At 46.6% G+C, this 71,689-nt stretch overlaps 1 protein-coding gene across 3 annotated transcripts; it reads left to right on the plus strand.

The window, feature by feature from the left end:
• The first annotated feature begins 3,345 nt into the window (after nt 1-3,345).
• TMEM114 (transmembrane protein 114) lies at nt 3,346-55,181 on the plus strand. Of its 3 annotated transcripts, XM_055241625.1 has the most exons (4): nt 3,346-4,226; nt 4,552-4,632; nt 22,483-22,620; nt 24,722-25,226. In XM_055241625.1, exons 1-4 carry the CDS (start codon nt 4,007-4,009, stop codon nt 24,952-24,954), a joined length of 672 nt encoding a protein of 223 aa, XP_055097600.1. In that variant the 5' UTR covers nt 3,346-4,006; the 3' UTR covers nt 24,955-25,226. The 3 variants fall into 3 exon arrangements, with proteins under 3 accessions (XP_055097600.1, XP_055097601.1, XP_055097602.1); XM_055241626.1 differs by lacking the exon at nt 22,483-22,620; XM_055241627.1 differs by lacking the exons at nt 22,483-22,620; nt 24,722-25,226 and adding an exon at nt 54,924-55,181 and having other exon boundaries at nt 4,007-4,226.
• The last annotated feature ends 16,508 nt before the right edge of the window (nt 55,182-71,689 follow it).

Consider the following 71,689-nt stretch of genomic DNA (forward strand, 5'->3'; position numbering starts at 1 on the left):
AAATTATTCACCATTTATTTAAAATTAAAATTTAACTGGATTTCCTGTATTTTTATTTGCCACATTTAGCAATCATAACACCTTTCAGCTCAAATGGCTTAAAATAGACTTTTATTTTAAATTCAAGGGTACATGTGCAGATTTGTTATATAGGTAAACTCACGTTACAGGGGTTTGTTACACAGAGTATTTCATCACCCAGTATTAAGCCTAGTATCTTTTAGTTATTCTTTTTCTGATTCTCTCCTTCCTCCCACTCTCCACCCTCAGGTAGGCCCCAGTGTCTGTTTTTCCCCTCTATGTGTCCTTGTGTTCTTATCATTTAGCTCCCACTTGTAAGTGAAAACATGCAATATTTAGTTTTCCGTTCCTGTGTTAATTTGCTAAGGATAATGGCCTTCAGCTCCATCCATGTTCCTGCAAAGGACATAATCTCGTTCTTTTTTATGGCAGCATAGTATTCCATGGTGTAGTGTCCGCATTTTCTTTATCCAGTCTACCATTGATTGGCATTTAGGTTGGTTCTATATCTTTGCTATCATAGTTGAACTCAAATATTTAGGGTGAGTCTGACTTCTCTCACTCTGGCTCCAGGAGTAGACAGGTGACCGAGGCTTGGCCAATTAGCACATCTGGTCCCTTTGAATGACAGAGATTGATTCAGAGATGGGCACATGACCAAAAACAGACCAATGAGATTTAATTCTGGGGATTTGGCACTATTGAGAGAGAGATTATTTCTTTTTCTTGGAGTTGCTAAGGTGTGAAACTGGCTCCTATGATTGAACAAATGAAAGGCTGCTTGAAAAATGAAGTCAAGCAAGAGGAAAACAACTGAGAGGTGGCAAGAAGAAGAGAAAGAGGGAAGAGACTGAACCTCAAAGACATTGTAAGGGCTCCTGGGATCAGCCTCAACTGAATTTTACCTGCATCTCTCAAGTTGATGGTGAGGACTATTTTGATGATGGTGGAAGTAAAGATAATAGTAGTAGTGTGATGGAGGTGACAGCAAAATTATCAGTGATGATGGTTTTGGAAAAGATCGATGTTCATCAAGATAGTGGTGGAGGGGTGATGAAACAGAATGGTCTGCAGAAGCAAGGGAGGGTATATTCTTGCTGGTGATAGCTCTACCAGGGTGCTGATACCCTTGATAATGAAGATGAGGATGACAGTGATGTAGATTAAGGTGGTAATGGCAAGGAATAATAAAGTAACAAGGAAAGGGATAATTCTTAACCCCAGCCTATCACCAAGCCCTATCAATTCTACTCCCTCAACTTTTAAAAAACTCTATGCACTTTACTCTCTGCTCACTGCTGCCCCCACCCTAGCCCAAGACAGCAGGATCTTGCTTCTTCTTCTACGATGTCCTCCTAACTGGCCTTCTTGTTCTCTTTCTTGTCTCTCTATATTCTATATTCCACACTACAGCAAGCATAGTGAGATTTTTTAATACGTTAAGTTAGAACATTTTACTTTCGTGCTGAAAACGGTTCAGTGATTTGTACTAAAATTGAAACTCTTTATCATGGATCTCAAGCTCTGCATGACCTGACCAATTATTATACCCTCAATCTCATTTCCCTCTGGTTGCTCTTCCCTTACTACATTCTAGCCTGATGGCCCTTCTTTTGATTTCTCTAGAATGGACCAAACCCCTCATATAAGCCATTCTCTAGACATGGATACTTTTATAACCTTCATGTCTCAGCGTCAATGTCACTTCCTCAGAGAAGCCCAGTGAGATCTCCCCTCTGGTACTTTCTCTCGTAGCACCCTGTCATAAGCACACTTTGATGATTCTCTTCCAACCTGACCAGCACTTACCAACTTTTGGACCTTGATACAATGGTCCCTTAAGAGTGGATCACAGGAGTGCCAAGATTTTGATTCCTCAGCCACAAGGTCAGCCTTGAGGGCCTTTAGTAGCTGTAACTCCTGAGGATTGGTCATCCCCAGTTATCTGGAAGCCTCTTCTATTAATAAGCCATGCAAATATAGGTATTTTCTCTATGTCCCCTGCTTTGTAAAAGGCTGGGAAGCCTGAATCCTATATTTCTTAAGGGTAGGACTTGTTTTTGGATTGTTCATGCCTGTAGACTATAGTATCAGACACATAGAAGGTACCGGAAGTATTTCGTGAAGGAATAAAAGGTTTTATGGTGGTGAAGAAGATGGTGGAATTGATAAGAGTGATGGTGATGATAAAGAGGAGATTGGTGCTGGTGCTGGTGGTGGTAGTGATGATGGTGATGGTGATGCTGGTGGTGATGCTAATGACGGTGGTGGTGATAGTGGTAATGGTGGTGATGATGGTGGTGATGATGATGGTGATGGTAATGATGATGGTGGTGGTAATGGTTGGTGGTGATGGTGGTGATGATGGTGGTGATGATGATGGTGATGGTAGTGATGATGGTGATGTTGGTGGTGATGATGGTGATGGTGATGGTGGTGGTGTTGGTGATGCTGCTGCTGCTGATGATGGTGGTGATGATGATGGTGATGGTGGTGGTGATGGTGTTGTTGGTGATGATGGTGATGGTGGTGGTGATGGTGTTGTTCGTGGTGATGGTGGTGGTGGTGATGATGATGGTGATGGTAGTGATGATGGTGTTGTTGGTGATGATGGTGATGGTGGTGATGATGGTGGTGGTGATGATGGTGATGGTGGTGATGGTGTTGTTGTTGGTGATGATGGTGATGGTGGTGGTGATGATGATGGTGATGGTAGTGATGATGGTGTTGTTGTTGGTGATGATGGTGATGGTGGTGGTGATGGTGTTGTTCATGGTGATGGTGGTGGTGATGATGGTGATGGTGGTGGTGATGGTGTTGTTGTTGGTGATGATGGTGATGGTGGTGGTGATGGTGTTGTTCATGGTGATGGTGGTGGTGATGATGATGGTGATGGTGGTGGTGATGGTGTTGTTGTTGGTGATGATGGTGATGGTGGTGGTGATGGTGTTGTTCATGGTGATGGTGGTGGTGGTGATGATGGTGGCAGTGGTGGTGGCTATGATAATCAAGAAAGATTTTGGGGGTAGAAATGATAGATTCTGAGGACCTGGACTACCTCAGTGCTTTAGAGAACTTTTATGAGAAATTAATGTGCCTTTTCACATTCTAGTCAGCCCAGACTATACTTGAAGGTGGATTTTGGAGGAAGGGTACTTGGAGCTGGAGGGGGTCTTGGAGATGATTTGCAAATCCTGGCGGGACTGTGAGGCCCGCCACACCCCTCCTTACTGCCCCAGGTGTTCCCAAGGCCGCCTGCCCTTCCACACCAGCAGCCTCCAGCGCTCCAGGGCTGGGGACCGCCCCTGTCCATGCTACGTGCGCACTCCGAGCTTTTCCTCGGCGAGGAGGAGGGTGCAGAGTGTCAGCTGAGCCCCGGCCAGAGCAGGAGCTGCGGGAAGACCCTGGAGAGCAGGGCTGGGAGTGGGGAGCTGGCAGTGTGGGGCCAAGAAAAAGGGCTGAGGAGGAAAGCCAGAGACAGAGGCAGAGGGGAGCATCTGGGATGGTGGGGAGGGTTCGTGGAGAGTGAGGCAGGGGAATGGAGGGAGTAGGAGTCTGGGGAAAGTGAGGATTTTGAAGTGAGAGAGTCCGCTTGGGCTGGGCGTGGAGGGCCGAGGGTGGAGTGGGGCTGAGGGACGAGGTGGGTTAAGGTGCTGGTGGGGAAGGACTAGGGCTTCCAGGAGCGTCTGAAGGCGGAGGTGGAGGTCCGACGGCACAAGTGAGGGGTCTGCAGGTAGAGCTGGCATTGGAGGGCTGGGAACGTGGACGGTGGCTGAGCGGGGCGCGCGTGCAGGTCGCAGCCTGCAGGTGAGGAGCCAGGGTCTGAGCTAGGGACCGGGGTCCAAAGGAAAGGCTTTCAGATCTGAGCTCGGCGGCTCCGGCGGTGGAGCTGGGAGCCCGCGGTGGCCGGCTGGGGAAGGGGGCAGGCGCAGAGGGGTCGCGCCTCGGCCGCTGGAACCCGCGGCTGCTGGTCCTGGGCTCGGCGATGCGGGTGCACCTGGGCGGGCTGGCCGGCGCGGCTGCGCTGACCGGGGCGCTCAGTTTTGTGCTCCTGGCGGCCGCCATCGGCACGGACTTCTGGTACATCATTGACACCGAGCGGCTGGAGAGGAGCGGCCCGGGGGCGCAGGACCTGCTGGGGTCCATCAATCGCAGCCAGCCCGAGCCTCTGAGCTCCCACTCCGGCCTCTGGCGGACCTGCCGGGGTAAGGGTGCACCCGGTGGCTGGGAGCTGTGGCTGCGAACGCCCCCTGCGCGGTGCCCTGCTCGCTTGGGACCTGTTGCTTGGCGCGCACTCCTCCCCCAAGTCCCTAAAATACAATGTCTAGGGACTCGGGGGGAAGGTGAGCAGAAGGCCGGGGCTGCGAAAACCCTTCCGAGAGGCACCCGGCTGCGATCCCAACTGCTCTAGCTCTCCCCGCGCCCTCCCCGGGTGGGGCACTTAGGGTGAGCATGGGGGCAAAGCCGCAGATGGGGGTTCTGCACAGAACTCCGGGGTCCTGCGCCCATGGATTCCTCCGTCCTATCCAGTGCAGAGCCCGTGCACACCGCTGATGAACCCCTTCAGGCTGGAGAACGTGACAGTCAGCGAATCGAGCCGGCAACTTCTCAGTGAGTCCGGGGAGGGTGAGGATGGAGGGAGCGCCCCGGTCCTAGCCGTGGGTTCTGGAGCCTTTCCCAAACAGCCGGGCTTCGGGGCCTGCGGAGAGGGCGGCTGGGGTGGCCTCTGACAGCCCGGCCTGAGAATGGAGTGGGCTTAAGACCGGGGGGCGGGGTCTCTCCTGATCCACCTGTAACGTTTTGTGGTTTAGGCTTCATTCAGCTCACGTTGACTAATGGCTTTCTGTGCACCGTTTTGATTGATGGTTAAGACACAGGCCATCCCCTCAAGGAGCTCACAGTGGTGCTGGGACAAATGCGGAGACGCGCAGTTAGAGTTCAGCAGCCTGAGGAAGGGAAGGTGGGAAGCCCCTGCAGGGACCTAAATTAGCCTGGGGAGGTGAATGGTGCAAGAGAGGTCGCATTCCACAGATTCCATGCCAGCGGTGTTTGTATTCACATTGCCTAGAACAAGGGCTTTGCAGTAGTGGGGTGCGATAAAAATTTGCATATAAATATATGATTGGAGCCAGGCAATTAGGAGGTGGGAACAGCCCCTCCTCTCAGGTCCATTGTGTCCCTCTTATTCGTGGTTGGTTCTTAGTACCCAACTCAGTGCCTGGAACTCAGTAAAAGTTGTGAGGACTGAAAGCAAGAAAGGAAATGGGATGAATGAGCATTTGTGGAGGGACAGAAATAAACGTAACAGTTCAATTCATTGAGGCTTGCGATAAGCCAGACATGGAGCGAACTGCTTTTCATCTATGTCTTCATTTGATTCCTACAGCCACACCCTATGAGGTTATTAGTATCTTCATTTCTGCCTTCATTTTTCCAATGAGGAGGCCCAGAGAGGTTCTGTAGGAGGATCTGATGAGGAAATGAAGACTGAGTTTCGCAAACGTTGAAAACATGGGCAGGTTTTTTTTGAGACAGGGTCTTGCTCTGTTGCCCAGGCTGGAGTACAGTGGCACAGTCTTGGCTCACTGCAACCTCCTCCTCACAGGTTCAAGCGATTCTCCTGTCTCAGCCTCCCGAGTAGCTGAAACTACAGGTGCCTGCCACCATGCTGGGCTAATTTTTTGTGTTTCCAGTACCAATGGGGTTTCACCATGTTGGCCAGGCTAGTCTCGAACTCCTGACCTCAAGTGATCTGCCCATCTCAGCCTTCCAAAGTGCTGGGATTACAGGTGTGAGCCACTGCATTGGTATCAGTTTTTTTTTTAATTAAAAAAGATTTTTTTTTCATAGTGATAGGAAACATAGTTACTATGTTCCCCAGGCTGGTCTTGAACTCCTGTTCTCAAGTGATGTTCCTGCCTTGGCCTCCCAAAGTGTTGGGATTTCAGGTGTGAGCTACTGTGCCTGGCCTTCTCCCTCCACTCAACCCTACCCAGAGACAGGGTCTTGTTCTGTTGCCCAGGCTGGAATGCAGTGGCACGATCATAGCTCACTGCAGCCTCAAACTCCTAAGCTCAAGCAATTTCCTGCCTCAGTCTCTCAAAGTGCTGAGATTATACGCATGAGCAGTTTTTGATAGACTTACTGAGGCTGGGGATAAAAAAATAAAGACAAGTGCCTAGCATGGCCCACAAGGCCTCGTAGGGTCCCTCTCCAGCCCCATTCTCCCCTTTACTCCTTTCTCTCCAGCTGTGCTGCCCTTGGCCAGTTCTTGGAACATGCCAAGTTTCCTCCTGCCACAAAAATTTTGCACATGCTGTTCCCTCTACTTGGAATCTCCCTGCTTTTATCCCACCAACTTGACTTGGCTAACTCCCACTCATAGTGCAGGTTGTATGACTTTTTTTGTGGGGGTTTAAATCTGACTCCCTCATTAGACTGAAAGCTCCATGGGGACAAGCACCATGTCTATCTTGCCACTGCTGAATTCCCAACATTTAGCATAGAACCTGGCACATAGTAGCCCATGAGTCAAAGTTTGCTGAACAAACATGTTAGTGAATGCAAATTATATTATATTGTAGGTGGAGCTCAATATATGTATTTATTGTATGAATGTATGGGTTTATGGTGAACCAGAACTGTTTCTCTAGAGCCCAGAGGCATGCTGGGAAATATTGAACAACTAGATCTCTGCAAAATTAAAAGAAAAAAAAAAGCCCTGGTTTGTAGCATTTGCCAGTTTCTGTGGTGCAAATTCTTCCACCATGGCCAATTTCGAGTTACCAACATGATGTTACCTGGCTCACAAAATTCTCAAACTCTTAATTGGCTCTTGTGAGTTGACATGAGTCAGCTCCAGCACACCACTGTGTAAAGTTCCACCAAAGGAGACATACCCTAGACACCTGGGATGTGTGGGAGTTGAGGAAAGGTGGAGGTACCGTGTGCTCTGTCCTGAGCCCCAAACTGCACAAGCAGAAACTTTGAGTGTCTTTGAAGCACTGTTTCAAGAATTACAAGAATTCTGCCAGGCGTGGTGGCTCATGTCTGTAATCCCAGCACTTTGGGAGGACGAGGCAGGCAGATCACCTGAGGTCAGGAGTTCGAGACCAGCCTGGCCAACATAGTGAAACCCCATCTCTACTAAAAATACAAAAATTAGCCTAGTGTGGTGCCGTATGCCTGTAGTCCCAGCTACTCAGCAGTCTCAGTCATGAGAATCGCTTGAACCTGGGAGGCAGAGGTTGCAGCAAGCTGAGATTGCACCACTGCACTCCAGCCTGGGCAACGGAGTGAGACTCTGTCTCAAAAAAAAAAAAAAAAGAATGATAAGAATTCTGGTCATGGAAGTGAGGGAGATGGGGGTCATGTACCAGCTAAAACCCTTACAAAACAGAGGCCTTCTGTGATCCTGGGATAGGTGTCTTAACCTCTCTGAGCCTGAATGTTCACATCCGTCAAAATGAGATGTGGACACCATCAAGGGATATGGTTAGAATACCATGAGAGGGAATAAAAATGGGTGAACAAAATGGACCTTGCCTAGGACCAGTCATAAGGAATGACCAGACTTGTCAGAAAGGAATGACTTGACATCAAGTTTCCAGACATACGGTAAGTGCTCAGTAAGCATGAGCTCTCCCTTTGCCCTTCCTTCCAGCCTCCTTCTAGAGGTAGTAACATCTACGGAGTGCTGATCCTTTGCCAAGCTGGGTGTGCACATTCAGCCGACTTATCACATCCATGGGTCAATTGGACGGCTAACCACAGTAGGCACTGGGCTGGCTTCCTCTTCGATCTTGGCAATAAAACAACCCTGCTTGTTTCAGGATTTTGAGAAAGACCAGAACTCACATCCACAGTCTATTCACTCGTTCACCCTCAGTCCCAGGGCTAACCCGCAGTTTCACCACCAAGGAGGCACGTGGCCATAGGCCTTTCCTTATTTCCTTATACCTCTCTGAGCCTCAGTTCCCTCCTGTGCAAAATGAGGATAATTGTCATCTCTTTTTCTAAGGTTATTGTGAGGCTAATACGGGAGAGTGTATTTAAAGAGCCTAATGTGGTGTCTGGCCTCCGTAAGCATGCTATAAGTGGTAGCTGCTATTATTCTCATTATATAATCCAGGAAAAAGGACAAGCTGCCCTTTCATACCATGTACTCCTTGCAAATCACCCCCAGAAAGAGCTTTTTTTTTTCTCCGCATAATCTCTTTTTCTTCCAAAATGAATTTTGAGTTTGGTCCAAGCTCTTCTATTATATGAAGACATTTCATTCCTTTAAAGACCTGCTGCAGAGGCCATAGAGGAGAAGCTAGCTGACAAGCAGCATGTTTGACAAGCAGCATGTTCTCTTAAGTTCAGCCTCCTAGATAAATCCTGGTGGGGGTGTATGGGAAGAAACCTTGATTTTTCCTCTAAGAAAACCCTCACAGAGAGACTACTTCAGTGCCAAGTAATTTGCTGTAATCACCTGGCAGATGGAGGACTGTTAGGGAAGTCCCATGATCTAACTTGCCTCCTGATATGATTTGGCTGTGCCCCCACCCAAATATCATCTTGAATTATAGCTCCCTTAATTCCCATGTGTTGTGGGAGGGATCTGGTGGGAGGTAATTGAATCATGGGGCGGGTCTTTCCCATGCTGTTCTCATGATAGTGAATAAGTCTCACGAGATCTGATGGTTTTATAAAGGGGGTTCCCCTGCACAAACCTTCCTGCTTGCTACCATGTAAGACGTGACTGTGCTCCTCATTCACCTTCAGCCAGGATTGTGAGGCCTCCCCAGCCATGTGGAACTGTGAGTCCATTAAACCTCTTTCCTTTTTTCCTAAATTATCCAGTCTCAGGTATGTCTTTCTCTTTTTCTTTTCTTTCTTTTTTTTTTTTTTTTTGAGATGGCGTTTCGCTCTTGTTGCCCAGGCTGGAGTGCAATGGCGCGATCTCGGCTCACTGCAACCTCCGCCTCCCAGGTTTAAGCAATTCTTCTTCCTCAGTCTCCCGATTAGCTGGGATTACAGGTACCCACCACCACACCTGGCTAATTTTTTTTTTTTTTTTTTTGAGACGGAGTCTCACTCTGTCACCCAGGCTGGAGTGCAGTGGCGCAATCTCGGCTCACTGCAAGCTCAGCCTCCCGGGTTCACGACATTCTCCTGCCTCAGCCCCTCCGAGTAGCTGGGACTACAGGCACCCACCACCACGCCCGCCTAATTTTTTGTATTTTTTAGTAGAGACGGTGTTTCACCGTGGTCTCGATCTCCTGACCTCGTGATCCGCCCACCTCAGCCTCCCAAAGTGCTGGGATTACAAGCGTGAGCCACCGCGCCCGGCCCTAATTTTTGTATTTTTAGTAAACACAGGGTTTCACCACGTTGGCCAGGCTGATCTCGAACTCCTGACCTCAGGTGATCTGCCTGCCTCGGCCTCCCGAAGTGTTGGGATTACAGGGTGGGCCATTATGCTCAGCCAGATATGTCTTTATTAGCAGCATGAAAACAGACTAACACACCTCCTTAATTCTGCTTAGCCACCTTGGGAGAGTGGAGTTGAGCAGAAATATCAAGTCCATAAACAGGTACATCCCAATAATCTCCACTCTTTCACCCACAGAGAGAAGTTTTCAATGAAACAGGTTCCTTGACAGCAACATCCACTTTGCTGAAGTGTTTTGCCTTCCAGATTAGCTCTGGGGAAGTCATGGGTTTGTTTCTTGGGCTAGGGACTGGAATTATCTTTGGTGGAAAGGAGGTCTTCAAATTCAGCACAGTGTAGATTAAAGAACTATGGTCTAGAATGAACCAGGCTAGCTGTATCAGCCAGGAACTTTTTGGTGGCAAGTGACAGAAACTCAAATCTTACTGGCTTCAATAAAAAAAGAAATTACTGGTTCATGTAACTGAAAAGCTCACATCTGCTGGAATCCACTGTTAAACTCAATTTCTTTCCTCTTCTTTTTCGGCTTTGCTTTCTTCTGTTTGGGTTCTGCTTTCAGCTAAATCCTCTCCCACCTTAGCAACCCTAATAAGGGAGACGTTCTGTTTCTCAAGAATTCCACCAAATTTTCAGCTAGGTTTTCCACTGGGCCACATTGGGTCACATGCTCAGTCCTTAGCCAATCCCTTGAGCCAAGGGGATGGAATATGCTGATTGGCCAGGCTGAGTCATGTGCCCACTTGTAACCCGAGTGGGTTGGGATCAACTCCATGGATAAGGGTGGGAAGGTTGGGAGGAGTGGTCACATGATCACAGGCAGATCAAGGTGCTGTCCTCAGGTGTAGGGGCAGGCAAAACCCACACGTGCCTACATCACTGGGGTTCAAATCCTGGCCCCACTTCTTGCTAGCTGTGTCACTTCTTTTTTTTTTTGAGACATGATCTTGCTCTGTTGCCCAGGCTGGAGTGTAGTAGCACGATCATAGCTCACTGCAGCCTCGATCTCCCAGGCTCAAGCAATTCTCCTGCCTCAGCCTCCCAAGTAGCTGGGACCACAGATGTGCACCATTACACCCGACTAATTTTGTATTTATTTTTGTGGAGATGAGGGTCTTACTACGCTGCCCAGGCTGGTCTGGAACTCCTGGGCTCAAGCGACCCTCCTGCCTTGGCCTCCCAAAGTGCTGGGATAACAGGCCTGAACCACTGTGCTCGGCCAGCTGTGTGACTTCTGATGAGTCACCTGCATCCACAAATGGGCTGTTCTAAGATGAAATGAGATCACATAAACAAAGCAGCCAGCCCTGGCCTCTGCGCACAGTAGGAGCTCAGTTAATGCCTCCTCTTCGTGCTCTAATTCACATTGCCTTCCTGAGCCTCCAGCTTTTCATCTATGAAATAGACCTAATCATTGCAGACCCACCAGATGCACTTATTTGCTCGGTACGTAATGATTTCACCCCCAGTACTGGGCCAACTGCCTGGTATAGAACATGATGAGACAGTTGCTGTGTGCTGGACACCATTCCGAGCTCTTGGCTTGTATCTACTCATTTAATCTTCACAACAGCCCAAGAGGCACTATTATTCTCATCCTCACTTTGCAGATGAGGCAATGGAGACATACAGAAGTTAGGTATAATATCTAAGTTTGCACAGTAACTGGAACTTCTAGGATTTGAACCCTAGCCCTTTCCTTTCCTTTCCTTTCCTTTCCTTTCCTTTCCTTTCCTTTCCTTTCCTTTCCTTTCCTTTCGTTTCCTTCCCTTCCCTTTCCTTTCCTTTCCCTTCCCTCCCCTCCGCTCCCCTCCGCTCCCCTCCCCTCCCCTCCCCTTCCCTTCTCTTTTCTTGTCTCTTTTCTTGTCTTTCTCTTTTCTTGTCTCACTCTGTTGCCCAGGCTGGAGTACAGTGCTGAGATCTCGGCTCACTGCAGCTTAAACCTCCTGGGTTCAAGCAATTCTCCTGAGCCTTCTGCCTCAGCCTTCTGAGTAGCTGGGACTACAGATGTGCACTACCATGCCCGGATCATTTTTGTATTTTTAGTAGAGATGGGGTTTCACCATGTTGGCCAGGCTGGTCTCGAACTCTTGACCTCAAGTGATCCGCCCGCCTCGGCCTCCCAAAGTGCTGGCATTACAGCCATGAACCACTGTACCCAGCCTACTCAGCAGTTTGTTTCTACTCCACTGAAGCAGTGCAACTCTGAGTATAGTTTTAGTGTAATGTGTGTATATTAAGATTAGAGGTCATGGTAGCCCAGAGGAGCTCCTAGCCTGTTTCTGGGGTTCAGAGTCCTGCTATCCAATATTGCCTCTTTCAGACAGGAAACCAGAGACCTGCATTACGAGAAGGAACAGCAGGTTCAGAGCCATGAGGCAGGACTGAGCTTAGTATGTTCCAGAAATAGCAGGAAGGCTGGTGTTTCTGAAGGGTGGTGTGGAAAGTGCTTCTTCAGGGCACTTCCTGCTTTTTTTTTCTATGTCTTACCTCATCTGCGTCTTCTAAGAGCCCATGAGAGAGGCTAGGCTGGCCAGATGACGACACCAGACCCAGAGAGGTCAAATGCCTTGTCAAACACAGCATGCCAGCAGTGGAAGCTGAACTGAGAGGAAGTGGTCTGGTCTGGCTGTCCTCTGAGGAGGCGAGGTTGGAAAAATCACAAGATTGGATTTCCAGTTTTTCTGGATGCTGGGCTGTTGCAGTGACATGGAAAATTAAAACCAGCCCACCCATGATGCCTGGTGCAAATTGCAAGAGTGGAGGAGGTGAGGGACAGAGCAAGGAATGGGGACATAAATGCGTGAAGAGGCTGCTTGAACCCAGGAGGGAGGAACTGTCAGTGTGATTTATGCATAGCTGTGCTGCAGGCAGTCAGGGATGGAGCAGGTGCCTGTGGATCTTCGCTTCTCTGGGCACAAGGGCCTGGGCTCAGGCTGCCTTTCTGAGGTGCCCATTAGAAAACAAAGGCCACATTTTAAACTAACTAAAGTTCATATTTAAACTAAGTCCACTTCTGGCTGGGTGCGGTGGCTCACACCTGTAATGCCAGCGCTTTGGGAGGCCAAGGTGGGCAGATCACTTGAGGCCAGGAGTTTGACAGCAGCCTGGCCAACATGGCAAAATCCTGTTTCTACTAAAAATAAGAAAATTAGCCAGGCGTGGTGGCGTGCGCCTGTAGTCCCAGCTACCTGGGAGGCTGAGGCACAAGAATTGCTTGAGCCCAAGAGGCAGAGGTTTCAGTGGGCCGAGATCACACCATTGCACTCCAGCCTGGGCAACAGAGTGGGACCCTGTCTCTCACACACACACAAGTCCACTTCTTAGTATCGGCCATGTGAGTCTTCTAAGAAGTTCACCATACCAGTTTGAAACAGTGAAAAACAAGATATGCACAGCCTCACTGCCCACAGATGGAGAGATGGCTAGATATTTATAGGTGTATATTCATGTTGTGGAATATTATGTAGCCTGTAAAAAGAATATACTAATGCATATTAGTATTAATATTACATGGCCTATAAAAAGAATATATTAAGATGTATTGTGGAATGAAAAAAGCAAGTTACAGAGTGTTATGTGCAGCAGGATGTCATTAACCCCCCTCAAAGAAACTCCCTAATATTATACCTTTCCTGTGGGTATATAACAAAATTTTAAGATGCACATTTACCTTATGTGCCATTAAGATAGACAAATATACTGCCAATTATGATTGTGAGGTGCTGTGGACGGTCAAACATACTCTATTTTCAGATCTGTTAAAGTATGATAAAGGCTGGGCATGGTGGCTCACACCTGTAATCCCAGCACTTTGAGAGGCCGAGGCAGGTGGATCACTTGAGCTCAGGAGTTCTAGACCGGTCTGGGCAACATGGTGAAACCCTGTCTCTACCAAGAATGCAAAAAATTAGCCGGATGTGGTGGCATGCGCCTGTGGTCCCAGCTACTTGGGAGGCTGAAGTCGGAGGTTGCTTGAGCCTGGGAGATGGAGGTTGCAGTGAGCCGAGATAAGGCCCATGGCACTTCAGCCTGGGTGTCGGAGTGAGACCCTATCTCAGAAACAAACAGCAAAAAAAGTATAATCAAGTGTGCATTGTAGAATTTGAGGAATATGTGAATATATAGAAAAATTATAAATGTATGGACAAAAACTGGGAAGATGCACACTGAGTCATTTACAGCGGGTCTCTCTGGAAAGGAGAGGAACACACAGGGCTTGGGATAGCCAAGAGGGTCTTGTTTTCTTTTTTTCTTTTTTTACTTCTTTTGAGATGGAGTCTCACTCTGTCGCCCAGGCTGGAGTGCAGTGGTGTGATCTCGCCTCACTGCAGCCTCCACCTCCCAGGTTCAAGTGATTCTCCTGCCTCAGCCTCCCGAGTAGCTGAGATTACAGGTGCACATCACCACATCTGGCTAATTTTTGTATTTTTAGCAGAGATGGGTTTTTGCCATGTTGGCCATGCTGATCTCAAACTCCTGGCCTCAAGTCATCTGCCTGTCTTGGCCTCCCAAAGTGCTGGGATTACAGGCGTGCATCGTGCCGGGCCTTGTTTTAATTTTTTCTAAGAAGAATGTTATCAGGTGTTGATGTAAAGCAAGCTCCAAGAGGGCTGCCTCTGTGGTTGGATTTCTCATTAGTGTGGCTTGTAGGGCTATTTGTGACCCCGGCTCACCTCTCCAGCTGCAAGAGCTGAGATATTGCTACTTTGGATGTCTCCTACTTCCGGATGTTGGCATTTTCTGTCCCCACTTTTGGGAATCCCTCTCCTACTTCTCAGCCCAGTTAACACCTCACCATGTTGCCTCCAGTTCTCAGCTGAGACCTCTCCCCACTCAGGAAGCCTTTAACTTCTCAAGCTGGAGTGCGTGTCCATGTCTGCAGTCCCACGACCCCTTTGTCCACTTCTTTTGTAATCTCATTCCAGCTCTGACACTTCATGGCCATTGGATCTTGGAATAGTTGATGTAAGTTCCTTGAACCTCAATTTTCCCACCTGTGAAATGGGAATTAAAAACTCCTACGTGGTAGAGTCTAAGTTGACGATGAGAAAGATACAGTGATTGTCATATTCAGTGCCCATGGCTCTGCAAGGTCAGAGTCCAATTGACAGGTGAGGAAAACGAGGCTTTTGAACGATGATGTGGTTTGCTTGGGTAAGAGGCGGAGTCAGGATTTGAACCCACGTCTTTGCTCGGAGACTCCTGCTCTTTCCATATCCTAACAATACCTCTTGGAGACCATGAAGAGGCAGTCCCCATCCTCCAGGACAGACTCAATGACACACACATGTACATATATATATTAAATTTTAAAAGCCACTTCGTTACCAGGCATAACAGGACTACATAGCTCTGAGCTCTTCCTGAAGTCTCAAAGTCACACTGACAAGGTTAGAAAATAAAGGCGGTGATATTTCTTCCTTGTAGTAAGTGGATCCTGAGAACTACTTCTTTTGCCAGAGCTTTTGACCTTCCTGGGGTAAGAGACATCCCCCGTTCTGCGTAAGAGCACTGACCGTCCCGGGGCTTCCTGACCTCACAAACATCATGGAACACTGCTTTCCCCATTGAGCAGCTCTTCGAATAGCATGATAATGGAGCACTCACAAACACTTTTTTTGTTTGTTTTTGGTGTGAACGTCTTTGCTTCTTTCTGGGGTTGCTTTTCCCTTGACTTGTAGCAAAGTATTTTTGCGTCTAAAATATCTCTGCACTTGGGCACACACGTATACCATCGATGAAACAATGGCCTGCCAGTATTTTATTATTTTATTTTTTTGAGATGGAGTCTCACTCTGTCACCCAGGCTAGAGTGCAGTGGCACAATCTCCACTTACTGTGATCTCCGCCTCCCAGGTTCAAGCGATTCTCCTGCCTCAGCCTCCCAAGTAGCAGGGATTACAGGCCTGTGCCACCAAGCCCAGCTAATTTTTGTGTTTTTAGTAGAGATGGGGTTTCACCACGTTGCCCAGGCTGGTCTTGAACTTCTAACCTCAGGTGATCCGCCTGTCTCAACCTCTCAAAGTGCTGGGATTACAGGTGTGGGCCACCACGCCCAGCCAACATTTTAATATTACTAGTAATTCCATGTAATAATCATAGCTATCATCTGTTGAATTCCTACTGTATGCCATCCAAGACGTGGTACTGTGTGGATGGTGTCACTCCTAAAAAGATATGCTCGTGTACCAAGCCCCAGTACCTGCGAATGTGACTTATTCAGAAAGGGCATCTTTGCAGGTGTAATTCAGACTCTCGAGATGAGATCATCTTGGACTAACTTGGTAGGCCCTAAATCCTATGACAAGTGTCCTTATAAGAAGAGGAGAAGGTGGACACGTGTGGATGGAGGCAGGGATTGGAGTGATGTAGCCACAAGCCAGGGAGCATCACAGATTGCCAACGGCTCCCAGGACATAAGAGAGGCGAGGAAGGATTCTCCCCTAGAACCATAAAGGGAACACAGTCCTGTTGATATCTTGATTTTGTACTTCTGGCCTCCAGAACTGTAAGAGACTAAATTCCTGTTGCTTGGAAGCCACCCAGTTTGCCTTCATGTATTACAGTGGTCACAGGAAACACATACCACCACCTGATCTAAGAACAAGGCCCCCCCACCACCACTGCCTACCTATTTTTCTGCATCATCACACTTATTTCCTTTGTAACACATCACAGCCTGCAATGATCTTTGTTTCCTTGCTCCCCGGCTACTCTGTCTCCTGTGCCCATCTGTGAACTCCATGAGGGCAGTGGCCTTGTTCAATGAGGTGTCCCCAGGCCCTGGGACAGGGCTTGGCCCTCATTGGGGACCCCAAGACATTTGTTTCTGAATGAATGCATGCGCTCAGGGTTGAGTTCAGTGCTTTTGAAAACACCGCCGGTGGCTTACGCTTGTAATCTCAGCACTTTGGGAGGCCAGGGCGGGTGGATCACTTGAGGTCAGGAGTTCGAGAGCAGCCTGACCAATATGGTGAAATGCTGTCTCTACTAACAAAAATACAAAAATTAGCCAGGAGTGTTGGCGGACGCCTGTAGTCCCAGCTCTTCAGGAGGCTGAGACAGGAGAATTGCTTGAACCCAGGAAGTGGAGGTTGCAGTGATCTGAGATGGCACCACTGCATTCCAGCCTGGGTGACAGAGCGAGACTCCATTTCAAAAAAACAAACAAACAAAAAACAAAAAAGAAAAAAGAAAACATTGCCAATCAGGAAAACAACCCTGCAGGGAGGTCTTAGGTCTTAAATATTTTTTACAAATGAGGAAATGAGGGCTCACAGAGCTGAAGGGACTTACCTAAGGTCACATGGTGAGTAAGAGTATCTGGCTGGTCTCAGACCCAAGATCCTTCTCTCCCAAGACCATTAACAGGGAATGACAGAACTGAGGTGGAAATCCAAGGTTCAGGAAGTTTCCTTTTGCGTCCAACGCAGTAGCTGCCCCCACATCATCCCTCTCTAGCTGTTAAAGGCAGACATCTTTAACAGCTTCAGAGGCTGTGGGAGAAGGAAAGGGTCAATTAGATCTGCAGAATAGAGGGAAGGGAAGTGGCTTTCGTCGAGGGCTTGAGCCCAAGTCATCTGCTATGGTCCTCATGTCAAGATGAATATAGTCCATTTCCGTTTTTCAAATGAGAAAACTGAAGCTCAATGAGGCAGCTCCTCTGAAGTCACATGGCTTGTAAGAACCACACTCAGGTCTGACTCTAAATACTCCACGCTTTCCTCTAAAATTCACTGCCACAAATGGAGGGTCTATGATCATGTGGACTTAGCCTGGCATCTCTGAATTGACACATGGCTATCTGAGTCTCTTTTTTTTTTTTTTTTTTTTTTTGAGACGGAGTCTTGCTCTTTTGCCCAGGCTGGAGTGCAGTGGCGCAATCTCGGCTCACTGCAAGCTCCGCGTCCCGGGTTCACGCCATTCTCCTGCCTCAGCCTCTCCGAGTAGCTGGGACTACAGGTGCCCGCCACCACGCCTGGCTAATTTTTTGTATTTTTTACTAGAGACGCGGTTTCACCATGGTCTCGATCTCCTGACCTTGTGATCCGCCCGCCTCGGCCTCCCAAAGTGCTCGGATTACAAGCGTGAGCCACCGCGCCCGGCCCTGAGTCTCTTAAGGCACCACTTTCACCTGACATTACAGCAATTTATGTCTACATCTGAACTGCCTTTCTGGATTATAAGTTCCAAGGAGGTGGGATTTATGTCTGATTCAACTTTGTACCTCTACGATACCCATCCCAAAATAATGCACCTATTAGATGCTCAGTAAATGCTCAATTTCCTTCCTTCCTTCCTTCCTTCCTTCCTTCCTTCCTTCCTTCCTTCCTTCCTTCATTCCCTCCCACTCTCATTCATTAACTCAGCCATCCAGTACACAGGGAGCATGTACTACATTCTAGGTTCTGTGTTGCAAGTTATTGGGCGTTCAGAGATGTGCAAGAATATATCACAAGAAATAAATTTTCCAGGTCCTGCTGGCTTTGATTCCTGCCGGCATTTGATTCCTGCCACCTCTGTCCTGCTCCATCATAGCCTCCCCACTCGCCACAGCCTGGGAGAACCCCTGGCCCCTCTCAATTCCCTCCAGCCAGAGACCACTGGGGACACTCTTGCAGTTCAAGTTGGGGTTCGTTACTTATTGCAGCAAAGGAGAACACACACCATGGGGAGCTGTGGGGTGTCTCAGCAAGAGGTTGCTAGGAAGGACTTACGGGATTCGGGCTTTGATGGGGTGTCTTTGGAGGGTCTAAGGAGGTGGAGGTTTGCTCTGGACTGGGTAATATCAGGAAGTGGAGACAATACTGTGACCGAATATCTCAATCTTATCTATAGGGAGGCAGACTGGCTGTGTTTGAGAAAGTAGGGACAGTCACATTAGCTGGGAGAAGGAGGTGTTTGATATTTTGTGGGTGGCGCAGAGACCTTGTTTACACCTCTGCTTAGCCTGTGAAGTGCCCTTGCTGGGTCTCAGTGTATTGTGGTCTCAGATGACCTCGTCTGATGCTGGAGTTCCAGGAGATAATATCCAGCAGAACACCGCGGTCTAGCTGTGCGCACCACACCAGTTCCCAGAAGCTGGAAACTCTTTCTTTCTTTCTCTCCATCACAGGGGTTCATTAGAGGCTTGTTGATGAATGGGAATCAGGTCTCATGGCCTTAGATCTGTGTTTGGTTGTAACAGGCTTTCCGTATTACTAAGAGGTTTGCAAGATTTCATGCACATTATTTCATTTAGATAGCCCAATACCGAGCTGAGAAACAATAACAATTAACACTTTTATGAAGTTTATGATGTGACAAGCACCATTCTAAGAAGTTTGTCCATTTTACCTCATCCTCAGTACACAATCCTGTGAAGTGCATACTCTAGTATTCCCATTTCACTGAGAAAACTGAGGCTTGAAAGTTATAAAATAACTTGCCTACAGCCCTGCAACTGGAAGTGATAGGGCTGACATTGGAACCCTGGTGAGCATAGGTGGCAGGTGTTGCATCAGTGTTTACTGAAACAATAAAAGGAGAACTGGGGCGACCAGTTGTCTAGGTTTTTCCTGCCTGGTCCCTGTAGACACCTATGGTCATGGTAGATAATTTAATACAGTTGATGATTGTTTGATTCTCAAAAGTGTGATTTGGATGGTCAGTCACACAGGTACTCTGTCAACATGCCTGCAAGAGAGGAACTGTCTGTGACTTATTTATTTTTGTCTTCATACCAGTGCTCAGCGTGGAGCTAGACTCACAGCAGACACTCTTAATACGTTTGCTGAATTTAATAAGTCTAGGAGATCAGTGGGCAGGTGTTTTCACTCTTATTTTGCCGACGAGGCTCAGAGTGCTCCAGTCATTTGTCCAAAGTCACACAGCTTGTATGTCACAGACTCTTTTTCAGTGGTCTTTCGACTGTAACCCCTCACTCTGTAACTACATATCCACCACGTCCCAAATAACCCAGCCCCCACAAAATTGGTGATGATGATTATTTTTATCATATCCACATTCCAAAGGGGAGTATCTTCCCCAAGTGCATTCAGAGATGTGGCTATAGCAATGGGGACATTTCCAAGTAGAACAGAACTTGGAATCAATATTCATGTTCCAAAACCACAATCCTGGGAAAAAAATGTAGCAAAGAATATGGCACGCACACAGAGAAAGCTAAACCAAATTTCAGCAGGAGACTTTACAGCTCTCTCCTGGGTGGCTTGTTCTTACCCAGACATTTAATCGAATGTGGACATCAAGGCAGCTTGCAGCACGATTGGGGAACTCGCATGGGGCCGCCACGGCTGCATCAACTCTGGGAAACCTTATTCCAATTTCTGAACGAGAAATGATTTCCTTTCTCGGTCACAGTCTGAGACGATGTTGTGCGGGGGATGGATTTTAAAGGACTAGGTTTTTGCATGAGCTGTGGTACTTCCCTGCCCAAGAGTTTTCCCTGAAAAAGAAAGAAAGAAAGAAAGAAAGAAAGAAAGAAAGAAGGAAGGAAGAAAGAAGAAAGAAAGAAGAAAGAAAGAAAGAAAGAAAGAAAGAAAGAAAGAAAGAAAAAAGAAAGAAAGAGAAAGAAAGAAAGAAAGAAATTAAGAAAGAAAGAAAGAAAGAAAGAAAGAAAGAAAGAAAGAAAGAAAGAAAAGAAAAGAAAAGAAAAGAAAAGAAAAGAAAAGAAAAGAAAAGAAAAGACCGGCCACAGGTCTCATCCCCTGTAATCACATTTTATCCCAGGATAGCCTTGGGAGGAAGTTCAGTCTTGTTTTCTTGACTCACCAAAGTTAGTGCCACTTCAGGGACTGAAGACAAAATGATGTGATCGGAGTGGAGGACACGGACCAAGTTATTACTGTCACCATCATCTTTATTATTGATAGAGTTATGATTTATTTAGTGCCTGTTCTATGGGACGCAACACTGCACATCTTACTACTTTGCCCCATGTTGCCCTATGATCTTTATAAGTCTTATTCTCATGATAATTCTGTGAGCCGTATACTTTTACCTCTATTTCATAAGAAGTGGAAATGTAGGTTCTGAGTAATTAAATGACATGCCCAGGACCCCACAGTCAGCCTGAATTAGAGTGCAAATAATCTGGCTCTGAAGTCTATATTTTTTATCGCCATGAGGTCGCCTCTTAGGCTCCCTCAGTTTTTTCTTATTTCCTAGAAACTGACATATTTTCCTGCCTAGAGCCACACTGTCTAGCTCAAAATTCACTCATTCACTCACTCATTCATTCAATACATTGTCAACACATATCTCTTCAGCACTTACCATGTCCCAGAACAGAACCTCTGCTAGAAACTCAGGGATACAATTGTGCACAAGGAAGTAATATCATCCCTGCCAAAGAACTCATGTCCTGTCAGGTGAGACATAAAAGTGACTCAGATGCCCTCAACACTAGGTAATAAAGGCCCGTCACTATGGGGTGCTGAGGGGGCACAGAGGAAGGGCACTTAACTGGGTGGACAGTGGTGAATGCAGTGTAAGGAAAGACTTCCTGGAACAAATGATGCTTAGCCTGTACTGAAGGATAAGAAAGTATTTATTTTCATACCTATCCTATTGCCAAAAGGATTTAAAGATGCTTGGCGCCCAGGTCACAGTAAACAACCGATACACATTTGGTAAATGAAGAATGGATAAAAAAATAACTTTGCACTTTTTCCCTTTTTTCTTTGGCTGCTGGGAAGCTCAGAGCCAAAGTAGTGGCAGAGGTATAGACCCTGAAACCTTAGACTTCCTCCTCCTCCATTCACCCCCCACCATAGGTCTTGACTTTCTTGTCATTCATCTTTTCCACTGGCTGATTTTATAGGTTGTATTATTATTTATCTTTGACTGTTTGGGCTTGGGAGTTCTCTAGAAATCGCCCCAGTTCCTGCTAGAGAGGAGGCAAGAGAAATACATTCAATGCAGGACTGTTCTCCAGGTGGATCCGTTTGGCTCTGCAACCAGGGGGCAGCATCTCCCCCTTCACTTTGTTTATCCCACACATCACGTGGTCTTCAAGCCCTGAGAATAACAGTGTCCCCTTTAGTTCTCTCAATGCCCAAAGCCCTTCATCCAGAGTCCCTGCTCCCCCCAGAAGCTTTTTCCCATCCAAAAAGCTTGCATGATGCAATCAAGGTGCTGGCAAAAACTTTAAACAAAACCAAACCCAAAAAGCTTGCATGAGGCTCCTCCTTGTGGCGACAAATGTGTTCTGGTAGAGAACGGGGCCGGCACTCCAGTCAGTGAAGCCAGCCTTGGGAGAAGGATAACTTCCAAATGATCAGCAAGTGCTGTCGCCAAAATGTCATGCTAAAGACCACAGTGGTTTTTAGATCTCTTAAGGTCCCACGGCTGTGGAGGCAGAGCCGAGGCACAAACCACTGCCAGCCATCCCCCAATCCCAATTCTTCCTAACACCCCGGCTCTTGTAATGAATAATTAATGATGTGTGTGATCATCTGCATTGTAGCTTCCCTCTTGCTAGAAACCAGCTCTGGCCAGGCACAGTGGCTCACACCTATAATGCCAGCACTTTGGGAGGCCAAGGCAGGAGGATTGCTTGAGCCCAGGAGTTTGAGACCAGTCTGGGCAACATATCAAGACTTCATCTTTACCAAAAATAAAAAAATTAGCCAGGTGTGGTGGTGCACACCTGCAGTCCGAGCTACTCGGGCAGCTTAGGTGAAAGGTTTCCTTAAGCCCAGGAAGTTGAGGCTGCAGTGAGCCATGGTCGTGCCATTATACTTCAGCCTGGGTGACAGAGCAAGACCCTGTCTCAAAAAGAAAACAACAACAACAACAACAAAACAACAACAACAAAGCACACAGGCTTGCACACGATGAGCCGCAGCCACTGTTGTCATGGTCATCATCATCAGCAGAAACAGTAGAAGTAATAGTCATAGGGGTAGTGACAGTGTGGATTTTCCCCAGCTCTAGTAGGTGCTTGGGAAGTGTTTGTTGATTGAGTGAAGGATGTTAGTAACTCTCCTCTGCCTGGTATCCTCTCTGTCTCTTCTAAGCCATGCATGGGACGTTTGTGATTCTGCTGCCGCTCAGCCTGATCCTGATGGTTTTTGGGGGGATGACGGGGTTTCTGAGCTTCCTCCTCCGAGCCTACCTCCTCCTGCTGCTCACTGGAACTCTCTTCCTCTTTGGAGGTAGGTGTCCACCGTGCCTGGGGCTCTGGCTTGTGGTCTGGGGGTTGGGCAATGGGTACTGTGTATGAACCCTCAGCAAAGGAGGGGGATCCCAGGGCCTCGTGGGGTTCAGTTTCCCCTTCTGGGATATCAGTTGGAAGAGATGAGTGGTTTCCAGTCCAGAATCACTTAGTCTCTGATTCCAAGACAGGAGCAATGCAGAGGGAGCAGATTCCAAGAATCCTTTTCATTATGTCACCAAAGAAGCCATATATATTACCTTTCCCGAACTCATGATAGCTTCAAGCTTTAGGGCTGTGAGCTGGCAAGAGACCCTCACTCCAGCCACCCTCACTCGCTCCTGCTGATCAGCCGTTCTGATAGATACTGCTTTGATCGACTAAAAAATGGGCATGACCAGGCACAGAAGGACAAACACCTCATGATCTCCTTTCTATGTAGAATCTAGAACAGTCAAATTCTCAGAAAGAGAGAATGGAACAGGCTGGGGGTGGGGGCAGGGGAGGATGGGGAGATGTTGGTCAAAGAGCATACAATTTCACTTCAAAAGAAGGAAGTTCAGCGATCTATTGGGCATCATGGTGGCAGCAGTTAACAACACCCTATTGTGTTCTTGAAAATCGCTGAGAGTAGACTTTAGTTCCCACCATACACAAAAGAAATGCTAAGTATGTGAGGCCGTGCCTCTGTTGAATAGTTTGACTGAGCCATTCCACAGCGTACAACACATATCAAACCCTCATGCCGTGCACCATAAATACGTGCAATTTTTACTTGTCAATTAAACAGCAGCACACACAAAAACAAGATGAAACAAAACAACAGGTGGATGGACAACGGCTAGGTTAACACCATTGGTTGGTTCAGTGGACCAGAGGTTTTGAGAAATGGGACCTGGCACGTGGCTGGCTGCCTTACCACTCTCTGTATCCCTGTGTATTTGAAATCTTCCTTTTTTTTTTTTTTTAAACACAGCAGTGATTGACATGCATCCTTGGAATCCACAGAGGGAAAAAAACAAAAGGGATGTCTGGAGGTGAAAATATTGCAAAGCTCTGATCTCCTCTAACCACTCACAATTATTATTAATACTAGCATTAATAGTTCACCCAATGACAAATTCTCGAAACCTGCCTGGTACTTCTACTGCCTGGTAGAAGTTTCTGCGATGGTGGAGAATTTCCCTAATCTGGGCCGAGCATCGGGAGGTGCAAACCAGGCCAGGGCAGCAAGTGCTGATGGGGGACTGAGCTGTTAACTTTATTTAAATTAATTAACTTAAATTTAAATAGCCATGTGTAACTGGTCAGTGGTTATCGTACTGGACCATGTGGCTCAAATCTAATATCTGTGGAGAACCACCGCGGGCCAGGCACCATTCTAGGTGCTGGGGAATTGAAAATGGGCAAAACCAACAGAAGCATGTCTGCCCTCTGGAAACTCACAGCCACGGGGGGAGACAGATGTTAGTTAAATAATTACACAAACATGCCTGCAATCCCAGCACTTTAGGAGGCAGGGACAGGCGGATCACTTGAGGTCAGGAGTTTGAGACCAGCCTGGCCAATATGGTGAAACCCTGTCTCTACTAAATATACAAAAATTAGCCGGGCGTGGTGGTGGGCGTCTGTAGTCCCAGCTACTCAGGAGGCTAAGGCAGGAGAATAGCTTGAACCCGGGAGGCGGAGGTTGCAGCAAGCTGAGATCGCAGCAAGCTGAGATCGTACCACCGCACTCCAGTCTGGGCGACAGAGCGAGACTCTGTCTAAAAAAAAAAAAAAATTGCACAAAAGAATGCAAAGTTGCAATTGTGACCTGGGCAGTGATGGGCAGCTGTATGGTGCTGTGGAATCACTGCTCAGGCAAGTCCAGGAATCGAAGCGCGAGCTGCGGTGTGTGGGGAGGGTAGGAGTTGCCGATGACAGGCAGAGAAGTAGGAGTGAATGCACCCAGCGGGGAGACCAGCACGTGCAAAGGTCCCGCGGCAGGAAGGAACGAGGACGCTGGACGTCGGGCAGTGTGGCTGGGCAGGGCGAGGAGGAGGAGGGGAGTGCTGGGGCGGGGTGGGGGTTGATCTGCTCTCCCTTTTCCCTCCCTGCAGCCATGGTGACCCTCGCTGGGATCAGCGTCTACATAGCATATTCAGCCGTGGCCTTCCGGGAGGCGCTGTGTCTCCTGGAGGAGAAGGCCCTCCTGGACCAGGTGGACATCCGCTTCGGCTGGTCCCTGGCCCTGGGCTGGATTAGCTTCATCGCCGAACTGCTCACCGGGGCAGCCTTCCTGGCAGCAGCCCGCGAGCTCAGCCTGAGACGAAGGCAGGACCAGGCCATATGAGCCTGGGCTCTGGGTCGTGGAGGGGAGGGAGGGGCTTGGCCCCGGAGCTTCATGGACCCATCTCCATGGGCTGCGGCCTCCTCTTCCTCAAAGGCCACTCGGGGAGGCCAGGCACCCCCCACTTCCCCCACAAATCCCCGCGGACTAAGCTCGGGGCCTGGCTGTTATCCTAGTGCCTGTGTGCTCATGACCGTGTGTGTCCGTGTGGCCTGGAGGAGCCTGAGGGAGTGCCAAACCGCTTTGCGAAAAATAAAAACGATCCTTTAATCACACACAGAGCTTTACAGATTGCAAAGTCCTCACGCCCCCTCCGACTTCATTTCCTCCTCACCCGTGTCCCTTGGATCAGCTCCCTGGTGGGTCTGGGAAAGCGGGAGGGTGCCCTACCTCCTGGGCCCTGTAGTGCGTTGAGCTCTCTGGGGAGCTTTGTTCCTTTTGCTCTAAAATAACTCTGGCATGACGCTGGCTTTCTACAGAGTCGGGTTAGGTCTACAATATGAAGCTGCAAGACTCCCAAGAGGATGGCCAATTGACAGAGCACTCTTCAAGACTAATCATACCTTTTCCGTCCTCCCCCAGCAAAATCCATCCCTCCTTTCATCCTGGTGTTCTGCCCCTGGGAATGGGCTCCACATCCGGGTCCCCTGGGGCAACGCTGTTCACATTTAGCGTGCCCAAGACTCTATGGGCTTGTTGATACTCATGGGCTGATGCCACCCCCAGGGTGTCTGAGCCAGGAAGCCTGGGTGAAGCCCAAGAACTCACATTTCTAACTGGCTTCTAGGCGATGCCAAGGCTTCTGGCCCAGAGCCACTGTTTGCATAAATGCCGAGGTGGGGGGGCGTTTGTTAAGTGACAGAGAAGGGTTGTCACCTTGCTGCTCTTAGAATCACCTGGGTATCTTCCAAAAATCCTGCTGCTCTGGCTACATCCTTGATATGATATTCTCTAGGGCCGGTGTCCAGGCAGCAGTGTTTTTTAAGAGCTCTCCAGGCTATTCTAACCCAAAACCATGGCTGAGATTCTGTTCCTGTGAGATTCCAAGTCATGAGATGTAGGGGAGGGCCCGAGGAGCCTTTGGCTTAGGAAACTCTGGGAGGTGCTGATGGTTTGCGGAATACTGGTGTGGATTAAAAGATGACAACACCATTATCAACAATATGGCATCATCATCTTCATCATGACATCATCATCACCATGACATCAGCATTGTCATCATCATAGCTGACACCCACTGAGTACTTTCTACGCACCTGTGCTATTCTCCATGCCAGCCGGTCAGTCAGTCATTCAACAAACATCATGACATCATCACCACCATGACATGAAATCACCACCACAATGACATGACACCACGATGACATCAGCATTGTCATGATCATAGCTGACACCCACATCTATGCACCTGTGCTATTCTCCATGCCAGTCGGTCAGTCAGTCATTCAACAAATACCGAAAGGAAGGCCAGTACACACCAGCAACTAGGGGGGCAATGACTCCTCCAGACCCAGCCCTTGCTCTGTGGGGTGCCACATGATTGAGGAGAGAGCGGCATATGAAATATGTAGCCCATGATGAGGACAAGGAGATAAGCAGAGCAGGGCACAGATGAGGAAACTGAGGCACCAGCAGGTTAACACAACTGGACTAAGGGCATAAGGAGAGAAAGGGATGCAACTGGGAGCAAACTTCAGAACTGCCTGATCCCAAGATGGTCCTCCTCCTACTTCCATCAACGCCTGCACTTCTTTACTGGCTGTCAGCTCCTGGGTTCAGGAAGTTGCTGCGACGTCCGTGTCTAATCCGGAAAGGCGCACATGGAGTGGATTACTCACACGGCCCCATGGGGCTAAATGAGCGCTATTGGAAAATCAGCTGCTATGCTGGGGAAAAGAAAGTTTTTGCAAAGTGAGGGCAACCATGCTACCGAAAAGGCGGTCTCTGCTTCCACCTGCTGGTGTTATTGTGGAACTGCTCCAGAGGCAGGATTTAATTCCCAAATTCGTCAAAAGACACGTTTTCAGCCCTCCTAGGGCCCAAGTGCTGGATTAAATACTGCAGGGCCAGAGTCCTCAGATGGGGCGATTCTCTCCCCCACCTGACATTTGGCAAGGTTTGGAGACAGATTTGGTTGTTCTTAGTGCGTGTGGGGAGTGGTATTACTGGCATCTCCGTGGAAAGAGGCCAGGGATGCTCGACATCCTACGATGCTCAGGACATCTGGTCCCACACGTCCACCTTGGGACACGCTGAGACACTCTGCTAAGCGAGCAATAATGGACAATAACAAACCAAAACATGTGTGCACCCCAGGAACTGACAACATAGAAGAATCTCATTCATTCGCCCATCCATTCATGCATTTGATAAATGCTTGCCAGATACCTACTAAGTGTCAGAGACTGTTCCAGCGCCTGGGGACACATGAATGCGGGTGGCCAAGAAAATCTCCACCGTTCCTAGCTCACATGGGAACAGACGATAAACGCATGAACCAATAATCTATCTGAGAGATTCAGACAGTGATTGGTGTTAAGAGGAAAACAAAACAGGGTGATGAGGCCGGGAGCTATGGCTCATGCCTGCAATCCCAGCACTTTGGGAGGCCAAGGCGGGCAGGTCACCTGAGGTCAGGAGTTCGAAACTAGCCTGGCCAACACGGTGAAACCCCGTCTCTACTAAAAACACACACACAAAAAAAAGAAGAAAAAATTACCCTGGTGTGGTAGCACACGCCTGTAGTCCCAGCTACTCGAGAGGCTAAGGCAGGAGAATCACTTGAACCCAGGAGGCGGAGGTTACAGTGAGCCGAGATCGCACCACTGCACTCCAGCCTGGGCGACAGAGTGAGACTCCGTCTCAAAAAAATAAAAATAAAAATAAAAATAAACAGGGTGATGGGATGAAAGGTGTCTGGGAGAGATGTGACTCCAGGGAGGACAATCAGAAAGGGCCTCTTGGAGGAGGTGGCATTGGGCTGAGACCCTCATGAAGAACCTGTAGGTAGGGAAACTGCAGACCAGGAAGGTGACAGCACAAGCAAAGGCCCTGAGGTGGGAGGAAGCTTCTGTGTTTGAGGGAAACGAAGAGGGAGGGTTGATGGAGAGAAACAGGAGGTGAAGGCAGAGGCGGGGAGGGAGAAGGCAGTGGGAGGTGCCCATGGCATATGGTAAGGAGGTGCTGATGATTAAGTGGGGTTGGGATGCTGTTCTATTCTATTCTGTTCTGTTTTATCCTGATCCATTCTGATCTGTTCTATTCTATTCTGATCCATTCTGTTCTGTTCTGATCCATTCTGTTCTATTCTGATCCATTCTGATCCGTTCTGTTCTATTCTGATCCATCATTCTATTCTGATCTGTTCTGTTCTATTCTGATTTTTTTTTTTTTTTTTTTTTTTTTTTTTTTTTTTGAGACTGAGTCTAGCTCTGTCACCCAGGACGGGGTGCAGTGGCTCAATCTTGGCTCACTGCAACCTCCGCCTCCCAGGTGCAGGTGATTCTCCTGCCTCAGCCTCCCCAGTAGCTGGGACTACAGGCGCGCACCACCATTCACCATGCCAGGCTAATTTTTTGTATTTTTAGTAGAGATGGGGTTTTACCATGTTAGCCAGGATAGTCTAGATCTCCTGAGCTCATGATCCACCCGCCTCAGCCTCCCAAAGTACCGGGATTACAGGCGTGAGCCACTGTGCCCAGCCCGATCCATTCTGTTTTGATCTGTCTTGCTCTATTCTAATCCATTTGGATCGGTTCTGTTCTATTCTGATCCATTTTGCTCTGATCTGTTCAGTTCCATCCTGTCTTGTCCTCTCCTCTTCTATTTTCCTATTCCATTTAGACTTTCTCTTGAGAGCGATGTGCCTTTAAGACAGTGGTTCTCAACCCTGGCTTTAAATTAGCATCACATGGGGGTCTTATTTAAAAAACAACCAGTTGCTAACACTCGGGCCGCAATGGAACCAAATGCAATCACACCCTCGAGGGCGGACCTGGGCATTGTTATTTTCACAAAGTTCCCAGGTGATTCTGCTGCGCAGGGGAGGTAAGAACCACTGCTTTAAGACCCTTAGGTCTGTTATGTGAATGGGCGGGCCTGCAGGGGTGGGAGTGGATGCAGGAAGCCCAGGGAGGGGCCTCCCAGGGCCAGATGAGAGGAGAAAGAACTCAGAGCAGGTGGAGGTGTGGTCAGATCCAGGTGTGCTGGACTAACCAGGGGGTTAGAGGAGGGGATTTATACTCATGAGAAGGTAAACAGGAGGAGGAAGAGGGACTAGGGCACCTGTCCCTTTGCTGGGGAGGCTCATCCCAGATTTGTCCCCTCAGGTCCAGACCTGGCTGTAACCCCTGGCAAACAACTGGCCGCTCTCTTTCTCTCAGAGAAGGTGCTCTATCTGGCAAAGAAGATCCATTCATTTATTCACTCGCCATCCACCCATCCATTCATTTACTCACTCATTTCTTCACTTATTTATATATTCAGTCTTTGTTCATTCATAAATTCACTCACTTATACCTGTCCCATGCTTCATTCATTCACTCACTTATTCATTCATTTATTCATACATTTTCCCATTAATCCATTCACTCATCCATCCGTGCATCCATCCACCCATCCATCATTATCCATCCATTTGCTCACTCTCTCATTTACTCACTCACTTATTCAGTCATTCATTTACTCATTCACTTACTCACTCATTCACTCCCTCACTCATTCCCTCACTCATTCCCTCACTCACTCATTCTCTCCCTCACTCATTCCCTCACTCACTCATCACTCACTCACTCATTCACTTCCTCACTCACTCATTCACTCTCACTCATTCACTCACTCATTCTCTCCCTCACTCATTCTCTCCCTCACTCATTCATTCCCTCACTCACTCATTCACTCACTCACTCATTCTCTCCTTCACTCATTCACTCACTCACTCATTTACTCACTCACTCACTCATTCACTCACTCACTCATTTACTCACTCACTCACTCATTCACTCACTCACTCCCTCACTCAGTCACTCATTCATTCACTCAGTCACTCACTCATTCACTCAGTCACTCATTCACTCACTCACTCATTCACTCACTCATTCATTCACTCACTCATTCCCTCACTGACTCCTTCCCTCACTCACTCAGTCATTTACTCATTAACTCATTCACTCACTCACTCATTTACTCATTCACTCACTCATTCCCTCACTCATTCATTCACTCACTCATTCACTCCCTCCCTCACTCACTCGTTCACTATTCACTGACTCACTCATTCCCTCACTCACTCACTCATTCATTCATTCCTTCACTCATTGCCTCCTTCACTCATTCATTCACTCACTCATTCACTAATTCTTTTATTCACTCACTCACTCATTGATTTATTCGCTCACTCATTCACTCCCTCACTCATTCACTCGCTTACTCACTTGTTCATATATTCATTCATTCACTCACTCATTCATATGTTCATCGACTCATTCATTCAACAGTGACTTATTTGATGCCTGATGTGCCAGGTGCTTTTTGAAACACCAAGGATTTAGCAGTGAACAAAAGTGACTCAAAACCTGCCTTTTGAAGCTGACATTCTGGGACATGTGCATGTGTGTGTATGAGTGCACGGGTATGACAGACAATAAACATGGCTGGTGGAATGCGGGTATGCTTCCTGGTATGAAGTTCTATAAAGCAGACGGGGAGAAGGTGGCAGGGAAGAGTGTGTTGTACAATGAATATAATGCCCTCTCCAATCTTTTGAGAGACCAGCAACTCTTCCTCCTAATTTTGTCTTGATTAATTAGCTCAATAAGTGTTGCCCAAGACTGTGCTGTAGGCAAGGGAAGGGGAATCTCCCTAGGGCTGGACCGACAGGGGTAGAGTGAAAACCCAGGGATATGGTTTGGCCGTGTCCCCACCCAAATCTCATCTTGAATTGTAGGTCCCAGAATTCCCACATGTCGTGGGAGGGACCCTGTGGGAGATAGTCAAATCATGGGAGCAGCTTCCCCCATGCTGTTCTCGTGGTAGCGAGTAAGTCTTAAGAAACCTGATGGTTTTTAAGAGGTTTCCCTTTTTTGCTTGGCTCTCAATCTCTCTCTCGCCTGCTGCTATACAAGACATGCCTTTTGCCTTCTGCCATGATTGTGAGGCCTCCCCAGCCACGTGGAACTGTGAGTCCATTAAACCTCTTTTTCTTTATAATTTACCCAGTCTCAGGTATGTCTTTACCAGCAATGTGAGAACAGACTAACACACCCAGCCTCAGTCCCCAATGCTAACTTTGGCGCCTTCTCCTGCAGGTGAACGTTGGGGCTGATGGGGGATCCCAGACATAGTGAGGGCCCCCTGGAAACTTGCCAAGCATGTTCTCATGCTCTGACTGGCAGACAGGAGCCTGAGGCTCACAGAAAGAGAAGAGTTGCTCTGGGAGAGGCTGATAGTGAGAGAAACCGGGGTGAGACTCGAACTCCAGCCTTAGAATCTCCCTTTGGCATCCCAGGCTGCCTCCCTCCCTTTCTTCCTTGAGAATAAACAACCTGCCTTTTGGAGCCAGCAGGAAGTGCCTCCTCTGTGCCCAGCCCCTAGTCGCTGAGGATGGGCCACGCTGGCATGCAAACTTCCCTGCCACCTTCTCCCCGTCTGCTTTATAGAACTTCATACCAGGAAGCATACCCGCATTCCACCAGCCATGTTTATTGTCTGTCATACCCGTGCACTCATACACACACATGCACATGTCCCAGAATGTCAGCTTCAAAAGGCAGGTTTTGAGTCACTTTTGTTCACTGCTAAATCCTTGGTGTTTCAAAAAGCACCTGGCACATGCAAACTTTTGTTAACCTGGCCAAGCACTTTACAGTTTCCAGGGAAAGTTCCAAGGCTCATCTGACCCTTGCCACTGTCCAAGCAGAGGATGCCCACCCTCGCTCCCACTGATGGACAAGCCAACAGAAACTCAGGGAGGTCAAGGATGCATCCAAGATCACTGGCCAGGCCGGGCACAGTGGCTCACACCTGTAATCCCAACAATTTGGAAGGCTGAGACAGGAGGATCGCTTGAGCCCAGGAGTTTGAGACCAGCCTAAGCAACATAGCGAGACCAGCCTAAGCAACATGGCAAGACCCTATCTCTACAAAAAATAAAAATAAAAAAATAGCTGGGTATGGTGGCATGCACCTGTAGTCCCAGATACTCAGGAGGCTGAGGTGGGGGAATTGAGCCTAGGAGGTCGAGGCTGCAGTGAGCTGTGACGGCACCACTGCACTCCAGCCTGTGTAACAGAGTGAAACCCTATCTCAAACAACAACAGCCACAACAAGATCGTTAGCCAGGACTTTGCAGAACGGAGACTCAAAGCCCGGTCTTCTGAGTGCCCAGCTAAGCCGCCCACTTCTGCCTCGCATTCAGCCACCCCAGGCTCCCAACCTCCCACCCTTGGGGTCTAAAGAGCCCCATGGGAAGCTCAGTCCTTGTCCTGGTGCTGCAGCTTCCGTGTCATGGAACCCTGGGCTTCACGCACACGCAGCTCCTACGTCATCCGCAGCACGAAGTCGGCAGCATCGCAACCGCAGGGCTCAACCACCTTCTCCTTGTGAGGGTGGCATGGGGCTTCTGTTAGAACATCGGCGTCTGCCCCACATTCATTTCTATTTCCTCAATGAAACGCTTCTTTTAACAGAGTACTCAGAGCCCCCCAAGAGGAACAACGCTTTGATGACTGATAAAATATTCATGCATTGAAAAAGCCGACTCCCCCATCCCCTTCTACCTTTGTTCCTTGGTGGAGTTTGCTCCCTCTTGCGCCGACTGGATTGCTGGGTCCTTGCTTGGAAGTAGCAGCTCAGGGAGCTGCTGAGGATTCACCTGTAATGCTTGAAGTAGCCGCTTTTTCTCCACACCTGGGACGTTGGTCCTGACGTGTGTGATGGAAGCAGCTAGTGTCCGAACCGGGTGGAATTCAGGCCGGGTCCGGTGGCTCACGCCTGTAATCCCAGCGTTTTGGGAGGCTGAGGTGGGCAGATCATCTGAGGTCAGGAGTTGGAGACCAGCCTGGCCAACACGGCGAAACCCCCTCTCTACTAAAAATACAAAAATCATCTGGGCGTGGTGGCGCATGCCTGTAATCCCAGCTACCCGGAAGGCTGAGGCAGGAGAATTACTTGAACCTGGGAGGCGGAGGTTGCAGTGAGCCGAGATCACGCCACTGCACTCCAGCCTGGGTGACAGAGCGAACTCCATCTCAGAAAGAAAAATAAAAAGAGGCCTGGCGCAGTGACTCACGCCTGTAATCCCAGCACTTTGGAAGGCTGAGGCGGGTGGATTACAAGGTCAGGAGATCAAGACCATCCTGGCTAACGTGGTGAAACCCCATCTCTACTAAAAATGCAAAAAAAATTAGCTGGGCATGGTGGCAGGTGCCTGTAGTCCCAGCTACTCGGGAGGCTGAGGCAGGAGAATTGCTTGAACCTCGGAGGCAGAGGTTGCAGTGAACCGAGATCACACCATTGCACTCCAGCCTGGGTGACAGAGTAAACTCCATCTCAAAGAAAAAAAAAAGAACTGGGTGCAATCATATCGGCATCTGATCTTCCACCTTCTGTCAATGGGGCCCTGAGAGGTGGGGTGAAATGCTCAGGGTGGGTGCTGTAGTTGCCTACCTAAATAGGGGACTGTTGCAGGTTCAAGCACGTGCCCCAAAAAGATCATGTTGAAATTGTAACTTCAGTAGCTGTAAATGTGACCCTACTTAGGAAAAGGCATCTTTACAGGTGTAATTACTCTAGTTAAGATGAAGTTATATTAGATTAGGGTGGGCCCTAAATCCAATGACTGGTGTCTTTCTAAGAAAACCACGTGAGGATGGAGAGGTACACAGAGAGAAGGCCACATGGGGACAGAGGCAGAGGTTGGAGTGATGCTGCCACAAGCCAAGGAGCACCTGAAGCTACCAGGAGCTGCAATAGGCAAGGAAGGATCCTCTGCTGGAGTACTCAGAGGGTGCATGGCCCCCCTGACCCCTTGATTTTGAACTTTGTTTTTTTTATTTTTCTTTTTGAGACAGACTCTCACTGTGTTGCCCAGGCTGGAGTGAAGTGGCGTGTGCTCACTGCAACATCTACTTCTCAGGTTCAAGTGATTCTCCTGCCTCAGCCTCCCCAGTAGTTGGGATTACAAGCATGCACCACATATCCGGCTAATTTCTATATTTTTAGTAGAGATGGGGTTTCACCATGTTGGTCAGGCTGGTCTCAAACTCCTAACCTCAGGTGATCCACCTGCCTCAGCCTCCCAAAGTGCTGGGATTACAGGTGTGAGCCACCACACCTGCCTGGACTGATTTTGAACTTTGGACCTTCAGAATTGTGAGAGAATACGTTTCTGTTGTTTTAAGCCACCTAATTTGTGGTGGTTTGTTAGGGCAGCTTTAAGAAGTTACTAAAGTCACTTTATCACAAGATTATTTTAAAGATCAAAGTGTTAATAACAGCTCACATTACCAGATGATGATGGCACTTTATCTTCTTCAGTCTTCCCGCGATGTCTGTGAAGTAGGTGCTGTTATTATCTTTCCCAAAATGAGGAAATTGAGGCTCAGAGGCAGGAAATAATTACTCGAGTTCATGCCCTGGGCAAGTTGGTTCTGGAAAAGGGACCAAGGCTGCTGACCAGCACCTGTGCTCTTAAGGGCCACATACATTTCTTTGTAGCTGCCTAACAAATCACCCAAGATGTAGTGGCTGAAACTAGTGACCCTTGTATATTGCTTGTGGTCTTTGAGAGTTGGGAATTGCGGAAGGACTCAGCTGGGCGATTGTGGTTTGGCCTCTCTTATACAGTAGCTGGAGCTGGAACAGCAGGCAGTGGAGCAGCTAGGGACAGGCTGAGCCCTTCTCTCTTTACATCATCTCAGGGCCTTTCCCTATGGCTCTCCACATGGGCTAGACTGGGCTTCCTGACAATATGGTAGTATCAGGGCTGTTGGGAGGCTTATATCGCAGTTCCTGGGCCCAGGGCTAGTGCTCCCGTGGGCAAGGTGGAAGACGCGTTACCTTTTGTGACCCAGTCTTAGAAGTCATATAGCATCCCTTCTGCCACAGTCACAGCCTGTTCTGATTCACAAGGAGGGAACATAGACCTCCACCTCCCTGGGAGGAGTATCAAGGTCGTATTCTAACAAGGGTGTGGGGGATTGGAAGCTGCTAGAGCCACCTTTAGAAAGTACAATCTGCTACCCTCTCCGAGCGTAGCCTGTTTTCTCAAGCCTCACGACTCTTTGTTTCTACCATAGGATCTCAGACACCTCCAGCTCTGGTCCCCAGCAAAATCCAACTATTTATTTGCATCCTTAGCAAGAACAGAGGCTGGAGGGGTCAGCAGGGGCCACATTACGGAAGGCCACAGGGAGGAGCATTGAGATCAATGTGAAGGGTGTTAAAAAATTGTGATAAAAGACCCAAGACATAAAATTTACATTTCAATCATTTTAAAGTGCACACGGGTCAGGTGCGGTGGTTCACACTTATAATCCTGGCATTTTGGGAGGCCGAGGCGGGTGGATCACCTGAGGTCAGGAGTTCGAGACCAGCCTGGCCAACATGGTGAAACCCCATCTTTACCAAAAATACAAAAAATTAGCCATGTATGGTGGCGGGCACCAGTAATCCCAGCTATTTAGGAGGCTGGGGCAGGAGAATCGCTTGATCTTGGGAGGCGGAGGTTGCAGTGAGCCAAGATCACCCCATTGCACTCCAGCCTGAGCAACAAGAGTGAAACTCCATCTCAAAACAACAACAGCAGCAAATAAAGTGCACACAACTCAGTGGCATTTAGTATGTGCACAATGTCATGCAACCATCGCCACCATCTAGTTCTAGAACATTTTCATCCCCAAAGGATGAAAAAGACGAATGTTTTCACCCCTTTTCAACCCAGAAGGAAACCCATTGGGGAGTTCTATGGAGGAGGTGATACTTTTGTGCCCTGGAAGGATCTCTGTCTATAGCGTGAGTGATGGGCTGGAGCAGCGGGGGCTGGCATAACTGCAGGGACAAAGGCTGGCAGAGGGGCTGATACTTATGTAGATGAGAGAATGTGGGCAGAGCTGGCGGGAAGGAGAGAAGAATTCAGACTTGGCATTTACGAGGTAGAATTGATGGACTGGGTGAGTGATGGATGCAGGAAGAAGAGAGCAGGTTCCCAGATGAAATATGAGTGTGGATGGTTTTATGATTCACGGAGCTGGAAAATGCCGGGAGGAATGCTGACAGGTGGTGTCGAAGGAGGGGAGTAGATAGTAAATTGATTCTGGAAGACAGCGCTTGAGACACTAGGGGACATCCAAGAGGCACACGTCCAAGAGGTAGTTGGAGATACTTCTTAGGTTTCGGTCGACCAGGCTTTCCCAACCTTGGTACTATCGACATTTGACGCCAGATATTCTATGTTCTCGGGAGCTGCCTTCTGCATTGTAGGCTGTTCGGCTGAATCCCTGGATCCCACCCAACAGATGCCAACTGCATCCCGTCTTTGCAATTATGACAACCAAAAACATCGCCAGATATTGCCAGGTGTCCCCTGGAAGACATGATTGTCCTGGTTGAGAATTACCTGGTCAGACGCATGGGGAGTCATCGACGTGAAAACAATAGCGAGATAGGCAGCAGACGCAACGGGACCCCGGACCAGATTGAAGACTGGTGGAAGCTGGGAAGAGGCACCAAAAGACACATCTACTAGCGCCACGACAGTTTACCATTGCCATGACAACACCCAGAAGTTACTGCCCCTTGCCTTGCCATGGCAACACCTCCCCACCACCCGGACGTTACTGCTCATTTTCTAGCTGATTCTGAAAGGCTGCTCCTTAATTAGTATATCAATAAAAGTGGGTACAAAGAGCCCTGCTCTTGCAGGAGCAGTCACGGAGCTGCAGCCCTGCCACCTCCTCAATACAGCTGTTTTCTTCTACCACAGGCTTGCTCTTGAATTCCTTCCTGGGCTAAGCCAAGAACCTGCCCTGCATCTGTAGCGCAAACCTTCGGGATGTATGAGATGCTCAGAGAGTCAGCGTCATATGCGAAGAGAGAAGAGCTCAGGAAATGTGCATGATAAACACCAACTCACATGGGCGAAACCAGAGGAGACCACAAAGGTTACTGAGAAGGAGACCTGGGAGGAGAGGGGAAGGAAACCCCATGAGTGGGCAGGCCCTGGTACTGAAGGCTGCCTCACCTTCTGACTTCCAGCCATCTATGAGACCACATTTCCACGTTTACTTCTGCGTGTCTGCAGAGCACGGGGGCTCAAGGCACAGGTTCTATAGGCATTCGAACACCCAGCTGTGGTACCAAGGACAAACTGCTTAAGCTCCTCGTCCCTCAACTTATTATCCTTAAGACAGCACTAACATTAGTGCCTACCCTCAGGGGTGTTGTGGCCATTGCACAAGTTATAGCAGGCAAAGTACGTAGAACAGGACTTCTCATCTGTGTGCGCTAAGCCAGTGTTAGCTGCCTTTAGGATTCTTATCTGACTCATTTCCAGGCCTTTTGAACCTGGCCTCACTCCTTGGGCTTAATTAACTCCATCATTCTTACATTCAGCAAATATTATGGAAGACTTAGTATGCACCAGCAGGCACTGTCCATGCAGAGCAAAAGAGAAGCAGAGCCCACCCCACAGAAAGCACGGTTGGGGGTCAGGATCAATCAAGTGTCACATGTGTGATTCCAAACGGAGACAAGTGCTATGAAGGGGCTGAGAGGTCAAGAAGGAGACTCTCTCTCTGGTCAGCAATGGTGCCTCGTTATTATTATTATTATTATTATTATTATTATTATTATTAGAGACAGAGTTTGGTGCAATCATAGATCACTGCAGTCTCGAACTCCTGGTCTCAGGCAATGCTCCTGCCTCGGCCTCCCAAAGGGCTGGAATTGCAGGCTTGAGCCACGCTGTCTGCCCCTACCCATTTTTTTCCCTGAAATCACATGACCTCATCTTTTTGCAGGGCCCAGGCAATCAATAAAGGGGAAAATCAAAGAAATGAAGCCCTTTCGCATGCATCTCTTATTGTTCTGGAGAAAGTATTACAGTGAAGCAGTCTTAGGGAAGCCAAGTCGGCAGGATCACTTGAGCTCAGGAGTTCAAGAGCAGCCTGGGCAACATGGTGAAACCCTGTCTCTACAAAAAACACAAAAATTAACTGGGCGTGGTGGCACATGCCTGTAATCCGAGCTGTTCAGGAGGCTGAGGCATGAGAATCGCTTGAACCTGGGAGCCAGAGGTTGCAGAGAGCTGAGATCGCACCGCTGCACTCCAGCCTGGGTGACTGAGAGAGACCCTGCCTCAAAAAAAAAAAATTAGCAGCCATAGTGGTGTGAGCCTGTAATTCCAGCTACTTGGGAGGCTGAGGTGGGAAGAAAATGAACTTGAAAAGCTGAGATTGGCCAGGCGCGGTGGCTCACGCCTGTAATCCCAGCACTTTGGGAGGCCGAGGTGGGCGGATCATGACGTCAGGAGATCAAGACCGTCCTGGCTAACACGGTGAAACCCCATCTCTACTAAAAATACAAAATAGCCGGGCGTGGTGGCAGGCACCTGTAGTCCCAGCTGCTTGGGAGGCTGAGGCAGGAGAATGGCGTGAACCCAGGAGGTGGAGCTTGTAGTGAGCCGAGATCGTGCCACTGCACTCCAGCCTGGGCAACAGAGCGAGACTCAGTCTCAAAAAAAAAGATTCAAGCCCTTGAATCTCCATCTCCTGATTCTTTGGACTCTACAGCTATTTTCATTCTCCTGAAAGAGTTCTCTGGCCACAGACACCCACAGGGACCACCCATGGCCAGATTTTCCAGAACCTCAATTTCAAAGTGATATCAAACAATGCCCATTAAATCACAGGTCTTGATTCTTGGTCTGGAAAGCAGGGGCACTGAGCTGATGCCCCAGGGCCAGCTGAGTGTTTCTCAGACCAGAGGAATGAAACGGCTGCGGTCAGCACTCCTGTGCTCTCCTGTCATCTCCATCCTGGCCTCTTCGCCAAGCAAAGGGTGAGCAACAAAGGGGAGGATGAGAAGTCGGAAGAAAAACCTGGCAGGAAGCAAGAACCTCGGCTGGATTAGCAAGTGACCAGAGCCAAGCCATCAAAGGACCTGGATAAAAGGATGGAGATCACTCGGGGAGAGTTTAAATACAGGCAGCTTAAGTGGTAAGAGACCTAAAGTGAGTGATCAAAGATGACTTCAGAATCACAGCTCGGCGGGTCCTGGGAGCTGTTAAGCCCAAGAATCAAGGGCTGCTGGGAGGGGAGGGGAGTGGTTTGTGCAGAAACAGCAAGGTTTCACCTTCAGGGCGGAAGGCCAGGGTCCCTGAGTTAGAGAATTCAGGAGCAGGTAGGACCTTAGAGCACAGCTATTGTCTTTTATTTTTTTCCTATTTATTTTGAAATAATTATAGGCTCGCAGGAAGTGGCAAAAATATTACACAGAGTCCCTTGAACCCTTCACTTATCTTTCCCCAGTGGTGACATCCTACATAACTGCAGTGCAGTATCAAAGCTAGAAAATCCACATTGCAATACTGTTAAACTACAGATCTTATCTTTGTGTGTGTGTGTACAGTTTTGTGCAAATTTCTGCCATGTATAGATTTTTGCACAGCACAATCATGAAGCAGACCTTTTCCACCAACTCAAAGGAGCTCTATGTAGCTACCCTTTGCAGTCTTTTTTCTTTTAAAGAATAGAGTCTCACTCTGTGGCTCAGGCTGGAGAGTAGTGGAGTGAATATAGCTCACTACAGCCTCAACCTCATGGGTTCAAGTGAGGCTCCCACCTTAGCCTCCCTAGTAGCTGGGACTACAGGCACACACAACCATGACTGGCTAATATTTAAAATTTTTTTTTTCAGAGATGGGGTCTTGCTGTGTTGTCCAGGCTGGTCTCAAATTCCTGGCTTCAAGTGATCCTCTTGCTTCAGCCTCCCAAAGTGCTGAGATTACAGGTGTGAGCCGCTGTGCCTGGTCCCCCTTGTAGTCCTTGCTTGACCCCTGGCAATCACTGATCTGTCCTCTCCCTCTGGAGCTCTGTAATTTTGAGAATGTTATATAAATGGAATCTTACAATATAGAATCTTTGGAGACTGGCTTTTCTTCACTCAGCATAATACCTTTGAGATCCATCCACCCTGTTGCATTTGTTCCTTTTCATTGCTGAGTAGTATTCCATGGTTCTGATGTAGTACAATTTGTGTATCCAATAACCTAGTGAAGGACATTTAGGTGGCTCTCAGTTTTGCACAATTATGACCATGGGTTTTACATTTGGTACATGAGCTTGAATGGAGAAGTTTAATAAAACACCCCTAGAAACACACCGTTAAATTTTATTTCAGAGTATTGTTTCAGATGCTCTCATAAGATCAGCTGTGCTACTCTATGAAAGGTTTTGAAAAGATGAATTTTTGTCCCGCCTCACAGATGGAAAGTAAATGTTTCTTGTCAACCTTTAGTATGGTTAAATCTGAGGATACTGGGAATGTTGTCACTGATGGACTTTCTCTCTTTGCTTTGGCCACAGGAAGTTGAGTTTGGAGCCAACAGTTTATTTGTGGCATTTTCTTCTTATGCAATGCTCACCTAAATTGGCCTTGACATTTTCATCTTTGTTTTTTTACCTTAAATATTACTTTTAAGTATAACAGTGTACAGAAGGCTACACAGTGTAGGCTAAGCCACTTGCTCAGTCAGGGTCCCACCGTTACTAGGGGCTGGAGCTTGGATTCAAACACATGGTGTCTGACTAACTTATTTGAAGAACAGGCTTTTCAGGGGGTCTTGCTTGCAGCCATTCCAGCAGCATGAAACTTGCATTTCCCCTGCCTCATGAAATTAACAAAGTCTGGCCAAATGTTTTGGCCAGAGTCTTGCTCCTGGTTCCTGGTTCTGGTAAAAACCAGAATTCCAGGAGATCCTTTCTTTGAAGAAAAAATCCTCCAGTGCTAGAGACCACAGCACGTTTCCTGGGAGACCCATAGCTCAGTAGAACAAGGAAGAGTGAGCGAACAGGATGGCGGGAGACCTCTGTCACCTTTGCTAGACTTTGAACTCCTTTAGGGTCAGAACCACGTATCATTCATCTCTGTAGTTCTGCAAATCAAGTACAAGGTGAGGTGCAGAATAGCTGTGCCCAGTAATGTTTTGCTCAGTCTTCTTCTACTGCGGTTCTCTCAGGAGGAGAGCAGCGGACGTTCTTTCCTGTGGCTTCAGCGAGGACCACAGGGTGAGGAAGGGGATGAATCTCTCTAGCACCCACAAGCATGTGTGGATATGGGAGTGGGCAGGAGGTGAACCTTCAGAGCCCCAGGAGCTGGAGTGTTAGGAGGGACCAGCGTTTGTTTGTTTGTTTGTTTCTTTGTTTTTGAGATGAAGTTTCACTCTTGTTGCTCAGGCTGGAGTGCAATGGTGCGATCTCGGTTCACTGCAACCTCCGCCTCTGGGGTTCAAGTGATTCTTCTGCCTCAGCCTTCCCAGTAGCTAGGATTACAGGCATGCATCACCACGCCTGGCTAATTTTGTATTTTTAGTAGAGATGGGGTTTCACTACATTGGTCAGGCTGCTCTCAAACTACTGACCTCGTGATCCGCCTGCCTTGGCCTCCCAAAGTGCTGGGATTGCAGGTGTGAGCCACTGCGCCCAGCCAGGAGGGACCAGATTTTAGATTCCAGAGAACACGAACAAAATTCTGGGGTACTGTGATGGTTAATGTTAAGTATCAACTTGATTGGCTTGAAGGATGCACAGTATCGTTCCTGGGTGTATCTGGGTATTTCTGGCTGTTGCCAGAAGAGATGATCACTTGAGTGAGTGGACTGGGAGAGGAAGACCCACCCACAATGTGGGTAGACACCATCCAATTGGCTGCCAGCACGGCTAGAAAAAGCAGGCAGAAGATGGGGATGGTGGGAGAAGCTGACTTGCTGAGTCTTCTGGCTTCATCTTCTCCCATGCTCCAGCACGTGCTTCCTGCCCTGGAACATCAGATTCCAAGTTATTTGGATTTTGGACTCTTGGGCTTACACCAGTGGTTTGCCAGGGACTCTTGGGCCTTCGGCTACAGACTGAAGGCTGCACTGTTGGCTTCCCTGGTTTTGAGGTTTTGGGACTCGGACTGAGCAACTACTGGCTTCCTTACTCCTCAGCTTGTGGATGGACTGTAGTGGGACTTCACCTTGTGATCACGTGAGCCACTTCTCCTGAATAAATTCCCTTTTATATATATCTACATCTATCCTACTAGTTCTGACCTCTAGAGAACCCTGACTAATACAGGTAGAAGTTCTGTTACTTACTTTTCATCATGGCAAGTAAGTCCATCAATTCAGCCACCACCTGAGCACACAGACACAGAACCCCACATACAAAAAGATAATCACTACCATTTCCCGTTACAACCGTCTCTCACACACATACACACACACACAAAGGAAAATACGACATCTTAGAATAAAAGGTTGAACTTTAAACAGAATGCATGTGAACTTTCTTATTTTTCTCAGTTCACACAGATCTCACTTTGAGATCATGCATTTTTTTTTTTTTTTTTGAGACGGAGTTTTGCTCTTGTTGCCCAGGCTTGAGTAAAGTGGCTCAATCGTGGCTCACTGCAACCTCTGCCCGCTGGGTTCGAGCGATTCTCCTGCTTCAGCCTTCCGAGTAGCTGGGACTGCAGGTGCCCACCACCACTTCCGGCTAATTTTTGTATTTTTTAGTAGAGAAAGGATTTTGCCATGTTGGCCGGGCTGTTCTCCAACTCCTAACCTCAGGTGATCCACCCACCTTGGCCTCCCAAAGTGCTGGGATTACAGGTGTGAGGCACCACCCCCAACCTGAGATCATGCATTCTTTTTTTTTTTTTTGAGACGGAGTCTTGCTCTGTTGCCCAGGCTGGAGTGCAGTGGTGAGATCTTGGCTCACTGCAAGCTCTGCCTCCAGGGTTCACGCCATTCTCCTGCCTCAGCCTCCCCAGCAGCTGGGACTGCAGGTGCATGCTGCCATGCCTGGCTAATTTTTTGTATTTTTAGTAGAGATGGGGTTTCACTGTGTTAGCCAGGATGGTCTCGATCTCCTGACCTTGTGATCCGCCTGCCTCAGCCTCCCAAAGTGCTGGGATTACAGGCATGAGCCACCGCGCCTGGCGAGATCATGCATTCTTAACGCAGGCAACAACTGGATCTCTCTCTCTCACCCTCTTTGTTAAATTGGAAGATGCTTTATTTCTTTTTAATACTAGCTCCTCCACCGACTATGTAAAATTGAAATATTTCACATGGTCATTCCCATCAGTGAAAGTAAAACAAAGTATTTTTCATATATGGGTGTATTTTTTTTCTGTATACATATATACATGGCAATTTTTAGCTCACTTCTCTATGGGCAAGAAAAAGGACAAAAATGCATAAAAGATTTCATCTCTGCTGAGATAATTTGCTCTTAGCGGGTGAAAAAGGTCTTGGATACTATACAATGGTTCGTGGCCCTGCAAAAGGTTACAGTACAGAAACAGATACACAGTGCACCTGTGCTATTATTTCAAGGGTGTGTGTGGGGTGACGATTAGGAAAAAAAGTTTAAAAGACTCATCAGGGAGGTAATAATAATAAAAGGTTGTAAAGCCATGCTGTACATGGCTAGTATCTGAGAATCATTGACCTTGACTGTAGGAAACTATAGAGGTGCCATCCAGCACTCAAGAAACATGCGTTATAATTGCCAGAGTTTGCTATGGGTCAGGCACACTGCCAAACCCTTTAGATGCATCATTTCACAGCAACCCTGAGATGCAGGAACTCATATTACATCCTTTTCACAAATGAGAAAATCCGGAGGTGGAGAGGATAACTAAACCCCTTGCTCAGTCAGGGTCCCACCGTTACTAGGGGCTGGAGCTTAAATTCAAACTCACGGTGTTTAACTTGTTTGAAGAACAGGCTTTTCAGTGGGTCTTGCTTGCAGCCGTTCCAGGAGCGTGAAACTTGCATTTCCCCTTCTTCATGAAATTAACAAAGTCTGGCCAAATGTTTCGGCCAGAGTCTTGTTCCTGACATTTCTATCACCTGGACTAGGAATCATTTCCACAGCCCCAGCAAATCTAGATGTGGGAGGTCAAAAGAGCAAGCCACAGGCCCATCAAAGGAATGATGGGCCTCCCAAGCCCAGCAATTAAGAGGGGTTTCTCAGCTGTGAACTTGCCTGTTGGCATCCTGATGAGAATCTCTCATGGTAATTAAATAACCATGACTGTGGTCCACACTTCCCCGAGACTACACTCAGAGGCCATGCAAGGACCTCCTCCTGCCTGAGAAGACAACCTTGCCAACCTTTGTGTTCAGTAAAGAAAGCGTGCTGGCTGGGTGCGGTGGCTCACACCTGTAATCCCAGCACTTTGGGAGGCTGAGGTGGGTGGATCACAAGGTCAGGAGTTCAAGATCAGTCTGGCGAAGATGTTGAAACGCTGTGTCTACTAAAAATACAAAAATTAGCCAGGCGTAGTGGCGTGCGCCTGTAATCTCAGCTACTCTGGAGTCTGAGGCAAGAGAATAGCTTGAATCCAGGAGGCACACATTGTAGTGAGCTGAAATTGCACCACTGCACTCCAGCCTGGGTGACAGAGCGAGACTCTGTCTCAAAAAAAAAAGAAAGCGTGTCTCTTCAGGGGCAATGGGAATGCATTTCAGGACAAGGAAGGGCCTCCACGGAGACAGAATCTGGTCTAGAGTTCTTGCTTAACCCCTTTGGAGAAATCCTGGTTGATACATTCTGCTCTTCCTTACTCCTCTTCCTCCACACAGCTGCTGGGCTGGTGTCTTTAATGCAAAAATCATGACACCTTTCAGCTCAAAAATTCCTTGACGACTCCCCCTTTCCCCCAGCCGTATTTGCTGTCAATGAGACCACAAGATCCCTCAACAGAATTCCGGAAAAGAGCCTGAGAACACTCACCTGCAGCAACCATTATATGCAGACTGGATAAACATTCTAATGGGTCTTGTACATACAGGTATTTTATGTAATGCTTAGATACATTTAGCCAAGGCTCAGTTGGCTGTGGCTTTCCCCTTTCCTCCCAGCTAGCTTTAGAAATAAATGCAGCCCAACCAAATAAGAACAAGCAAAAGCTATTTATTCAGAGCTTGCTGTAGCAAGGGAGTCAGCCAGAATCACTTGCGTTTTGGCAGACGCTCAAAGGTAGATAGAGGAGAGGGAAACCTTTACTGCAGAAGAAAAAGAAGACCTGGTGCGCTCTGATTGGAGCTGTTGTCATGGGGAACCTGAAGGTGGGATAATTAGAAGTGGTCATCTGCTGTGATCTGGTAGGGGTGTCTGTGTAGCTTTCTTGGGTTTATCCCCAGTTGGATGCAGGGATAAAAATTTTAGGGAAGCTGTCCGTTATTATTTGAACCCTGGGCATTTGGGACTGATTGTTACTGGGGTGGTTGCTTGGCTTCCTGAACCAGTTGCTGGAGATAGTGGCCGGACTTTCTACAAGTCTGACTTACAGAGAGCAGGCTGGCACCCTGGGCTGGTTCCTGTAGATGATGTCCGGGCTGGTCGCTGCAGATTGTTGGGTCAGGGTTCATCTTTATATAGAGTCCGGCCACTGTCGGTACATTGGGTCTCTCAGGTAAACACACAACCCTAAAGAGATCACATGAAAGTCTTGGCTCCTCATTTACACGTTTACCGTTACTGACAGGTGACAACTAGAAGGAATGCAAATTGCATGTGTTGATTTACTTAACAGTTTGAAATGAGTTAAGAAATTCTATAACGTATACACAATCAGTCTTAACCATCGTGGTGCATGTAAAAGTGTTCTTCAGGATTGTATGTATTTATGAACATTTATGCTCTTAATATAATTGTTTTATTCATTTTGAACATTTCTTTTTTGTTTTGAGACAGGGTCTTGCTCTGTTCCCAGGCTGGAGTGCAGTGACATGATCATAGCTCACTGTAGCTTCCATCTCCTGGGCTCAAGTGATCCTCCCACCTCAGCCTCCAAGGCAGCTGGGACTACAGGCACACACCACCACACCCAGCTAATTTTTAAATTTTCCATAGAGATAGGGTCTTGTTATGTTGCCTAGGCTGGTCTCAAATTCTTGGGCTCAAGCAATCCTTCTCCCTCAACCTCCCAAAGTGCTGGGATTACAGGCATGAGCCACCTTGCCAGGCTGAGAATTTATTTATGAAATCAAAGGTTTGAGAATTTTAAGAAGGGTAAAATATGTAAGAAACCGATGAAACCATAGACGAAATGGTAATATAGTAGGAGAAGGGAGATAAGGTAGCTCACTGATTCTCAAAGTGTGGCCCCTGGATCAGCGGCATCAGCCTCATTTGGGAATTTGTTAGAAAAGCAAATTCTCAGACCCCACTAATGATCTACCGAATTAGAAACTCTGGGAATGACGCCCAGCAATCTGTATTTGAGTAGCCCTCTCGGTGTTTCTGGTACACATGAACATTTAAGGACCACAAAATTAGATTAACATATCAAAATGTAACTTGACAGCAATAGATGATGATGATGGTGATGATGATGATTTTCTGAGACAGAGTATAACTCTGTTGCACAGGGTGAGTCCAGTGGTATGATTACAGCTCACTGCAACCTCAACCTCTTGGGCTCCAGCAATCCTCCTGCCTCAGCCTCCCGAATAGCTGGGACTGCAGGCATGTGCCACTATGCCTGGTTATTTTTTATTTTTTTTGTAGATATTCTTTTGTAGATAAGCGATCTTGCTATGTTCCCCAGGCTGGTCTTGAACTCCTGGATGCAAGTAATTTTCCCACCTTGGCCTCCCAAAGTGTTGGGATTGCAGGTGTGAGCCACTGAGCCTGGCCAACAATAGACTAGTGATCTTGAACATAGGAGAAAGAAGACAACAACTAGAAAGAAAAGAGAAAGGGTGCAATAGAGGCCTGATTAAACAAAAGACAGGAGCATCTGATAAAACAGATCCACAAGTTATAACCACACTGGAAACACGCACTGTGGAAACTGCATTTCAATGTCAAGCCTCACAAGATAAGATATTACGGGGCGGGGGGCGGGGGGAGAGAGAGAGAAAGAGAGAAAGATGTTGAGGAGAAGAGTAACCACTTAGAATAGACACATTCATATTTTATTTATATTTCTGAGGGGAGCAGTGTATGTTTTGCTGGGTGCAGCTATTTTTCAAATGTCTGTAAATTTGATTGGGTTGAACAAAGTACAAATTAATTTAAATGCATCACTGAACTTACTATGACTTTTGCTGTCATATGTTTTCTCAGTCAATTTGCACTGAGACTACTGCCATAAAATCTCTGAACACCGAAAAGGGGTCCCCCTATGTAAAACAGTTTTAGACCAGTGGCCTGTAGGGTAAAGTCTAAACTTAACAGCAAGGTCTGTTCCTAAGTGTCTTATGAACTATCCTTCCTCTTTTCAACAGGTTGGTCGTTTAACGACTGCTCATTCACATGTATCCTGTAGCAATATCAAGTCACTTGACGTTCTTAAAATTCAGCAGGTTTTGTTTCTTCTACTGGTGAACCCCTACATATCCGTTAAGACCCTGCTCAAATATCACCCCCTTTACTTCCCAGTAAACAATGTACTCCTTGAGTGAGGAGAGCATGTGTTTTCTTCTCTATATGCAGAAGACCCAGCTTGATGCCTGGCTCAGTTAATGCTCAACAAATATTTGTTGAGTATTCATTTACCACTTAGACAAATTATACTTGTTATTTATCCAAAAGGTGTGCTTATCTGTTAAGTAAGACATGAAGCAAGCATGAGAGGGCTTGCATATATCCTTGGTCTTTGCAGCTTGCCTATATAAAGTTGTTTGCTATTGATGAGTCAGTAAATGGGAAACAGAAAACAAAAACAGGAACAAAATCACAGTGAAGGAAAAAGAAAATCAATCCACAAAAACAAAACCCAGGCTAATGCTGTTGTTATTATTTATCATGGCATTTACCTTTGAGCTTCCTGGCAGTCTAGGCAAAAAGGAAAATATTGGATTACATAAGCCAGTTTGACCAATGAATCACAGTGGTTTATAAAGAGAGATGCATGGTTTTTTACACAAGGAATTTACTGTGTAGGTTCCTATGTTACGGACATTGACAAAGTGTTAAGTTACTCTAGTAGCTATAGAGAATATTTATTTGTTCATTCTTCAAATATTCTTTCAGCACATGTTCTATCCTAGACATGGTGTGGATCTTGGCCTATAGAAATGAATGATACATTCACATTCTACAGGAGGAGAGAGACAGGTGGGTTCGTGCAATATAGGGTGATACAGTCCGTGTTAGAAGGAAGGTCAGGAGGCTCTAGGAGCCCAAGGCAGAAACCTTGGCTGTCTTTGAGAAAGGAAGGCTCTGGGGAGGGGATGACATCTGAGCTGAGTTTTAAAGAATGAGTTGGGTTGGACAGATGAAGTTTCCGTGGGAGGGGCGTCCTAGTAGATAGAACATCAAGTGCACAGTTTTGGAGGAATGAAGCATGGTGCAAGGTGCACCATTGCATGATGCAAGCGACTCAGTCACACTAGGGCATTTGGTGGGTAGGGGAAGCAGCTGAAATTGACAAGGTAACAAGCAAGTGCCACACCATGGATTATTCCCAATGACACCAAAGGACCTTGGTCTTTGGGTTCTGCAGGGCGGGGCAAGGGGGAGCTATAAAATAATTTAAATAGAAAAGTGACATAGTCTAAATTATGTGTTTAAAGATGACCAAATGCTCCTCATGCCGTCTCTCCTTAGTCCCCCATTGGGGCCCAGCTTTGCTCTGTAGTCAATCTGCCTGATCCTAAGTTTCTTTGCTACGAGGCCAAGCACTTCGGAAACACTGAAGCCTGAACTGACATCCATTATGCTGAAAGGGAGAAAAATTAATTAAAAGTTTTCGAAGGGCTGTGTTCTGTATTCTTCTCTATTTTCATGTTATCAGCAACGCTGCCTTTTCTCCTGGCTAGGAGTTATTACAGTATAACATTTTCATGTTGCTTGTAGGGTAATTATGTCAAATATATGGGAGATGATAAGCGGCAGTTTGTATTATTCTGTGATTAATCTCCATACATTCTGGCATTTCAATCTGGCCTAAGAAGACTACATTTGCTAAACTCTGGTGCAGAGGGAGGATGTGGGGAAGAGCTGGGAGGACTGGGGAGATTCTGGTTGGAAACATCCCAGTTCCCTCAAATAACCCCCCAACCCCAGGCTCCAATTCCCCTGTTCCTTCCAAGGCTCATTTAGAGTAGTGCTTCTGAATAGCGCACCTCGGTTGCTTATGTACAAAGCACACTCCTACCCCCTTTGCTGGCCTCCTCCACCCCAAACCCACAGAATCAATATTTAGAACGTTATAAAGCCAAGGAATTTGCATTTCCAACCACTCCCTGCCAAATCGTTCTTACATATTTAGAATTTTTGAAAAGCAGATCTAGCTCAATCAGGCCCAATCCTTTGCAAACCTGAAATCAGATATGAGAGTTTTCCAAGATGGTGCTGGAGGAGCAGACTTGGGAATTTAAAGTGACCTGGGATGACCGAGGGAGACCCTTGCATCTCCTAATCTGGGTTTCTTTAAAAATGTGAAATAGATGGAATTGGTTTATTGCTACCCAGAGGTAGGATAAAACATCTCTTGTAAGATGTTAAAACAGGGAAAAGAACATTTCAGTAGAGGTTCTAGACACAAAGTTTGGGAATGAGCCCTACCGTTGGAACAGAGTCTGAAGCAGGAGAAATCTCAGCAGAGGAAGTAGAGGGGTACCAGGTTTCACATCCTCCTTGGTTAAGGGACGCCCTGCCCTGAATCATCCTCAACATCTCAACCACGGAGGGTGACGGCGGGTGACTTCTCCAGCCACACAATGCTATGCTTCTGCTGCATTTCACCCTAATGGTGGGGTGGTTTTTCCTGATCACCATGCTGTCCTGGTGAAAGCTGCCTCGCAGGGTGGTGGATCCCTTGGAGGTAAAGTTCATATTGGGCCACTGTGCTGCATCTCTCTAAGCCCTTTGTTCTTGGAAAGAACAGAGGAATTGGAGCCTGTGCTACATCTTTCTAAGCCAGACCCCTTTGATCCTCACCAGCCTGAACTGTTGGGCCCTGCAGAATTCTAGAATCTTTCCAGTTCCCAAGTGGAACCGTCTCCCAAGTAACCCCTTACACAGACAGGCAAGGAATATCGTGGCTTATGTTGGGTTCTCTTTAGTTTATGATTTATTGATGGAGAATATGAAATTTTCATTAAAACAGACTGCTGTTTCTCACTCATTTGTCACATTTTTAATTTGTATTTTAAAACATTAATAAAACCGACACAATTAATTATTTTTCAAAGTGTCAAATATATTGAAGATGTGGGACTGGAAGAAGCTTCATGTTGTAGCAGAATGAGGCATTGGTTCAAGAAAAGGATCTCCTGGTTACACTGAGATCTTTCCCCTTCCTGAACCTTATGGTCAGATGAATTGTCTCTGATCTGTTAGTAGATATCACTGTTTACAAAGTACTTTCATTGTTTTTAAATCCTGAGATATTTTCCAGCAGTGCTTGGGGAGGTCCTGGTTTATGTCTGTGGTCTTAGCATTATTAATAATGTACCCCTGGATTGTCCTCATTTGTATGACAAATTGTATGATGTTCTGAGTCCAAGACTGTGAAGGCTCTTGAGTTAGACATAACTGGTTCACGTCCTTGGTAGCCACATGACCTCAAGCCTGTTTTCCCATTTGTAAAATGCAGAAAATAATAGCACCAACTTCATGGTATTGTCATGACTTTAGATGATATCATATAATATGCCTGGCATATACCAAGAGATCAATACATGATTGCTGCCACCCTATTTGTGGTCATTATTATCATTAGACCCTGCATGGGGCTGGTCCAGACTTTGCTCTCAGCCTCACCTCACTCTACCCTCCACGTTGTAGCCTCTCTCTGGCAACTCTGGACTTCTTTCAGTTCCATGCATATGTCTTTGCCACAGGGACTTTGCACCTGCTGCTTAATCTTTTAACCTGAGTTGCATGTCAGCTCAAACATTACTCTCCAGGGAAGCCTGCCCTGATCTCTCTCATTAGATCAAGTCTTCCTGTTGTCAGCTCTTGAAACATCCTACATCTCTCTTCTGTGACAGTAGTCATTGTCAAAATTTAGCAGTTATTCGTGTGATTCTGTGGTTATATCCATCTCTCCCAACAGTCCGTAAGCTCCAAGAAGACAGGAACTATGTCCGTCTTTGCTTACCACTGGTTCCCAGTACCTAGTGGAATGCTGAGCTATAGTGAGTGGTCAATAAAAATTGGTTCAGTAAGTGAATTGAATTTCACTGCTTTCTGATTCATCAGTTCTACTTCATCTGTTCCTATCAACTCCCAAGTTTCCCTGTCTTTTTCTGTATCTTTCATTGACTATCCAACCTTAGATAAAATGGGTGCTATTCAGTGAGATACCATCTCACACCAGTTAGAATGGCCATCATTAAAAAATCAGGAAACAACAGGTGCTGGACAGGATGTGGAGAAATAGGAACACTTTTACACTGTTGGTGGGACTGTAAACTAGTTCAACCATTGTGGAAGTCAGTGTGGCGATTCCTCAGGGATCTAGAACTAGAAATACCATTTGACCCAGCCATCCCATTACTGGGTATATACCCAAAGGACTATAAATCATGCTGCTATAAAGACACATGCACACGTATGTTTATTGTGGCACTATTCACAATAGCAAAGAGTTGGAACCAACCCAAATGTCCAACAACGATAGACTGGATTAAGAAAATGTGGCACATATTCACCATGGAATACTATGCAGCCATAAAAAATGATGAGTTCGTGTCCTTTGTAGGGACATGGATGAAACTGGAAAACATCATTCTCAGTAAACTATCGCAAGGACAAAAAACCAAACACCGCATGTTCTCACTCATAGGTGGGAATTGAACAATGAGAACTCATGGACACAGGAAGGGGAACATCACACTCCGGGGACTGTTGTGGGGTTGGGGGAGGGGGGAGGGACAGCATTAGGAGATACACCTAATGCTAAATGACGAGTTAATGGGTGCAGGAAATCAACATGGCACATGGATACATATGTAACAAACCTGCACATTGTGCACATGTACCCTAAAACCCTAAAGTATAATAAAAAAAAAATAAATAAAAAAAATAAAATGGGTGCTATTATAATAGTAATAATAGCTGAGATTTTTGGAGTGCTTGCTATATACCAGATATTTTACTTGCATTATTTCATTGAAGACTTACGACAATCTGATGAATTCAATGCAATCATCATCACTCTTATTTGACAGATGAGGAAACTGAGGTTGAGATAATGATACCCGGCCGGTGAGCGACCAGCTGGGATTCCTGCTCAGGTGGCTGGACTCCAGAGCTCCTGCCTCTATCTGAGACTGTTCTATTGCTCCTATAAAAAAACTATTTTGTGAAAAAGTAGTTCATCACTGTATCCTTAATCTCTAGCCAAGTGCCTGGAATATAGCAGTTCGATAAATACGCACTCAATAACTTGATGTTTGAATGAATAAATACATTCTGATTATTAAATACCATATTTGTGGCCTGGCTCGGCAGTTCAAGCCTGTAATCCCAGCACTTTGGGAGGCTGAGGCAGGTGGATCACCTTAGGCTGAGGTGAAGAGTTCAAGACCAGCCTGGCCAACATGGTGAAACCCCATGTCTACTAAAAATACAAAAATCAGCCAGGCATGGTGGCATGTGCCTGTAATCCCAGCTACTCCAGAGGCTGAGACAGGAGAATCACTTGAATCCAGGAGGTGGAGGTTGCAGTGAGCTGAGATTGTTTCACTGCATTCCAGCCTCTGTGACAGAGCGAGACTCTGTCTAAAAAAATAAAATAATTAAAAAAATAGCATATTTGTGAGTTGTAATTTTTTTAAGTTACTTCCATTTTTTTTCTTTTTTAGTTTAGGTTTCCTGTTACAATCTGGATATTGCCATGGGACACGTGATCTATATGAACAACGTCTGTCTTGCTTGTGGTGGTGAATAAATATTTAAGGATCCCTGGGCCAGTTGCACGAAGGGTGCTTCCAGCTGATACAACCTGGAATCCCAGGATGGGATCTGGAAGAGTGAAGCTGCAGGGGTCATCTTCCTCGGAGAAGGGAATTGGGGCGTGGGAGGATGGAAGGAGAGGGTGGTGTGAGCTTGTGGGGAAGATCTGCCCAGGCATCTGAGCCTGCTTGCAGGAGGCAGAGCCCTCCTCTGGGTCTGATGAGGGTCAGAGAGAGAAGGAGGCTTTGCGGAGCTGAAGCGGTCACTGGGGCCAGGGTCAAGTATTCTGGGTAAGTGGCTCTTGGGTTGGGATTCTGCTTCTAGCTTCTCTACCTTCCACCCCTCAATTCCCTTCTCAGAGGAAAAGGACCCCTGAATCTTGTGTCTTCCAGATCGCATCCTGGAATTCCAGATTACATCAGCTGGAAGTACCCTGAGTGCAGTTGGCCCAGGGATCCTCAAACATTTATTGAGCACCGCACACCAGGCACACGTTATTCATATGGGTCACATGTTGCATGGCAATGCCCAGATTGTGACCGAGCACCCAAAGTGAAAAACGTGGAAGTAACTAAAAAAAAATCGCAACTCACAAATATGCTATTTAATAATCAGAATTTATTTATTCATTCAAACATCAAGTTATTGAATACATATTTATTGAGCTCCTTTTATTCCAGGCATTTGACTAGAGATGGAGGATACAGCGATAAACTGTTTCCTCAAAGTCACAAACAGATACCTTATAAATGATATAATTTAAATATAACACAAATTTATCTACTGTATTCAAATTAAATACATACATACACACACATATGCAATGAAGTATATACAACATAAAAACACAGCATGGCCGGGCAGGCGCGGTGGCTCACGCCTGTAATCCCAGCACCTTGGGAGGCCGAGGCGGGCGGATCACGAGATCAGGAGATCGAGACTATCCTGGCTAACACGGTGAAACCCCATCTCTACTAAAAATACAAAAATTAGCTGGGCGTGGTGGCGGGTGCCTGTAGTCCCAGCTGTTCGGGAGGCTGAGGCAGGAGAATGGCGTGAACCCAAGAGGCGGAGCTTGCAGTGAGCCGAGATGGCGCCACTGCACTCCAGCTTGGGCGACAGAGCAAGACTCTGTCTCAAAAAAACAAAAAACAAGCAAACAAACAAAAAAACCACAGCACACACATTCTTTGTCTAGGTTCATACAGTCATATGGTCCAAAGTTCCATGGGTACAATAGGGTACACGACGACCCTTCTCTCTCCTGCCTCAGGTCTCTGCCTGCCCACTGGCTTATCTCCCAGCACAACCAGCACCATCAATTCTTTGGCTTCCCCTCCAGAGCAAATATGTTTATCTTTTTTTTTTTTTTGAGATATCATCTTGTTCTGTCACCCAGGCTACAGTGCAGTGGAAGGATCATGGCTTACTGCAGCCTTGCTTTCCTGGGCGCCAGTGATCCTCCTACCTCAGCCTCCTGGGTAGTTGGGACTACAGGCAGGCACCACCTGCCCAGCTAAGTTTTTTTTTTTTTTTTTTTTGTAGAGACAAAGTCTCACCATGCTGCCCAGGCTGGTCTCAAACTACTGGGATCAAGAAATCTACCTGCCCTGGCCTCACAAAGTGCTAGGATTACAGGTGTAAGTCACTGCGCCCAGTCTCAGGGCAAAAATGTTTAAATGTTGCCCCCCACCCCCGCCATGACACCTTTCTTTTTTCTTTTCTCTTTGTTTTACGCAAATAGGAGCAAAGTAAACAGTGTTCTAACCTTGCCTTTTATGCTTATACATATCTTGGAGTTGGTTCTTATCAGTACACAATAAGCTTTCTTGTTCTTTTTTACAGCTGCTTTTTGATAGCTCCACGGATGTCAATGATGAATTATTAACAGTAAATGAATAGAATGGAAAACTTCTGCAGGGCTTTGCTGTCATGGAAAGAAGTTCCTGGTATAAAACAGAATGGGGGATAAAATCAGATTGTAGTTTCACGCCATATGATATCATATGATATTATCACGGTTATGAAAAACAGAATCTATACGTATATGTGTATAGCGATATGAATTGGGAAGAATGTTTATTAAAATATTAGCATCAGTTATATCCTGGTGGCAGATTTATTATCATATATAAATATATATATATTTTTTTGTTTGTTTGTTTGTTTTTGAGATGGAGTCTCACTCTGTCACCCAGGCTGGAGTGTAATAGTGAGGTCTTGGCTCACTGCAACCTCTGCCTCCCGGGTTCAAGCCATTCTCCTGCCTCAGCTTCCCAAGTAGCTGGGACTACAGGAATGTGCCATCACACCTGGCTAATTTTTGTATTTTTAGTAGAGACGGGGTTTCACGATGTTGGCCAGGCTGGTCTTGACCTCCTGATCTCAGGTCATCTGCCGGCCTCGGCCTCCCAAAGTGCTGGGATTACAGGTGTGAGCCACTATGCCCGGCTTGTTTTTGTTTTTTGAGACAGGATCTCACTCTGTTGCCCAGGATGGAGTGCAGTGATGCAATCACAGCTCTCTGCAGCTTCAACTTCTGAGCTCATGCAATCTTCCAGCCTCAGCCTCCCAAGAAGCTGGGACTGCAGGCATGCACCACCACGTCCAGCTAATTCTTACATTTTTTGTAGACATAGGGTTTCACCTTGTTGCCCAGGCTGGTCTCCAACTCCTGGGCTCAAATGATCCTCCCACTTTGGCTCACACCTGATGGAATTACAGGTGTGAGCCACCGCACCTGGCCTGTATTTTTAATAAAAGTAAAAATGTGTGATTCCTACAGCTACGACAAAGGAAATATTATCTTTATTTTGAAACAAAAAAGTGCCCTTCACACCTGCTCTGCCTTTTACTACTGACTGAGGGTGGATAATTAGACCTTGAACAGCGGTGATTCCCAGTGCCTCAACTGTGAGTCCACCCCTTTTTCTGAGCTCAATGCCTGGTACATGATTAAAACATGGAAGCAAAAAACCCAAAACAAACAAACAAAAACAAACCAAAATAAAAAAAAAAAAGAAAAAGAATAAGCATCTGAACTTAAGGGTGCAAGAATGGCTTTGTTAGAGGGACCTTTGAATCCACTTTAATTTGTTTAAGCAATTCATTGAAGACTTCATTACTGGAGCTGATTTTAGTAATAAATTAGTTGTGACTCTCCCTATTGCTAGTCACTATTCCCTTATGTTGAGATACCGAGGTTGCAAGCCTTCACTCAAATCAACCTTCTCATTTTAGAGACAAGGATATTCAGTCCCTTAAAGTTCCCGAAGAAGACATCAAGGCATGGTGAAGTTAGCTATGTACAAATTATTATATGAACAGCTTTCAAAACATGCAAGTACCTGGGGGCTAAAAATAATAAAATGGGTTGTTAGAGACAAAAGAGTTGGGATTCAAGACCTGTTTCAACCCCTTAAATTTTTTTTTTTTTTTTTTTTTTTTTTTGAGACAGAGTCTCGCTCTGACACCCAGGCTGGAGTGCAATAGCGCTATCTTGGCTCACTGCAAACTCTGCCTCCCAGGTTCAAGTGATTCTTCTGCCTCAGCCTCCCAAGTAGCTGGGATTACAGGTGCACGCCGCCACACCCAGCTGATTTTTGTATTTTTAGTAGAGACGGGGTTTCACCACGTTGTCCAGGCTGGTCTCCAACTCCTGACCTCAGGTGATCTGCCCGCCTCGACCTCTCAAAGTACTAGGATTACAGGCATGAGCCACTGCGCCCTCCCCAACCCCTTCATGTTTGAAGCTGTTGTCTTTCATTTTGACCATGAGGACTTAATAAGACGCTTGTTCAGAATCAAACCAAAGAGCCGGGGCTATAACCTGGGTATTCTGATTCTCAGCTCTGGGACTTCCTTTAACATGGTGTTCCACACACCCCAGGCAGCACATGAAAGTTGGCAGGGTTCCCTACGCAGTGAGTCTTCCCTGCCATCACCTTGATTTCACTTGATGAGAATTATGCAGGAACCAAAATTTGCAGGTGACATTCCCACCATGAAGGATTTGATGCAATGCCACATTCATCACAGAACTCATAAAAGCAGTGCCTACAGTTTGGAAATCTTTTTCCTTGACAAATGATATATTTCATTTATTTCCCATGATCTTCTTGCATTATTTCAATATTATTAATACTTGGCAAATATATTAAAAAGTAATAAACTGGCAATTATGATTGTGCTATGGACCCCAAACTGCAATTATTCATTTCGTTTCAATTATTAACTTCCCTTCAAATGTCTTTCAGCGAAGACTGTAAGAAGAAAAAACAATCCCTGTGAAGCTCTGTACCCTGGTTCCTGGAGATCTATGTTTCACTCTGACTTGACATTTTTCTGATTTATCTGCTATCTCAGGGCTAGAGGAATCAAAATAATAATAAAAAAGTCCTCGCTACTTAATAAACAATAACCATCAATACCTTACATTTACATAGAGCTTTTTAACCCTTCCTAATGCCTTAGTATCTATGATTGCATTTTATTTCAAAACAAGGCTTATGAAGTATGTGCTTCCATTACGTGCCCCTGTTTATTGATGGGGGACACAGAGACTCAGAGACTAGGCACAGAGGACACTCAGATGGTGAGACTTCCCACCACTCACACCCCTCCACCACCACGCCCCACCATAGCATCTCAGCACCAGCCCCATTTCCAAGGCGAGTCTTGACCTTAGGAGAAAGTCAATCACTGAGACTGATGGAGAAGGTGATGATGACAGGAGTAGCTGCTCTCTGAACTTGCACAGGGACCTAAGTGCTGGGCACATGTTACTTTGTCTAATCTTCCCAAGATCCCAATGGGGAAGACACAGTAATAATTCCGCTTTATGGAAATCTTAGGAGATTTGCCCAAAGGCCCACAGCCAGCATCTAGGAGTACAACCATAGCGATGATAACTCTGATGACATTTGCATGAATTCAGTGTTGACCATGTGCCAAGTACATTTGTAGATTTTATAAATGAGAGTCCTGAGGATCAAAGGACTTGCTCAAAGTCAGTAACAACCACCATGTTGCTCAGCTATCCACCAGCACCTCTGCCTTCAGCACCCCCACCAAGCACTTGTGTGTGTCATCCCATCTGATGTACCATCCCACTACTATTTTTGCTTTCACTGCCAAAGGAAAAGTAGTGATGGGAACAGGAGAGAGGGATGTCTATGGATGTAGTTGCCTTGGAGAGACCCTCCCACCAGAATTTGGCTCACGGTTAGCCCTCAAAGCAATTCTACACCCTCCACCTGCTCCCACTTCTCACATTATCCCTGTAGGAGTACCATAAGTGATAGCTGTAAAGGACATGAAGAATTCCCTTTTTTTTTTTCAAATAAGCAAATTGCATTAAATTTTAATGATGGTCATTATGGACTACTTTGTCTTTGGCGCTTAAGCAAGTCCTCCGGTCCCCTTTGAAGAATTACATTTGCACAGATTAATTGTCTGCAATTTTGTCCGGCACATCCTTACCCCAGTCATCACACTGTGAAACCTTGTCCCCATCTGGGCAGAGCTGAATGATATAGCACTTTGGCCTTTAAAATACGCACAATAAATATTTCAGATTTTCTGATGAATGACTTGCTCTCATGGCAAGGCTGCAGGGATAGAGTTTTGCAGGGACAGAAGGAGGGAGAAGTGAAGCAAATCTCAAAACGAGAGTCACTTTCAGTCTTCACAAAGAGGTACTGGGTGCCAGGCAGAAGGGGTGGCTTTCGTGTCAGATGTCACAGCAGCAGGAGTCACACTGGAGTTGCTTTCTGAAATGCCTGACTGCGTCCTTCTCCTGGACAGGTGTCACTTTCCCGGGATGACTGTCTTCCAAGGAGCACATTTAACCTTCCCAATCTGAGGAACCCCATCTGAGACCAAAGTTCCTGCTGAAAGAGATGTGTGATTTTCGGTAAGCTGGTCTATGGAAAACTCAATGAAGTGACAAATGTACCATTCAAGGTAACAAGTGAATAGTTCATGGGACACTCAATTGAATAGTCTGTGGAACCCTCAGTGAAATAATCAATGTAACATTCAATTGGTACTTCATACTCCATTCATTCAACAATTCAATTTTCCATAAAGCATCCACTTGGTTGTTTAAAGCTCTGGGTCAGTTCATGCCATTTACCTTTTAAAAATATTCAGTGGTTTCCTATTACACTTAGAATAATATACTAACTCCTGACCATGTAACAAAGGCTCCGACATGAACCATAACCACCTCACCCATTCATCGCCCCTCACAAAACTCCATCCACACAGGCCTTGGCCCATCTTCCATGAACTCGCAGAGCATGTTTCTGTTCCAGGACCTTGACACTTGCTCCTCTCTCTTTCCAGAATACTCTGCTTTGGGATCTTCCCACGGCTGGCTTCTTGATGTCATCCAGGTCTCAACTCAAATGTTCTATCAAGTGTCTGAGGATATATTCTTGAACTAATTGGAAGTAATCCCTTCATCTCAACAATTCTCCGTCAATTACTTTATTTTATCAGCTCTCATCTCCATTCAAACTTGTTTGCTTTGTTTATGTGTGCTTTATTTGTTGGTTATCTGTCTCCTCCAGTCCAATGTAAGCTCCCTAAAGATAGGGACTTTATTTATATTGTTCCTCATGGTATCCCTACTGCTTAGAATGTAGCTCATCGCAGTGTCAGTGCACAGAGAATATCCGTTGAATGAATGCATGACTATTTCTTTTGTTTCTTTTTTTTTCCTTTTTTGAGATGGAGTCTCACTCTGTCACCCAGGCTGGAGTGCAGGTGCGTGATCTCGGCTCACTGCAAGCTCCGCCTCCTGGGTTCATGCCGTTCTCCTGCCTCAGCCTCCCGAGTAGCTGGGACTACAGGTGCCTGCCACCATGTCTGGCTAATTTTTGGTATTTTTAGTAGAGACGGGGTTTCACCATGTTGGCCAGGATGGTCTCAATCTCCTGACCTCGTGGTCTGCCCGCCTTGGCCTCCCAAAGTGCTGGGATTACAGGCGTGAGCCACTGCGCTTGGCCTGAATGATTATTTCTTGACCACTAATGATATGCAGGTTGTATGCTGAACACCTGGAATACAGCACTAAATGAGACACGTGGTTCTCTTTAATGGACCCCTTGACATTCTAGTAAGGTGTTTGGCCTTTCACCTTTCATGGCCTTGGATAGCAGCTCTGGGAGGCAAACACACCCAGACAGGAGTGACTGGTGTCCAATTTCGATCGTGATACTAGGGTCAGATTCAGAAGTCCTAGAAGTTTTAGTGTTAAAAGAGTTTTTAGAGATCCACGACGTCCAAACTTCCCTATTTATAAGTCCCAGAGAGAGGATGTGGCTTGGACAAGTTTACACAGAGGGCTAGAGGCAGATTGAAAATTAAAATGCAGGACTTTTGACTCCAGGAGTTATGTTCATTCAATTTTATTGTCTCGATACTAGGATCTGGGTTCTGAGCAGCCTACGCATTGTTTCAAAAGAAAAATTTATATTAGCACATTCTAATTAAAACCCATCAAATCAAGATTGGTGTGTTGGAGCTTAACCCCAGGTAGTACCACAAAAGACCTTACTAGGGACACCTGAGCCAGGTAAGCATTCCCACTGGCTCTTCCATAAGCAATCCACCTCTCCATTCTTTCTTCCGACAGATTTTCCGTGCCTCACTTATACTAGGGCACAAAAACAGCTAGAGCTGCAATGAATTCAACTTTACTTCTCATCTACATGAGGTAGGTTCCCTATCTCATAACAGAGGTATCTGCCAAGGGAATGTTCCTCATTTCTACTTCACAAATAATTCTACAGCCCTTTCCATTAAATATCTGATTGACAATCCCTCTGAGTGCTTCACAGACTATTCAATTTTCCCATGGACTATTCCGTTGACTGTTACATTGATCATTTCATTGAGAATTCCACAGACTATTCAACTGAGTGTCCCATGAATTATTCAATTGTTCCCTTGAATGTTACACTGGTCACTTCATTGAGTTTTCTATGGATGAGTGCACTGAAAATCTCACACATCTCTTTCACCAGGAACTTTGGTCTCAGATGGGGTTCCTGAGATTGGGAAGGTTAAATAAACTTCTGCATGGGTGCAACAGGCCCTTCTACCTCTGCTATCTTGTTGTGGCAGAATCCTTCAGTGCCCACTCCTTGAAGAAAACCAACATGGCTTCCCTTGTGATAACTCTCACAGCAGTTTCAAACGTGGCCATAAAAAGCAGTACTTGATTTCCCAGCTGAAACACTTCTTTTTCCAGTGTCCCAAGGAGGGGGTTGGAATGGGATAAGTTATGTGTTGTGGTTTTAGGCATTAATGAATATGAGAAACTAAATTATTGAATTTTGCAATGCAAATTATATTTTGAACAGAAATTCTTCATTTCTGAATGCTAAGGACTCATAAAGAATGTCAATGGTTTATGAATTAGGCCATTAGCATGCAATTTGTGATTCAAACAGCACACTAGCACTGCGTAATAAGTAACTATATAAAGAGTAGTGTGTTGTTGTCTACATTTTCAAAATATTTTGCTTAATGCATTAGAAAGTTTTCAAAAGGCTGCAATGGGCCTCCCTTCTTTCCTCACTCCTCCCTCCCTCCCTTCCTTCTTCCCTCTGTCCTGTTTTTTGAGACAGAGTCTCACTCTGCTGCCCGGGCTGCAGTGAAGTGGCATGATCTCGGCTCACTGCAAACTCCACCTCCCAGTTCAAGGCATTCTCTTTCCTCAGCCTCCTGAGTAGCTGGTATTGTAGGCGTATGCCACCACACCCTGCTGATTTTTGCATTTTTAGTAGAGATGGGGGTTTCTCCATGTTGGCCAGGCTGGTCTCGAACTCCTGGCCTCAAGCAATCTGTCTGACTCTGCCTCCCAAAGTGCTGGGATTATAGGCGTGAACCACCATGCCCGGCCCCTCCTCCTTTTCCAGACTTCCTCCCTAATCCCAATTCTCTCCCTCCCTCCCATCCTCCTCTATTGGTTAACTACATTCCCCTCCCTCCCTTCATCCCTCCCACCTTCCCTTCTTCCTTCCTTCCTGCTTTCTTTCTCTCCTCCCTCTCTCCCTCTCTATCTTTCTTTCTCTCTCCTTCCCTGTCTCCTTCCTTCCTTTCCTCTCTCTCATTCTCTTTCCATTGGCTACATTAGCTATTACTCCTATGCTTCCCAGTCTAGTGCTTCCAAGATTAGATTATGGGAGCTGAAAGAGTTTTAAGAACTAATCTAGACTAGTCCCACTAGCTCTAGAGATGGGAACGCTGAGACCCAGAGAGTGAAAGGGTCATGTCCAAGGTCCCACAGGGATAGAGCCAGGTGGAGCCAGGTCTCTGCAATACTTACCCCCTCAATGGACTCCATCATGGCAGTGAGCAATCGACTCATCTCAGATACTTTGCTGAGAGTGGGTTTTCATGGAGGCAGACAGATTAGGGCACTGGCTATCAGGTGAGATTAGAGGGTGGGAAGGAGATGAGAAACTGGAGGTGAATAAAAGATGTGGCAGGAGAAAGCTAATGCAAATTTCAACTGTACAGTTTATTAATTGGGATGACTTGACCTGAAGGCAACTGGGACCAGGAAATAGAATTGGTGTGGAGTAAAAGTTCAGCTCAGTTGAAAAAATAAGGTTTCACGATCAGAACCATCAGACAAAGAAGGAACTACGTGGTGAAGTGATGCACATTCCATCACTTAGAGAATTTCAGATTGAGTGCAAATACTAATTCATAGAAATCCAAGAGCCTAAAATTCTTCTAGCTTAGTGGCGGTCAACCTTGGCTGCACCTCAGAATCACCTAGGGGAGATTTGAAAACTGATTTCATTGACACACTGTTTGTCAATGAAATCAGAATTTCTGGGGGTGAGACTTGAGATATCAGGACTTTTTTTTTTTTTTTTAAGTTTTCTTTTAAGAATTCCAGTGTCCAGCTAGGATTCAGAAGTACTAGTAAGCCCAGTGGTTCTCAAATTTTTTTTTTTTTTTTGAGACGGAGTCTCGCTCTGTCGCCCAGGCTGGAGTGCAGTGGCGCGATCTCCGCACACTGCAAGCTCCGCCTCCCGGGTTCATGCCATTCTCCTGCCTCAGCCTCTCTGAGTAGCTGGGACTACAGGCGCCCGCCACCACGCCCGGCTAATTTTTTGTATTTTTAGTAGAGACGGGGTTTCACCATGGTCTCGATCTCCTGACCTCGTGATCCGCCCGCCTCGGCCTCCCAAAGTGTTGGGATTACAAGCGTGAGCCACCGCGCCCGGCCGGTTCTCAAATTTTAGCATGCATGAGAAACACCAGTGAAGCTAATTATCAATGTAGGTTCCTGGGTGCCTCTGCCTACCTATTCCAATTCAGTTCCTCTGAAGTGGGACCTGGGAATCAGCATTTGAACAAACAACCCAGATGACACTGATGCTGCTGATCTGAGGACCACAGCCATAGAAACACTCCCTGTCCACTTCTCCATGTGATATTTGATTCTCTTCAACAAATGTCCCTGCTAGTTATCCAACTGCCACTTTGCTGCTTCCAGCGACAAGGAGAAGCCAATTCCACTAATGGGTTAACTGCACGGGAGAGAGCTCTGACTCTAGGCCAGCAGTCTCAGATGGCTTTGGGGAGTCCTGGTCAGAATCATTTTGGAATAGCCGTACTCAACTTTTAGTTCCAGGGCTGCACACATAATCCTAGCCTTGAGTGGAAAGATAGTGATAAGAGAGAAATAACCTTCATCCAAGTCTAGCTGTTCTTCTCTTCCCATAATGGTAGAGGATTTTTGGTCATCCTCGCTTCTCACCCTAGCCAGCTGCAATCTCTTCCAGATAGCGAAGATGCTGAGGATTTTGCTGTCTTCTCCAAATGATTCTCTAAAGCCCTCTTCTGAGAGTGCCTTTCCCACTTTGCAGGAAAGATCTTCAAAGTCAATAGTCCTGTGCTCAGCTGTAATGAAATAGACAAGATCTAGAGTCTGCCAGGGATTCCTGCAGCAGCCATTTTCCAGGGAGATGGCAAACAATAGCATTATTCAAATGATCAGAGGCAAAATATCCCCCCTACCAAGAGTGCCTTGCAAATTCACACATCCTGTAATGGAGTGTCTTCAGAAGCACACACAGAGCGTGTGCTCAGTGAGTGATGGCCAGAAGGCAAAGAGCTCACCTTGGGCTATGAAATATTTAGAAGTCAAGTTAGCACCTTCATGCTTTATAAAGAAGAAAGTTCATGCATTTTTAAATTATTTTGTAAATCATGTTGAAGGCTGACAGTGCAGATTTACCACCATGGCTGCGATTTAAATACCGGGTTATCCCCTCATTATGTTAACAGAGTGAAGAGAGAGAGAGAGTCATTTCCTCTGATCCGTCAAAAGCCTGTTGTGCTCCTCTTGGTGAAAGCATGTCCCCCTCCTCAACTCTGGCTTCCAGAAGATGCTCCCCCTTGGTGTGAGAGGTTGAGGAACGGTGTGATTGGATGCTTTGAGACAGCTGTCTATGTTTGGGGGAGCAGGTTAGAAGGGGCAGCAGAGTGTTGATGCCTATTAACTAGAACAGCATGGTGCATGAGCCAGGTACATCTTCTGCAGCAGAGTGGGACAGTGGGGTGACGTGAGATGCATCTTCCTCCTTTATCAGAACTTATGAATTCCTTCAAAAGAGAAGGAGTGTGTGTGTGTGTGTGTGCATTTTGGGTGAACAAATTCATATCAGAAACCATCAGGAAACTAGCTCTGGCATGGTGGCTCAAACCTGCAGTTCTAGCACTTTGGGAGGCTGAGGCAGGCAGATCACTTGAGCCCAGGAGTTCAAGGCCAGCCTGGGCAGCATGGCGAAATCCCATCTCTACCAAAACTTAGCCGGGCATGGTGGCATGTGCCGGTGATCCCAGCTACTCAGGAAGCTGAGGTGGGAGAATAAAGTTGAGGCTGGGAGGCAGAGGCTGCAGTGAGCTGAGATCGCACCACTGCACTCCAGCCTGGGCAGCACAGGGAGACCTTGTCTAAAACAAACAAACAAACAAAGAAGAAACTATCAGAAAACTAGAGACCCAGTCTAGGTGACGAGGAAGGGGAAATAATAACTTGCAAATAGCTCACAGACCCCACACTCCGCACCCTGTACTAGGGGGAGACAGACTCATGGCGTGGATTTAGAATTGGATCCTGTTTGGTAGCTATTTGCAGCTGTGTAGCTTTGGACAAGTTACTAAACCTCCCTGAGCATAGTTTCCTTTTCTGTGAAGTGGGGCCCAAAACTACCACCCTCAATTGTCCCATGTGAGAATAAAAAGACAAAGCACAAGAAAGGGGCTTAGTACAGGCACAGAGTATAGTTTCAATGCAGTCTGGCTAAAAACACGCAAAATTCCATGATTAAAAAAAAATCTTACTACAGACTAGAAACCTTGTTTGGGCTTTACAGTTGTCTTATTTTGTGCTCACAGTAAATCCACGGGGAAGTGTCCATTTTATGCTCATCTCACAGACAAGAGGACTGAGGTTCAGATAAACAATGAGCCTCAAAGCACACAGACACTAACAGGCAGAGGCAGGATTTGAATTTGGGTGTCCCTGACACCAAAGCTGGGGCTTTTCCACTTTCCCCTGCTGTCTCCCTTCCCTGGAGAGAAGAGCTCATGGCTTCACGAGCTTAGGAGCTCTGAGTGCCCATGAGCTGAGCAGTGAGGGAATACTTATTTATTTATTTATTTATTTATTTATTTATTTATTTATTGAGACATAGTTTCGCTCTGTTGCCCAGGCTGGATGGAGTGCAGTGGCATGATCTTGGCTCACTGCAACCCCCACCTTCTGGGTTCAAGCGATTCTCCTGCCTCAGCCTCCTGAGTAGCTGGGACTACAGGTGTGCCCGCCGTACTGGGCTAATTTTGATATGTTTAGTAGAGTTGGGGTTTCCCCATGTTGGCCAGGCTGGTCTTGAACTCCTGACCTCAGGTGATGCACCTGTCTCAGCCTCCCAAAGTGCTGGGATTACAGGCATGAGCCACCGTGCCTGGCCTACTCAGCATGTTTTCATATTCAAAGTTTAAAGCGTCGGTGGCAGGAAAATGTTCATGGGTTGGTGGGAAACCACCAACTTAACTCATATTTATTAACTTTTCTTGTAGGCCAGGGGATGGGTGGGAATTATTTTGGTGTGGCTAGATTGGAGGGTATATCCATCTGCTCTTGCATTGCTATAAAGAAATACTTGAGACTGGGTAATTTATAAAAAAAAGATGTTTAATTGTCTCACTGTTCTGCAGGCTGCACAGGAAGCATAGCAGCTTCTGCTTCTGGGGAGGCCTCAGGAAACTTACATCGCAGCAGAAAGCGAAGGAGAAGCAAGACGGGGCTTTAGTACTCTGGTACCAGAACAGCATAAGGAGCCCCAGAAAGCACTGGATAACCAAGAATCAATAAAGGCAAAAACCAAGTCTGCTCTGGGACGTGAGCTCAAGAATCCATGATGCTTCTCATTGGAGTACATTAGATCCAATGACGTGCAGTTTCTAAATCTTGGTCTTCCAAATATCAAATTCTCAGTAGGGAATCCGATTTTCCCAGGTCCAGCCAGGTGCTCATGCCGGGGATCACTCAGCTGTGCTTGCGTTGGCAGAGGAAGCGGTTCCTATATATAGTGGGGTCATTATTGTGAGCCAGATAGACGTCCCGTGAGGTCTCAGAGTGCTAGTGCTGGGAGGTGTTGTCCACATTCCTTCGTTTTTCTGTCTCCATTCCAAGAAAACACAATCTGAAGCTTATCTTTTTGCTTTGAGACAAATCAAGACATAAACCAAGAAAGCAGGAACTAGAAGAGTAGGCTATATGGGGAACACTGACCTTTTTTTTTTGAGACCGTGTCTCGCGCTGTCACCCAGTCTGGAGTGCAGAGGCGTGATCTTGGCTCACTGCAACCTCCACCTCCCGGGTTCAAGCGATTCTTCTGCCTCAGCCTCCAGAGTAGCTGGGACTACAGGCGTGTGCCACCATGCCCTGCTGTTTTTTTGCATTTTCAGTGGAGACGGGGTTTCACCGTGTTAGCCAGGATGGTCTTGACCGCCTGACCTCGTGATCTGCCCGCCTCGGCCTCCCAAAGTGCTGGGATTGGAGACACTGACCTTTTAGTGTACAGTGATCCTGCCCTTAATCAACCTGGCTCAGAAAGTGGATCCACAGGATAACAGGGGGGAAGGAGGGTAAGGAATGGATTATGAGAAGGGAGTGATGAGAAGGACAAACAGCTCCCCCACATGGAGAGAGTTTAAATAATAGTCTGTTTTTGATGTATGACCCATGGTGTCCAGAGAGGAGAAACCGTGGTGAGCTCATTTGGAAAGCCCGAACTCTCATCTTGATTGTGATACAAAATAAATATTGGCTCTATGAGAACAATTGGATTGTCTTGTTTTTGTCAGTCACAACATGGTAAGCTCAACCCCCATGTAAATTTCTGAGATGGCAAAATCAGCCGTAACCGAGGCAAAGCACCGTTAACGGACAAGACAATTTCATCAAGCAAAATCTCACAAATAATATATTGCTGTTTGTCATCAAGACACTTAATACACCAGGGGCTGCTCCCAAAGCTCCCATAATCAATTTTTGCTAATTTACCAATTCTGTGGCTCTGTGAGGGTGCTGGTAATTTCATATTTTACACACCCACAGAGGTTACGATAATTGATTCAGTTCTAGAAAGTGCTGTAATGACTTTGAATGAACTTGAAAGGTTTTGCATTTGTTTTCAGAGGCTGTTAGAGAGAGTGATTCAAACTCTGCCACACGGGCACAATTTATAAAGGTTGGACATGAAAACGATGGATTAGCTTTTCTCGGAGACAGCTATCTTCTTGTTATAACCTCCCTGCTCATGAGGCAGGCTGGGCTTGGCACTGAAACACTTGACTTCCTTTTTATCTGTATCTCGATGGTGGCGGAAATAATCTCTGAACATCTGAAGGGAAAAAAGGCAATTATTGAAAAATTCTTCTAGAATGACTTGGCTTTTTGAATTCAATTTCTTTAACAAACACCCAAAAAGTAAGTTGGCAAAGATGAGAAGTTCTAGAAATTTTCTTCTTGACTTTGGCACCTCTGAAACTATATATATTCAGCTTCACTTTGCCCCTGAGTGTCTCTTTTAGGCCGCTTATGCCTAACTGTGAAGACAGTGTCAGCAGGAGAAACCTGCAGCCCTGTCATAGCGGCACCAGCAGCATGGTTATTGCCATTTTTAAGGAGGGTTTTCTATGTCCCTGAAACTGTGCTGAGCACTTTGTACAACGAGAGCATTGAAGCTGAATGAATCCCTTTCAGGTGGCTCAACCCATTTTACAGATTATGAAATTGAGGTTCAGCAAGGCTAAATAAGTGCAGGCTTCCCCATCTGTCTGGTTACAATGCCTGTGCCCTTAGCTACCCTCCTGTTCTGCTAGTCTACCAGTGGTGCGCTGGTAAATGTTTAACAACCAGCTTTCCGAAAACAAAAACAAAAACAACTAAACTCAGATCCGTAGCGTTTGTTTATCGTTGTGGTGTAAATACTCCCACCACGGTTAATTTCAACCTACTGATGTGATGTTGAGAAGTAAGGAAGAGATACGCAAGTGAGGTAGGAGGTGGGACTTTACTCTGGACCAGACTGAAGACTGGCTGAAACAGGGAAGGGGCAAAAGCACCTTTCCAGAAGACAAGCCCACCAGTGCCAGGTCAGTTGACCATTGCCATGGCAACACCCAGAACTTACCACCCTTTTTCATAGCAACGACTGGGAAGTTGCCATCCTTTTTCTAGACATTTCTGAAAATCACGCCTCTTCATTTGCATGTAATTAAAATTGGGTATAACTGTGACTGCAGACCTGACCCTAGGCTGCTACTTTCAACACACTGTTTATGGGGTAGCCCTGCTCTGCAGGAGCGATCATGAGGCTGTAACACGGCTGCTGCTTCATTAAAGCTAAGCTTTCTTCTACCACCAGCTTGCTCTTGAATTCTTTCCTGAGTGAAGCCAAGAACCTTCGTGGGCTAAGCCCCAGTTTTGGGGCCCACCTGCCCTGCATCACAAAGTCAGCTCTCATGCTGCTGTGATATTGACCCCATAAAGTTTCCTATGAACCATTTATCTATTAATAAACTCACCTTGCACTCCATTTTCTGATTTGTGCCCAATATTGCAGCTCAGATTGCCTTTCCTTGTAGCCTCACTTTCACTCTCAGACTAAGTGTCGGATGCTACCACTATGGCCCTGTCTTCTGATTCATTCCTGGGGTATAGACATCTTACTAGTCTTTTGTCCAGCACCCCTGCTGGAATGACCTTCACTCTGAGAACTGGACTTTCACAGAACCCATTTCAGAAAGGCAACAACACCTCAGACAGCTGCGGTGTTTGAGGGTGAGGTGTTCACTCATGAGGGTGTGTGGGGACATTTTCAATAACTGAGTGTGCTGGTGAGTCGAGAGGTGAACTTTAAGCCCACTCAAACACTCCCACGTTGGAACCAACACGAGTGGGTGGAGAATGCACAAAGGGCTCTTAAAGTGGGTGAGAAATGACTTAGAGGAGCTGCCTGACTTCCGGGGTGGAGAAAGAGCCCCTCTCCAGTCTCAACAGGAACGGAGGCTCCGGAAGACGTTTAGGAGTTGCTGTTCATCAGTGAGGGATGAGATTCCGGGTAAGACTCCCTGGAGTGCAATTAGACCATATAGAAAACATCCTCATCTGTGTCCTGACACTGCTCTTGAGAGAAGGTGGCACAGTTGATTATATAATGAGGAGATGAACCAATGAGAAAGGGTGAAACCTGAATCTCAAGGGAGCCTCATGAGTTCGGTGGGAGATGATGGTGGCCAGGACTGGGGTGTGGGCAGTGCCCAGGGACAGTGGAGGAGGAGGGGGAGTGCTGCTGAGGGGAGAGAAACCATCAAGGATGAAACAGCTCTGGCTGCGGGAAGTGATGGCAAATCTGTATCCACTGCTGAACACCAGGCAGTTGCTACGGCAGGTTGAGAGAAAGGTGGTACTCAAAGCTCATTGAAGACCCTGCATTAGGCTGGATACTTTATAGGTGGTGCTCTATTTTATCCTCATAAAAGTCCTTTCATGACAATGAAGCTGAGAACAGTTGCGATTTGGCACCCAGTTATATAACTGGTGTGGTTTGCAGTCAAGCCAGGATTTTCTGATTCCTCCTTCAGTGCTGTCTGGTGTCACTGTATAGAAGGCAACACTTTCCTCCAAGCCTTCCCATTCTTTCCTTGCTGGGCTATTTCTTCTCTGTCTTCAAGCTCCTGGCTTTTTAAGCTACTATTTCTTTAGATCTTAATAAGCTAAAGCACCTGACTAAAGGCTCTGCACCCAATGTTTCATTAAATACACCCAACAATGCAGTGAGGTGAGCGCTCGCTATTCCTACCACCATTTTTCCCAGTGAGAATTCTCATGTGCAGAGGGATAGAATCACTTGTCCAAGGTTGCACTGTGAATATATGGCAGAGCTGGGCTATGAACCGTGGTGGCATCTTGCCTGCTACTCTTCCGATGTGCTTAGGACCAACACATTTCAAGATCTTCTGGGAAACAGCATTTGTGCAAGAGAAGAGTATGGTTTGATGGCGCCATTCTTTAAATGTCTTCCGGGTCCCGGCAGGCTGAGACGGGAGGATTGCTTGAGCCTGGGAGGTTCAGGCTGCAGTGAGCTATGATTACACCACTGCCCTCCAGCCTGGGCAATAGAGCAAGACCTTGTCGCTAAAAAAAATTAAACAACTTTGTGGCCTAGAGCTCCGTGGATGCGCATGGACAGACTCTTCTTTAATTGACAACCTAGGAAGCTCTTTTTTTTGTTTTTTGTCTTTTTCTGGGGATTTTCCTGCTGACACAGAGAAGATGCCTTCTTCTTTGCCCTTTAGAGAAAATGTATCAAGAAAATAACCGACAGTTGTTAATTCTCACATTCCAAATGCAAGGGTGAACGATTTAATTCCAGAGTTAGAAATAAGGCTCTAACTTCACATTTACAACCAGCAATGAGGTCCCAAGATAACTGCATTTTTGTTTCCTAAGAAAGAGGCTGTGTTGATGGGAAAAGGCTGTATTGGAATGCTGTGTCCTTATTCCTCACCCATACACCTCATAGGTTAAAATCCATCACCGAGGTAAGATTTGGGTAAGAACTTTATCCTGCTGGGCCTTTCATGTATGAAGCAAGTGTGATAGAGAAGAGAGAAAATAATTCCTCCTTTTCTGGGTTATGATGAACCTTGAGTGAGAAAGTAAGGTGAACATGTGCAGAGAGCATGTTAAATGGTGATGTCACCTAGCTACATTGTGGTAGTTAGGATGTAGACACTGGTGTCTGACAGGCCAAGGGTCTGAAGGCCAGCTCTGCCATTTACTAATGGAGCAACTTTGGAGAAGCTTTTTAGCCTTCCTTTTCCTTCCTTCCTTCCTTCCTTCCTTCCTTCCTTCCTTCCTTCCTTCCTTCCTTCCTTCCTTCCGTCTCTCCCTCCCTCTCTCCCTTTCTCCCTTTCTGTCTGTCTCTTCCTTTGTCTCCTTTCTCTCCTTTCCCTCTCTCCCTCCTTTCTTTCTTTTTCTTTCTTTCTTTTTCTTTCTTTCT

This window comes from Symphalangus syndactylus, chromosome 14 (assembly GCF_028878055.3).
Source record: "Symphalangus syndactylus isolate Jambi chromosome 14, NHGRI_mSymSyn1-v2.1_pri, whole genome shotgun sequence".
Lineage (NCBI taxonomy): Eukaryota > Metazoa > Chordata > Mammalia > Primates > Hylobatidae > Symphalangus > Symphalangus syndactylus.

What these genes read in the sequence shown, in the direction of transcription:
- TMEM114 (XM_055241625.1), top strand. Translation starts at nt 4,007, where the DNA reads ATGCGGGTGCACCTGGGCGGGCTGGCCGGCGCGGCTGCGCTGACCGGG. An exon ending in CCTCTGGCGGACCTGCCGGG is followed by an intron (nt 4,227 to 4,551) that starts GTAAGGGTGCAC and finishes CGTCCTATCCAG; the next exon opens with TGCAGAGCCCGTGCACACCG. An exon ending in ATCGAGCCGGCAACTTCTCA is followed by an intron (nt 4,633 to 22,482) that starts GTGAGTCCGGGG and finishes GTCTCTTCTAAG; the next exon opens with CCATGCATGGGACGTTTGTG.